The following is a 72,089-nucleotide window of genomic DNA, read 5'->3' on the forward strand; positions in this document are numbered from 1 at the left end:
AACTCGCCCTTTTTTCACATGATATCTTGCGAACCATGGATGAAGGGTATCAGACGGATGCCATATTCCTAGACTTCCGGAAAGCGTTTGACTCGGTGCCCCACTGCAGACTCCTAACTAAGGTACGAGCATATGGGATTGGTTCCCAAATATGTGAGTGGCTCGAAGACTTCTTAAGTAATAGAAACCAGTACGTTGTCCTCGATGGTGAGTGTTCATCGGAAGTGAGGGTATCATCTGGAGTGCCCCAGGGAAGTGTGGTATGTCCGCTGTCGTTTTCTATCTACGTGAATGATCTTTTGGATAGGGTGGATAGCAATGTGCGGCTGTTTGCTGATGATGCTGTGGTGTACGGGAAGGTGTCGTCGTTGAGTGACTGTAGGAGGATACAAGATGACTTGGACAGGATTTGTGATTGGTGTGAAGAATGGCAGCTAACTCTAAATGTAGATAAATGTAAATTAATGCAGATGAATAGGAAAAAGAATCCCGTAATGTTTGAATACTCCATTAGTAGTGTAGCGCTTGACACAGTAACGTCGATTAAATATTTGGGCGTAACATTACAGAGCGATGTGAAGTGGGACAAGCATGTAATGGCAGTTGTGGGGAAGTCGGATAGTCGTGTTCGGTTCATTGGTAGAATTTTGGGAAGATGTGGTTCATGTGTAAAGGAGACCGCTTATAAAACACTAATATGACCTATTCTTGAGTACTGCTCGAGCGTTTGGGATCCGTATCAGGTCGGATTGAGGGAGCAGTTTCCATTAATATAGACGTGTTTCCGAAGCGTCGTGTGCTGTTTCAGTTCACCTTGGGGATAGGCATCCCGCTGAACATCCCGAACCGGCGCGCGTCCATGGGCTACGCACTGCAGGCGCAGTTCTTCGTGCCGGTGAACGCGTCGCAGCTGGAGCCGCTGCTGGTGGCGAGGGGCGGGCGGCGCGGCGCGCGCGCGCTCTACCGGCGGCTGGAGGAAGCTGCGGGCGACGCGCGCTGCCTGCTGCGGGCCGTGTGCCACGCCGCCGCGGAGCCGCTGCACGCCGCAGGCCTGCTCGAGGAACTCCTCACCCTGCTGCTCACGTAAGTGGCCGCCCTCCCTCTCTCCAGCTGCGAAGAGTGTGCTCACGTTTCAGCTTCCCAGCCGCAAAACAATGAACAGCAGTGTCTTTGCGGCGAGCTTACCGTTCTGCACATGTCACCAGTAGTGCACCGGAGTTGTCACACTGTTTACATTTTGACCTACTGCAACGCAAACGAACGCTTCAAACTACCCTTCTCTTGCCCATCTGGTATCTCACCCAAGTCCCACATGTCTCACAGCATTTTCTATGTAACATCTACTCCAATATTTCCTGCATCCCGGTCCCTATCTACACTTACCAACAGATTTTGTATGACGTTTCAGGTCTCGTGACGAGATCTTGGGACGTCATGTGTGGTTGTTGCGAGGTGCTGCGGTGTCCAGACTTCGTACTGATGGACGATAATGTTCGACCTCATTGAGCATGGGTGGTCGATGTTTTCTTGGAAACGGAAGATATTACGTGCATAGTGTGGCCTGCTCTCTCCTGATCTGAATCCCATAGAGCATGTCTGAGATGCATTAGGGAGACAAATTCCATCACGTCAGCATCCACCATTCACTCTCCAAGACTTATGGGCAGCTTTGCAGGAAGAATGGGCACAATTACCTCAGCATGATGACATCATTCACATATATCCTGCCATCGTCAGGCCCGTATTGCTGCCGGGGTGGTCAGATCCCATTCTGAGCAGATTATCCAGTTGTCGGAATGTGTGTACAAATGCGTTAAGCTGGAAAAGAAGGAAAAACATTCTTGTCTACCGTTATGCATGTTGCAGTTGTTTACGTTCTGTAATCTTGACATTGTTTCTACTTACCTATCAACAGTTTTGCGGCAAAATAAAGCAGCCTTCCAAATTTCCATTTGTTGCTTTAATTTTGGATACCATTGTAGTTATCCAATTGTTAATTATCAAGCGTTGTCGACTAAATATTTTGATTGTAAATTTCTGTACAGCTTTCAACGAGTTATGGATTTTTCTTGGCATCCTTCATCGCCCCCACCCTCTGCCCCGACCTCTCCCCACCTCCTCCTCCTCTCCCCGAACAAATATGTAATTATCTGGGCACCTTCAGCTATCTTTAATACCTTTTCAGATTATGTAAGTTGGACAATTTCGAATGTTTTCTATAATCTGATTACTTTTCGTAGCATTTTAGACAAAAGGAAAAAATATAAAGAGAAGAGAAAAACAATTTGATAATTAGATCAGAGCAGAGTAGAGGACTCAAATAAGCAACATTTTTCAAATAAAGTGGGCAAGAGCAGGGTAAGGGACGTCGAATAAGCAAAATTTTCCAGTTAACTGTAGGTTATCCAGGACTCTACCTATGGTCATATTTTATGCTATACGGAGATCACTTTGTCACACCAAAGTTGGTAACGCGAATCGATGCCACAGACATTAGTTAGGGCTCTATAATCCCCAGCGACGTATTGGAGGCGCTCCTGAACATCTCGCCTTTCCTCTCAGCGTAGTAGCGTCGTCACACTGAGGTCAATATACGAGGGCTGGAACTTTAATAGTGGCAACTATTTATTTACAGCTCGTACAAAATAGATACGTGTTTCAAAGTTTTACTAACCTTCAAAGTAGTCACCAGCATTGTGTATAACCTGTTGCCAGCGATGTGTAAGTCGTAGGATACTTTTAGCAGTGCCAGATGTGTTGACAGTCCGAGCGGCGCGGTCGATTGCCCGACGAATTTATAGCAGTTCTGAAGCGAATGCCGTGGAGTGTTTCCTTCAGTTTAGAAATCGAGTTGAACTTACAAGGGCTTAAGTCAGGGGAGTGCAGTAGGTGGTATAGCACTGAACAGCTCCATCAGTCAAACAAATCAGTAACAGCTTGCACGGTACGTCCTTGAGCACTGTCCTGAAAAATGATGGTCTGGTCCTGCAGAAAGTGCCATCACTTCTGTCTCTATACTGTTCAATTTTGGGACACAACCTACGACCAGCTTAGAGACAGAAGTGGTGACACTTTCTGCAGGACCTGACCGTCATTTTGCATGACAATTCTGGCGTAGCCCTCGTAAGTTCAACTCGGTCTCCAAACTGAAGGAAACACTTCACGGCATTCACTTTTGAACTGCTACAAATTCGTCGGGCAATAGGCCGCGCCGTTTGAACTGTCAACACAACTGGCACTGCTAAGAGTACCCTACGACTTCTACATCGCTGGCAACAGGTTATACAGAATGCTGGTGACTACTCTGAAGGTTAGTAAAACTTTGAAACACGTATCTATTTTGTACGAGCTGTAAATAAATAGTTGGCACTATTAAAGTTCCAACCCTCGTAGTGTCGACCTATGAAGAACCCTACCAGAGTTCGTGACACCATAGTATAGGACCCACAAGAGTTAAAGTTTATGAAGGGCCTGTCCATGAAAATGCTGAACGCTGTACGTCAAGAGAACTGTTTGTTAATTAGTGCATCAAGTAATGCTTTGCTAGTTCATGACAGTTGCAAATTATCCATTGTCCCTGTGGCGAAAAAGTGTGGCAAAAGTAAAGTGAATTAATCTTTCATGTATTCTAGTGTGACGAGCCTTCTTCCGGAGCAATCAAAGAACGCACTGTTATGGCCAGACGAAAGTGGTTTTGCCTGGTCAAAACGAACTCGAGAATGACTCAGCGACGAGGATACCTGAATGTGTGTGCATTTAAACTAACTTCTCTTAGATAGTGCCCGCTATACTAAGGAGCACAGTTAGTAGTTAAATTAGCTGAAGACTAAGGTTTTAACAGTTAGAGCTAGGCAAAGTTTTAATTCCTGTCTATGGCTGATTAGCTAGCACCCGAATTGTTTGTGATGTTTACTGCCTAGATTTAAATCAGCGACGCTAAAGGTAGCTACAAAGTTAAAATCGTCGACAGAATGATCGAAAACTCCTGCCTTGTTGGGTATGTCCTCAGAGGCGTTTGCTTGACAGGACAGAGTTCCGCGCGCCTATTGTTGATTGGCTTTCATCCTATGGCTGTAAGTCCACGACGCTGTGTCTCCAACCTACGGTAATTTGGGAAATTTTACCCAATTCGACTGACCCTACCGTGCTGTGACCTTCTTCTTCCCCGTCCCTAGGCTGTCATGGAAGAGTCAACTAAGAAAACAGGTAGCAGGCGCTAGAACCAGTGGCTGCCCACTGAGAAAGCTCGGTCGATTGTTGCAGTCCGTCCGAAGACGCGGATGACGACGGCGACAGCGAGCTGGCGGAGTACCTGGCGGCGGAGCGGCTCGGGGCTTCCGGAGGCGACTGCGGAGCGGCGTACGGCGCATGCGCAGAATCCCCGCTGGACGCGTTCTCCCAGAGGATCGAACCCTGGGAATGGCAGGGGGACGCCCGGCCAGACCTCTAGGGAGCCGCGCCGCGTCCCCACAGACTCAGCAACAGCCCCGGGACTCACACGGCCGACGCCGCGCTGCGGGTGACACCGGATGCTCTGCAGTTCTGTCTTCGTGGGATGAATATGAATGGGGGACTGCGAGACGCCCTCTGTCTCCACACATTCTGCTACCGCATCTCTCCGCTTCCACTACAGCTCCTTTTCACGAGCGTCTTGCTTGTCCCACTCGACTACTCGTGGGAAGTGGGTCTGCCGTAATACTGTACTGAAGACGTGTATCGACCAGCAAGTAACTTCGGCATGTAACTTTTGCAAGCATTCGCTTATATGTTTATAATAGAACAAAACATCCTACGAGCTCGCTTCTGGAAGCCGCTTGGGTAAATTAATTTCAGGAACTTGTTACAAGTGCTTACAGAAGCGTTTGCACACGAGATGGGCTACTGGAGGTTTAGTGTCGTGCTTAAGAGCCATACCAGCCGCCACCGTTGTTACGTTACATCTACATACATACTCCGCAATCCACCATACGGTGCGTGGCGGAGGGTACCTCGTACCACACCTAACATCATCTCTCCCTGTTCCACTCCCAAACAGAACGAGGGAAAAATGACTGCCTATATGCCTCTGTACGAGCCCTAATCTCTCTTATCTTATCTTTGTGGTCTTTCCGCGAAATATATGTTGGCGGCAGTAAAATTGTACTGCAGTCAGCCTCAAATGCTGGTTCTCTAAATTTCCTCACTAGCGATTCACGAAAAGAACGCCTCCTTTCCTCCAGAGACTCCCACCCGAGTTCCTGAAGCATTTCCGTAACACTCGTGTGATGATCAAACATACCAGTAACAAATCTACCAGCACGCCTCTGAATTGCTTCTATGTCCTGATAGGGATCCCAAACGTGTTTATAAGCGGTCTTCTTTACAGATGAACCACATCTTCCCAAAATTCTACCAATGAACGGAACACGACTATCCGCCTTCCCCACAACTGCCATTACATGCTTGTCCCACTTCATACCACTCAGCAATGTTACCCCCAAATATTTAATCGACGTTACTGTGTCAAGCGCTACACTACTAATGGAGTATTCAAACATTACGGGATTCTTTTTCCTATTCATCTGCATTAATTTACATTTATCTACATTTAGAGTTAGCTGCCATTCTTCACACCAATCACAAATCCTGTCCAAGTCATCTTGTATCCTCCTACAGTCACTCAACGACGACACCTTCCCGTACACCACAGCATCATCAGCAAACAGCCGCACATTGCTATCCACCCCATCCAAAAGATCATTTATGTAGATAGAAAACAACAGCGGACGTACCACACTTCCCTGGGGCACTCCAGGTTATACCCTCACCTCCGATGAACACTCACCATCGAGGACAACGTACTGGGTTCCATTACTTAAGAAATCTTCGAGCCACTCACATATTTGGGAACCAATCCCATATGCTCGTACCTTAGTTAGGAGTCTGCAGTGGGGCACCGAGTCAAACGCTTTCCTGAAGTCAAGGAATATGGCATCAGTCTGATACCATTCATCCATGGTTCGCAAGATATCATGTGAAAAAAGGTCGAGTTGCGTTTCGCAGGAGCGATGCTTTCTAAAGCCGTGCTGATGCATGGACAGCAACTTATCTGCCTCAAGGAAATTCATTATATTCGAACTGAGAATATGTTAGAGAATCCTGCAACAAACCGATGTTAAAGATATTGGTCTGTAATTTTGAGGATCCGTCCTTCTACCTTTCTTATATACAGGCGTCACCTGCGCTTTTTTTCCAGTCTCTCGGGACTTTACGTTGGGCAAGACATTCGCGATAAATGCTAGCTAAGTAAGGAGCCAATGCAGTAGAGCACTCTCTGTAAAACCGAATTGAAATCCCATCAAGACCTGGCGATTTATTTATTTTCAACCCATTCAGCTGCTTCACAACCATAGGGATGTCTATCACTATGTCCTCCATACGGATATCTGTACGAGACTCAAACGGCGGTATGTTTGTACGACCCTCTTGCGTGAAAGATTTCTCAAATGCTAAATTTAAAATTTCAGCTTTTGTTCCTTGTTACTAAAGAAAAATCGTGATGGAAAACATAAAGTTAAAAAGAATGAGATGTTTGGGTGAAGAAATGGATATGGAAGCACACACATTTCAATTGTCAAGAAAAACTATTAAACGGACTAAAATTAGGTCCTTTCAGTGAGATTGAAAATTTTCTGAGAACGTTTTATGCAAACTTCGAACATCTCTCGTATATTTTTCAATCATATATTCCGAACAGGACACGAAAATGCGGCAAGCTATATCACCATGAGATCACCTTTTAATTACTGTTAGATTTTTCCAAAGAGTATTTATTACCTGTGTTACTATATGTTATCCGTCTTGAGCTGACTGCAGTTTAATTAAAATGAGTTACACCAGACGCGTTTCGCTTTTATTTATGACATCTTCCGTCGTTATTCTGCAAACTGGCTGTATACGTTTCTACATTTTTTTATTACTTTAGGCTAAAAACAACGTTTCGTTTATAAAGTTGGTGTGCAAGTTGCTTACGGTGTTTCATTGCATATTCTGCTTCTTCCGTCCTTGCTACCAGCGGTTGGCGTCGAAAGACTTCGTTTCACATTTGCACTTGCCAGTTTTTGCAATTCTGCAGTATTTCTTGCTCTGAATTATTTGCACTTCATATTCTTAAACTGTTTCTCATACCGCACTGCAATAGTGTTTATGTCTGTTCTTTTGTTTTCGTTTACGTTGTGAGTGTTGCCAACCTGTGAAGCTACTTCTTTTTTCCTTTTGCGTGTGTGTGTATGAGTGAGTTAGTGAAATTTGTGAAATTGTCTTGTACTGCATTGATGTTTACTCTAACATTAAAAAATACCTAAAACATAAAGATGTCTGTACTCCTATTCTAATTCCGCTCCTGTTGAAACAAAGTAATCGGTAAATTGATTTCTGATTTACTTGTCTGAAAGTGGCCGATTTTATATATTTAGGGTATCAAATGGTATATTTGCTTCGGCTCATCAATCTTTTCGCCATCCTTCTTTTCGACACATTTTCGTAGTAGTATTGGACACACGAAACTTCTGCGGGCTTGAGGAAAACTACTAGCAACTGATGAATTCGACAAAAACTTACAACGACATACAAGAAAGTTGTGGAAGTTAACGGAACTTGCGGAAGTCTATTTGCTGCGGGTGTTTCCCTGTCCAAGAACTTGCAGAAGTAGGTTGTGCAAGTGACTTGCGGAAGTGTACTGGCTACTGGACGCACACCTTAAAGATCCTTTTTCACTAGCTACTTTCTTGTTACAATCGAATATTCATAAGTAAGTCTACTGCAGTACTTACGGCGTATTATTCCTGTATTAAGACTCACTTTTCACTATTTGTCATTTTCGTTACACGTCAGAGGCAAAATAACGTGTGTTGTGATAGCTGTATGGTCTGCAGTTTTGCACGTAAAGTGAGTTTGAGAGTTCATCCAACACGTCGAAACATGGTAAAGGAATTAAGGAACTGTCAATGACCGTAAATTTATTAATGACCAAAGTAAAATTCATAGTGATTTTCGTGACAGAAGCAGAACATTGCTGGGAACTGAAAGAATAGGAAAACTAACGTCAAAGCGTTACAGAATGCAACATTATTCTCTCGAGAAAGACAGGCATATGAAACACAATTTAGAACGCAGTAAATAGCGTCTTTTTGTTTCGTGCTTTGCACCTTGTAGTCTTTCCAAGTGCTAAATATTCTTGTTTAATTCATCTGATTTTTTCGATGTTGAAATAATTTTCATTAAAAATGTTCATCTACTTACTTTCTCATTTACGTACAGTGTACGTTCTTCTTCGTCCTGGTATTATAAAACGTAAGTATTCGTACCTATTCGCTTTCAGATGTTTGGTATCTTGTGCGAGAACATTAGTAGCGAAAACATCTAGTCCATTTGCAACCTCTGTGGTATATCGCAAAAAAGAAACAAACAATGAAATAACGAGTAAGAAGAAAACGAAATTTATAGTACGAAATAGATCAATCGGCCACACAATCCCAGTTGCAGGCTGCCTGTTTAACACCTTCCAGGAGCAACAAAACTTTGACTTTCAGAATTTCACACAGTTATTTCACATGACTGAATTTAAAAATTTAAGGTTCTTTCATAATTGACTCATTAAGAGGTATAACCTTACCCCACAATAAATTCATCTTTATAGTTAAAATATTGAATGCGTCTTGAGGTAGCAAAACTCACGGGACTCAAACCCATACACATTAACAAACTGGATGTACCTGCGTGTGTATCTACGTTCCACATCTCTTGCTACAACCCTGGATGGATTTCAACCATATCTGGTACAATATCACTTACTGTCTGGAAAGAATCGCTTTGAGGATGAGAACTACTTACCTATGAAAGGAGTGAGTGTGAGGGTGAAAAGAAGTGTAGCCCAAGACATGCGAATAACCAGACTTTATTCATCCATTATTTGAGAAGGAGTGCACTTTGTGACTTGTGACAAACATTACACATAACTTTAAAGCTTTCCGAAACTTTTCCTCGCTAGCAACCCCTACAAAACGGTGAAAGGAAAAAGTTCATCGCTAACTCTTCGCTGTTCGCTGTTCACACGGTAAAATTTCTGCGTCAGACATGACGTTTAAATTTATTACTTCTTTGCTACTAACTCTATTCGCAAGATATTCCGTAGACAGTATCCACATACGCCACTAAACATACTTACAAAATTATGTCATGTGGGTGAAGGTGAAGGAGAAGATGGACAGAGGCAGGGGGAGGGGGAAATAAACAGAAAGGGAAGAGGAGGAGGTGGACAGAGAGAGGAGAGGCGAGGAGGCGATCAGAAAAAGAAAAGTGGAGGAGTTGGTAGGAGAGAGGGAGGAGGAAGAAATGGACAGAGAGAAGGGAGAAACGGAGATGGGCAGAGAAAGGCGAGTCAGGGACATGGACAGTTAAGAAACTTACCTATACATGCTACCCGTACCAGAGCGTTAAAATAATCTAACAAAAACTATAAATGTGGAAAAACAGGATCTGAGCTAAGCCTTAACTCACGTCCTGGTCACGTTTCCACTAACCAAGACAAAATAAAATACACAAAACATGTATAAATTCTGCAAAGAGAGGCATGAAGTTCCTGACTTACGTAACAGTCTTTATTGTGATAGGACACCTGAGCCCCCGAAAGCAACGATACACAATTCTCCCTCTTTCTCTTTGTCTGTCACTCTCTCTCTCTCTCTTTCTCCGATTCTCTCCCTCCATCCCTCTCTTTCTCTTACGCAATAGACCTTATAGTCACCAAGCCAGTGTACCTTTCTGCTGGTTCGATCGAATAAATTTGAAGAAAGTTCACGTGGATGAATTAAAAAGAAATGACGAAACCCTTCGGATGAGAGGCAAAAAAAAAAAAAAAAAAAAAGTAGAGAAACAGCTATCAAGATACACTATTTTTAGTCGCGACAGTTTCACTGTGCCTCTTGAGTGCTTGCTATGTTAATGTCGCCAGCGAAAGATGCAGAAAGCCTTCCTGGCTTTGTGTTCCGTTGAGGCCTATGCGGTGCCAAGTGTCTGGCTAAGTTACACTTGCCGTAATGTGGCTCTGTCACATTAAAACATTTGGTATGCCAAAATGATCTACGTGCCCAGACTTACGCAGGGAGAAATCTATCAAACAAATTCATGTGTGTGATGAAATGGTGATGTAAGGAGATATAATAGACTCATTCGTTATTAGGATTGCAACTTGTGAAATTATTGTGCGTAATATAATTTCTGCCAATGAAGTGAAGTTCAAAATCCGATCTGTTTCGGATCGCAGACAGAGGAGCAATATTCATGTATTTGTCGAACGAGGAATTTGTACTCTGTCTTCTCAGTGGATGATCCCCACTCCTTGAGGATTCTTCCAATGAATCTCAATCTGTTATTGGCCGGTCGGACATACATTATCTACACATCTCGGAAATAATCTACTGAAAAACAAAATAATTGTAGAAGATGATAAACGTATGAAGGAGAAAACAACCTCAGAAACAAGTAAGGCGGAGAAACATGATGTACGTGTCGTGTCAAAGTATAAAATGTTGATATGTAAAATGTACGAAAGAGAGTACAACCTCAGAAACAAGTATAGCGGAGAACATGATCCATGTGTCGTGTCGCAATATAAAATGCTGAGTTGTAAACAGCTGAGGGGCACACTTATGTCATACACATAAAATGTATGTCTGGAACGTGTCAGAGGACCAAACGTAGAATCCATCTCAGATCATGGCATACACAATGTCATCAAAAGTATCCGGACACTCCCAAAAGCATACGTTTTTCATATTAGGTGCATTATACTGCCACCTACTGCAAGGTCCTCCACATCAGCGACCTCAGTAGTCATTGTGAGAGAGCAGATTGGGACGCTCCACGGAAATCACGGACTTCGAACGTCGTCTGGTGATTGGGTGTCACTTGCGTCATACGTCTGTATGTGAGCTTTCCACACTCCTAAACATTTCTAGGTCCACTGTTTCCGGTGTGATAGTGATGTGGAAACGTGAAGGGACATGTACAGCACAAAAGCGTACAGGCCTACCTCGTCTGCTTTGACTGACAGATACTGCCGACAGTTGAAGAGGGTCGTAATGTGTAATAGGCAGACATCTATTGAGACCAACACACAGTAATTCCAAACTGGATCAGGATCCATTGCAAGTACTATGACAGTTAGGCGTAAGGTGAGAAAACTCGGATTTCATGGTCGAGCGGCTGCTCATAAACCACACATTGCGGCGGTAAATGGCAAACGACGCCTCGCTTGGTGTAAGAAGCGTAAACATTGGACGATTTAACAGTGGAAAAGCGTTGTGTGGAGTGACGAATCACGGCACACAATGTGGCAATCCGATGGCATGGTGTGGGTATGGCGAAAACTCGGTGAACGTCATCGGCCAGCGTATATAGTACCAACAATAAAATTTGGAGGCGGTGGTGTTATGGTGTGGTCGTGTTTTTCGTGGGGGGGCTTGCACCCCTTGTTATTTTACGTGGCACTATCACAGCACAGGCCTACACTGATGTTTTAAGCAACTTCTTGCTTCCCACTGTTGAAGAGCAATTCCGGATGGCGACAGCATCTTTCAACACGATCGAGCACCTGATCGTAATCCACGGCCTGTGGCGAAGTGGTTACACGACAATAACATCCCTGTAATGGAATGGCCTGCACAGAGTCCTGGCCTGAATTCTATAGAAGACCTTTGGGAGGTTTTGGAACGCCGACTTCGCGCCAGACCTCACCAACCGACATCGATACCTCTCCTCAGTGCAGCACTCCATGAAGAATGGGCTGCCATTCCCCAAGAAACCTCCCTGCACCTGATTGAACGTATGCCTGATAGAGTGGAAGCTGTGATCACGGCTAAGGGTGGGCCAACACCATATTGAATTCATTACCGATGGAAGGCGTCACGAACTTGTAGGTCATTTTCAGCCACGTGTCCGGATACTTTTGATCACATAATGTTTGTAGAACATCTGAAAAACCCCACAAGAAACTGTTCATGGTAACGACATTCATGTGTGAACGCATCCATGTATCACGTACTGCCAGAAACAATCACACACGAGGACACTAAGTAGCCCACGAGGATGCAGTGCACCATAAAGGATGACTCAGCAACATATATACATGAAATATCGTAAATGCTTTCAAACTAGCAATTCGCGCCAAAAGGATTCATATGCATTAAACACAAGTGAACACAAAGAAATAAAGTGAGATCTAAAATAAGGTATAGTTATGAATGAATGTACTGTAACCAGAACACAAGTTGGTCTTTCCACCACATTAAAACCAAAAGCCATTACATCCATGCAATTACATTTTCAAGGGAACGTACCTGCCATACATATCGTCTAAAAGACAAACCACACAACGTGCCAGTAACTAAATCATAAGTAAATCTAATTTGTTTGTTACATGTAAGACTATGAACACGTGACAACAATCTATAAGTTGGCAGTACACAATTAAAGCAAGAGCACTGGTAATGCCACGAGTAGTATCTAGCGTAACCTGAGTGAGGACAAATAGAAACCTATATAATCTTGAAAACAGGTGCATAGCCACTAAATGCGTCACATACGACTAAAATAATTTCATGTTAAAAAGAAAGAGACATCTAAAGATATCTAGCCATAATTCTAGGTCTAACACACGCAGTTCTACCACCAAGCCTGTAATTGGAGGCCAATGACAGCAACGTACACGTCAGCATATATCATTACCAGAAAAATCCTCTAAAGTACGCTACAAATTATTTATCATGTACGAAACCAAGTGTGATAACATAGCCCAAACTAAGTCCAGTAACAACCAACTACCAATGCGATCTGGTAAGAGGCGGCCGGAGTGGCCGTGCGGTTCTAGGCGCTACAGTCTGGAGCCGAGCGACCGCTACGGTTGCAGGTTCGAATCCTTCCTTGGGCATGGATGTGTGTGATGTCCTTAAGTTAGTTAGGTTTAATCAGTTCTAAGTTCTAGGCGACTGATGACCTCAGAAGTTAAGGCGCATAGTGCTCAGAGCCATTTGATCTGGTAAGAGGCGCGTTCCTAGTCAATGCTAAAACCGCCATGAAAGGCCGGAGACGTGACCTGAAATAGATAGTGGGCGGAAGGACGCGTGAAGAAGAGAAGAAAAAGAGAGTTATCGTAACGGCACGGCACAAGATACACTGTAATAGATACCCAACAACCCACAATTACAAATGATGTACCACTAATATGGGAACAAACAGGGACGGAAACAATTATGTCGCTTTATGAAGAAAGCCTCCCCCACCCCCGTGAACCATGGACCTTGCCGTTGGTGGGGAGGCTTGCGTGTCTCAGTGATACAGATAGCCGTACCGTAGGTACATCCACACGGAGGGGTATCTGCTGAGAGGCCAGACAAACGTGTGGTTCCTGAAGAGGGGCAGCAGCCTTTTCAGTAGTTGCAAGGGCAACAGTCTGGATGATTGTCTGATCTGGCCTTGTAACAATAACCAAAACGGCCTTGCTATGCTGGTACTGCGAACAGCTGATAGCAATGGGAAACTACGGCCGTAATTTTTCCCGAGGGCATGCAGCTTTACTGTATGATTAAATGATGATGGCGTCCTCTTGGGTAAATTATTCCGGAGGTAAAATAGTCCCCCATTCGGATCTCCGGGCGGGGACTACTCAAGAGGATGTCATTATCAGGAGAAAGAAAACTGGCGTTCTACGGATCGGAGCGTGGAATGTCAGATCCCTTAATCGGGCAGGTAGGTTAGAAATTTTAAAAAGGGAAATGGATAGGTTAAAGTTAGATATAGTGGGAATTAGTGAAGTTCGGTGGCAGGAGGAACAAGACTTCTGGTCAGATGACTACAGGGTTATAAGCACAAAGTCAAATAGGGGTAATGCAGGAATAGGTTTAATAATGAATAGGAAAATAGGAATGCGGGTAAGCTACTACAAACAGCATAGTGAACGCATTGTTGTGGCCAAGATAGATACGAAGCCCACACCTACTACAGTAGTACAAGTTTATATGCCAACTAGCTCTACAGATGACGAAGAAATTGAAGAAATGTATGATGAAATAAAAGAAATTATTCAGATGGTGAAGGGAGACCAAAATTTAATAGTCATGGGTGACTGGAATTCGAGTGTAGGTAAAGGGAGAGAAGGAAACGTAGTATGTGAATATGGATTGGGGCTAAGAAATGAAAGAGGAAGCCGCCTGGTAGAATTTTGCACAGAGCACAACATAATCATAGCTAACACTTGGTTTAAGAATCATGAAACAAGGTTGTATACATGGAAGAATCCTGGAGATACTAAAAGGTATCAGATAGATTATATAATGGTAAGATAGAGATTTAGGAACCAGGTTTTAAATTGTAAGACATTTCCAGGGGCAGATGTGGACTCTGACCACAATCTATTGGTTATGACCTGTAGATTAAAACTGAAGAAACTGTAAAAAGGTGGGAATTTAAGGAGATGGGACCTGGATAAACTGAAAGAACCAGAGGTTGTACAGAGTTTCAGGGAGAGCATAAGGGAACAATTGACAGGAATGGGGGAAAGAAATACAGTAGAAGATGAATGGGTAGCTCTGAGAGATGAAGTAGTGAAGGCAGCAGAGGATCAAGTAGGTAAAAAGACGAGGGCTAGTAGAAATCCTTGGGTAACAGAAGAAATATTGAATTTAATTGATGAAAGGAGAAAATATAAAAATGCAGTAAATGAAGCAGGCTTAAAGGAATACAATCGCCTCAATTAAGTCGGGTGATATTGAGGGTATTAGATTAGGAAATGAGACACTTAAAGTAGTAAAGGAGTTTTGCTATTTGGGAAGCAAAATAACTGATGATGGTCGAAGTAGAGAGGATATAAAATGTAGACTGGCAATGGCAAGGAAAGCGTTTCTGAAGAAGAGAAATTTGTTAACATCGATTATTGAATTAAGTGTCAGGAAGTCATTTCTGAAAGTATTTGTATGGAGTGTAGCCATGTATGGAAGTGAAACATGGACGGTAAATAGTTTGGACAAGAAGAGAATAGAAGCTTTCGAAATGTGGTGCCACAGAAGAATGCTGAAGATTAGATGGGTAGATCACATAACTAATGAGGAAGTATTGGATAGGATTGGGGAGAAGAGAAGTTTGTGGCACAACTTGACCAGAAGAAGGGATCGGTTGGTAGGACATGTTCTGAGGCATCAAGGGATCACCAATTTAATATTGGAGGGCAGCGTGGAGGGTAAAAATCGTAGGGGGAGACCAAGAAATGAATACACTAAGCAGATTCAGAAGGATGTAGGTTGCAGTAGGTACTGGGAGATGAAGAAGCTTGCACAGGATAGAGTAGCATGGAGAGCTGCATCAAACCAGTCTCAGGACTGAATACCACAAGAACAACAACATGAAGAAAGTTTACGTCAGTACCGAAAAGCCCTCCCCACTCATGCGCTAAATGCCCACAAAAACACCGAGAACACTGAGGGACTCACCTTAGTTGATGCCAAAGCGCTTATCACGATCCATATAGGCCTATAAGGTGTATCAATGGCCAACATAAGTGGTTTACTCAAACTATTTACAGAACGACATAAAAACAATGAATACCAGAAGGCACAACTCAAATAATCGCTATTAAATGAATGCCGGAAGTGTCTGTAACTGTGACGTCAGCACTCCAACCACAAACTGCCAGCTGACTGGAGAAACATTCAAAAAACAACATCCAAAGATATGGGTCAGTTAATACTGAAAGAATTCGGCCGTCATCAAAACTGACAGTGTAAAGATATCTCATATCAGTAATCGAAGGTAAAGCCATGTACAAAGATATCGAAACTGAAATACACTCCTGGAAATGGAAAAAAGAACACGTCAGACCCACCATACTTGCTCCGGACACTGCGAGAGGGCTGTACAAGCAATGATAACACACACGGCACAGCGGACACACCAGGAACCGCGGTGTTGGCCGTCGAATGGCGCTAGCTGCGCAGCATTTGTGCACCGCCGCCGTCAGTGTCAGCCAGTTTGCCGTGGCATACGGAGCTCCATCGCAGTCTTTACCACTGGTAGCATGCCGCGACAGCGTGGACGTGAACCGTATGTGCAGTTGACGGACTTTGAGCGAGGGCGTATAGTGGGCATGCGGGAGGCCGGGTGGACGTACCGCCGAATTGCTCAACACGTGGGGCGTGAGGTCTCCACAGTACATCGATGTTGTCGCCAGTGGTCGGCGGAAGGTGCACGTGCCCGTCGACCTGGGACCGGGCCGCAGCGACGCACGGATGCACGCCAAGACCGTAGGATCCTACGCAGTGCCGTAGGGGACCGCACCGCCACTTCCCAGCAAATTAGGGACACTGTTGCTCCTGGGGTATCGGCGAGGACCATTCGCAACCGTCTCCATAAAGCTGGGCTACGGTCCCGCACACCGTTAGGCCGTCTTCCGCTCACGCCCCAACATCGTGCAGCCTGCCTCCAGTGGTGTCGCGACAGGCGTGAATGGAGGGACGAATGGAGACGTGTCGTCTTCAGCGATGAGAGTCGCTTCTGCCTTGGTGCCAATGATGGTCGTATGCGTGTTTGGCGCCGTGCAGGTGAGCGCCACAATCAGGACTGCATACGACCGAGGCACACAGGGCCAACACCCGGCATCATGGTGTGGGGAGCGATCTCCTACACTGGCCGTACACCACTGGTGATCGCCGAGGGGACACTGAATGGTGCACGGTACATCCAAACCGTCATCGAACCCATCGTTCTACCATTCCTAGACCGGCAAGGGAACTTGCTGTTCCAACAGGACAATGCACGTCCGCATGTATCCCGTGCCACCCAACGTGCTCTAGAAGGTGTAAGTCAACTACCCTGGCCAGCAAGATCTCCGGATCTGTCCCCCATTGAGCATGTTTGGGACTGGATGAAGCGTCGTCTCACGCGGTCCGCACGTCCAGCACGAACGCTGGTCCAACTGAGGCGCCAGGTGGAAATGGCATGGCAAGCCGTTCCACAGGACTACATCCAGCATCTCTACGATCGTCTCCATGGGAGAATAGCAGCCTGCATTGCTGCGAAAGGTGGATATACACTGTACTAGTGCCGACATTGTGCATGCTCTGTTGCCTGTGTCTACGTGCCTGTTGTTCTGTCAGTGTGATCATGTGATGTATCTGACCCCAGGAATGTGTCAATAAAGTTTCCCCTTCCTGGGACAATGAATTCACGGTGTTCTTATTTCAATTTCCAGGAGTGTAGATAAGTGGATGAAACCCAACATTTATGTAAATATTTCAGTTACGATATTTCTTGTACCTGCCTTTATTTTCGATTACTAAAATCGATTGTGAGATGCTCTTACACTGTCATTTTTAGGTCGACCATCTTCTTTGAACATACGTTGACACATAGCTTTGGATGTTGTATATTGAATGTTACTCCAGTCAATTGGCAGTTGATGGTTGGAGCGCTGACATCACAATTACAGGTACTTCTGACATTCATTTAATGGTATACTTTAGAAATGTGACAATGGATGTATCAGTTCGTTCCCTCAAATGATTACTGTAAATTCACTTGTAGAGCCTTATTCTTGATTGTCATCTTGTTTTTAATCTGTCTTCGTGCTGCATGATTGGTAAGTTGATAATTCTATCATTACTGTTTATGAATGCAGGTCTGAAGATGGCACATTGAAGTGCCGAAAGTGGTAGCTACACAATAAATAAGATCTAAGGACGGCTGTAGGCGTTTCATTTTCTTACAAAAGTCTTAAATGGCAGAAAGACACCCTGACTGGTAAAAAGCTATCCTGATTGACTGTGGTTCCTGTGAGTCAGTATGGGCAGAGGTTATACTTTACAACCGGAATAGATTAATAATAGGTTCCCTTACTAACCACACAACGCAGATGATACGATTTCTGAACAGTTTAATGAGAACTTTAGACTCATTTCAAATAGGTAACCTACTCATACAATGATAGTTGGTGGGGATTTCATTCTACCCTCGATATATTGTCGAAAATACATGTTTAAAATCTATGGCAAGCATAAAATTCGTCCGAAGTCGAAGTGGATGCTTTCTCAGAAAATTATTTTGAACACTTAGTTCAGGACCCCCCCCCCCCCCCCCCCCCCGAAGTGTACATGGTTGCGAAAACATACATACTTAGCCTCTTAGCTACAAACAACTATGAGCAAATAGGGAGTATAATGACAGATACAGGGATTCGTGACTACAAGGTCGTTGTTGAAAGACTGAACCCCGTAACATCTAGATCCACCAAAAATAACTCAAAATATATCTGTTTAAAAAGGCAGATAAAAACTCACTTGACGCCTTCCTAAGAGACAATCTCCAATCGTTCCTATCTGACTACGTAAGCATAGGCCAGATGTGTTTAAAATCAGAAATGTAGTATTGACGCCAATTAAGAGATATATACCAAATAAATTATAATAAGAGATGGTTCTGATCCCCCATGCTACATAAAACAAGTCAGAACTCTTGCAGAAGCAACGAAAAAAGAACGCAAAATCCCCAAGATTTGCGAAGATTTTCAGAAGCTCAGAATTTAGCGCGATCTTCAATACGAGACAGCTCTGATAGCTTCCACAACTTAACTCTGTCTCGAGGTATAGCAGAAAATCCAAAGAAATTCTGGTCGTATGTAAAATACACTAGCGGCACGACATAATCAATACATTCATTGTGCGACAACATAGTAATGTTACTAATGAGAGTGCTGCCAAAACAGAGTTACTGTACAAGGTTTTCCGAAAAATATTTACCAAAGAAGACGTAGTAAATATTCGAGAATTCGAGTCAGAAACAACTGCCAACATTAGTAAGCTAGACATAGCTGTGCTCGGTGTAGCAAAGCAGCGTAAATCACTTAATAAAGGCTAGGCTCCCAGTCCAGATTGTATACCAGTTGGATTCCTGTCGGATTATGCAGATATAATAGCTCCATGTTTACTAATCATATATGACTGCTCGCTCATCGAAAGATCCACACCTAAAGTCACATCAATACCCTAGAATGGAAACAGGAGTGATCCAATGAATTACAGGCGTTTATCACTAACATCGACTTGCAGCAGGTTTTTGGAAAATATACTGAGTTCTAACATTAACAATTACTTAGAACAAAAGTTTTATTGACAAACAGCAACATGGATTTAGAAAATATCGTTCTAGTGAAAGACAAATAAATGTATTCTTACGAAGTAATTCGTACTATCGTCAGGGCATGTGAAATTAATTCTATATTTTTAGATTTCCAGAAGGCTTTTGACTCCGTTCCTCATGATCAAGTTCTAATCAAACTGCATGCCTATAGAGTATTGTCTCAGTTGTGCGACTGGATTGGTGATTTCCTGTCAGAAACGTCATAGTTCGTAGTAACTGACAGAAAGTCTGGCGCTCCCCAGAGAAGTATTATAGACTCTCTGCTGTTCCTGATCTACCTAAGCGATTTAAGAGAGAATGTAAGCAGCACTCTTAGATTCTTTGCAGATGATACTGGATCAAAACGAATTGCAAACTGATTTAAACAAGATATCTTTATGGTGTGAAAAGCGTAAATTGACTGTAAATAATGAAAAGTGTGAAGTCATTCACATGAATACTAAAATGAATCCTCCAAACTTCGGTTACACGCAGAATCACACATATCTAAAATCTGTGAAGTCAACTTAATATTTAGTAATAACAATTACGAAAAATAACAATTACGAATTCGTCCAAGCCTCACGCCTCAGTAGTGTGTTTACATTTTGCGGCGTGCAGTTGCAGCTGTAGCGGGTATAAAGTTAAATACTGATAAAGTTATTCGTGCCCTGTTATACAGTTATTAAATTTAATAGTTTTCAGTGGTGTTTCGTGCTGTTTGTGGCTAAATAACAATTAAATAAACTTTTGGAAACGTTCGCTCCCTGTGCTTTTTAGTTTTCTGTGCGTCGAAGGCGTTTAGTAAAGTTCGTGCTTTAGCTTCCAGCTGACATTTCTTATTGTTTCTAGTGAAATATTTCAGTCAAATTTTCGATCAGTGTTTTAACTTCGTTGAGTGTTGCAGTGGCCACTTGAATTTTTGGTTTTAGCTAATAATTTTGTGAAGTTTTGTTGGTATTGGTATTGGCTGTGGTGTAGTAGTATTAATACAAGTAGTTGCTTTCATAGTAGACAGAGAATTTCGAGATCGCTATTGTGAGTTCTATAAATAGTTCTACTGGTGTAACTGAACTTAGATAACGTACACTTATAGTTTTTTTCCGGTAACAGTAAAATTTTACCATGAGTGAGAAGTGTGCGCCTTGTCGTAGGTTTCTGAGCAGTGGGTTACGGTGTGGGATTTGTTCAAAGTATTTTCATTGGGGGGAATGCAGTGGAGAAACCAGTGGGCATTCTAGCGAGATCCTCTCCTGGGAATGCAGAATCTGTAGTAGAAATAAGTTGATAGAGGAGCAGGAGTGTAAGATCTGTGCCCTTCAGGTGCAGTTATAACGCGCAAAGGAGGAACCAGATAGGTTGAGGAGGGTGAAGGGTGGTGGAGAATGGGAACTGGCAGTTGGCAAGAAGGCAGCTATGAAGAGAAGATATACAGACAGTTATACTTTGCGTATATGCAATAGATTTGACCAGGTGTCAGAGCTGAGTGGAGAGAAGCCTCTTGTAGCTGTAGATGAAGGGAATATGCAGCAGTCAACAGCATTTAAGAGGCTTAGGTTAGTTGCAAAGTCAAACAGAAAGAAGAAGGTTCTGTTACTAGGCAGTTCACACGGTAGAGGTGTGGGCCAGCAGTTGCCGGAAGCGCTGGGGAGTGACTACCAGGTCACCAGCATTGTGACGCCTAGTGCAGGGTTGGCTCAGGTGACTGACAGCAAAGGGGTGTTATGTAGGAATTTTACAAAGGAGGAATGGGTAGTGATAGTGGGTGGAGCAGGGCACAGTCTTGATAGGGACGGGGAATATGATGTAGGTGGTGACCTGGTAAAGATAGCTACTAAAACCTGTGGCACTAAAGTGCATTTCGTGTAACTGTTTCAGCGTCATGATCGGCCTCATCCTAATGCGACTGTTATGCGCGTTAACATGGGGCTGAGGAGGGCGCTGATGGCAGGGGGCATGGGTCACATTTCAGTGGGGCCAGTTGTTTTATCAGCAGATCAGGATTTAATAGGCATGGCCTGCACATCAATAGGTATGGGAATGGGAGACTGGCTAAACTTATAGGTGACACTGTAGTGGGTGGTGGTGATGGTGGGGTCACTCATGGAAAAAATCCTGTAGTAGTCGGTGTTAGAGCTGCACCTTTTTTAGATTGAAGTCAGCTGACAGGTATACCTGCTTACCTGCTTAAAAGAAGTCCCTCTAACTAAGGGCCCACCTTCAGAGGATGTCATGTTTCCAAGTAGAGAAGAGATTAGCATACTCCATCAAAATATAAGAGGTATTAGAGATAAAGTTAGTGGACTGCTTATAGATGCTGACCCATAAATTACTGACATGTCGGAGCACCACTTAAATAACTTGACAATTCAGAGGCTTCCTTTTCCAGGATACAGGTTATCTGGCTGTTTTTCAAGGAGTTCCTTGCGGGGTGGGAGAGTGGCTATGTACGTAAAAAACAGTATTCCATCTGAGTCCATAGACCTATCAGGGCACTGCACTGAATAGGTATTTGAATGTTGTGCAGGGGCAGACTAAACTTCTAAATGTTGTTGTTTATAGGTCCCCTAACTCTGACTTCAGAGCATTTCTGCACAAGCTAGAGAGGGCTCTTGATTCACTTTGTAGGAAGTACGAGAAATAGTTATGTATGGTGACTTCAATATAAATTTTGTGTATGATGGTGCAAGAAAAATGATGTTGGTAAATTTCCTAAATTCGGATGATCTGATGCAGACTGCTTTTTTTCCCAGCAAGGGTACAGAGGAACAGTAGCACAGGCATAGACAACATTTTTATTCATTTTTCATTACTAGATGGGCATTGTGGCTTACTAGTGAGTTAAGGATATCATGTAGAAAAAAGCGGGAATTAGATCAAAATGTTATAGTCACAATCAAGCTGCAGTAACCCATTACAAACAGTATTGTAAGGTGCTTAAAATCTTATTAGAAAGGCAAAGAGTACGTGGTATGCGAATAGAATAGCTAATTAACAGGATAAAATTAAAACCATATGGTCAGTTGTGAAGGAAGTGTCTGGTCAGCAGCACAAGGCCGGCGATATAAAGTAAGGTCGTAGTAAAAATATATCTGTTACTGATAAACCAGATATATGTACAGTATTTAACAATCAATTTCGGAGCATTGCTGGTGAATTAATTAAAAATTTAGTTTCTACAGGGAATCATATATCTTTCTTGGCAAATACCTTTCCAAGATTGATGGCTGAAATACTCCTCTTTGATACAGACAAGGGGGAGATTGAGTCAATAATTAAATCACTGAAGACTTAGGTCTCTGATGGTTATGATGGAGGGCCTAGCAGAATATTAAAGTACTGTGCTGCACATGTTAGCCCTGTATTTAGCCATACTTGTAATTCTTCCATTAGGAATACTCAGTTTCCTGAACGATTAAAAGACTCAGTAGTAAAGCCGCTTTATAAAAAGGGAGAAAGAGACAATGTAGGCATTTTAGACTTATTTCTATGCCATCAGTGTTTGCTAAAGTTACGGAAAAGGTTGTGTATGTAAGGATAATTGATCATTTTATATCACATGATTTGCCATCAAATGTACAGTTCGGCTTTAGAAGTCACTTAACAGCTGAAAATGTTATATTCTCTTTTGTCTGCGAGGTACTGGATACGTTAAACAAAAGGTTTCGAACGCTAGGCATATTTTTTGATTTAACTAAGGCGTTTGTTTATCACAAAATATTGCTCCAAAAATTGGACCATTACGGAATACGGGGAGTAGCACACAATTGGTTCACCTCTTACTTTAGCAACAGACAGCAAAAAGTCATTATTCACAATGTTGAGAATGGCTGTGATGTGGGGTCTGAGTGGAGTACAGTCAAGTCGGGAGTGCCGCAGGCACCAGTGTTGGGGCCACTCCTGTTCCTTATTTATATAAATGATATGCCCTCAAGCATTACAGGTAACTCTAAAATATTTCTGTTTGCTGATGACACTAGCTTGATAGTAAAAGCTGTTGTGTGCAACATTGGCTCGGTTTCAAATAGTGCAGTTCATGACCTAAGTTCACGGCCTGTAGAAAATAAAAACACTAAATCACCGTAAGACTCAGTTTTCACAGTTTATAGCACACAATTCAACAAAACCTGAGGTTTTAATTTCACAGAATGGGCATATGATGAGTGAAATCCAACAGTTCAAATTTCTAGGTTTTCAGATGGATAGTAAACTGTCCACGTTCAGGAACTTGTTCAAAGACTTAACGCAGCCGTTTTTACTATTTGAACGGTATCTGAAGTGAGTGAGCATTCGACACGAAAATTAGTCTACTTTGGTTACTTTCATTCGCTTATGTCGTATGGTATTATATTCTGGGGTAACTCTTCCCATTCTAAAAGGATACTTTTGGATCAGAAACAGGCGGTTCGGGCAATAAGTGGTGTAAGTTCACGAACCTCTTGTCGACCTCTGTTCACGAGTCAGGGTATTTTGATATTGGCCTCTCAATATATATATTCCTTACTGTCATTTCTTGTTAACAATATTAGCTTATTCCCAAGAATAAGTAACTTTCCCTCAGTCAATACTCGGCAGATATCAAACCTGCATTTAGATCGTACTTCCTTAACTCTTGTGCAGAAAGGTGTGCATTGTACTGCTGCATCTATTTTCGATACGCTACCACTCGAATTTAAAAATCTTAGCAATAATCCACGCGCTTACAAATCGAAACTGAAGAGTTTCCTCATGGGTCGCTCCTTCTGTTCTATCGAAGAGTTCCTAGAAAAAGTAAGCTGATTCCTGTTATATTGTTGACTGCGTTTACTTAAACTTATGGATTGAATTTTTTCGGATTCATAAACATTTTATTTTTATCTGGTATTACATTTATGTTGTAATTTCATGTACTGACAGGTTCCATGATCTTAGAGATTTGCTCCTCAATTTGGTCCTCCGGAACTTGATTTGTAAATAAATAAATAAATAAATAGAAAACTTAAACTGGATGGATATCACACGTGAATTGGTTCAAATGGTTCAAATGGCTCTGAGCACTATGGGACTTAACTTCTGAGGTCATCAGTCCCCTAGAACTTAGAACTACTTAAACCTAACGAACCTAAGGACATCACACACATCCATGCCCGAGGCAGGATTCGAACCTGCGACCGTAGCGGCCGCGCGGTTCCAGACTGTAGCGCCTAGAACCGCTCGGCCACTCCAGGCGGCTCGCGAATTGGTGTGACAGTCACTAAACCAAAGATGTTTCCTCATGGCTGTGGGATCTTCTCAGGAAATGTCAGTCACCAACTTTCTCCTCTCAATATTTTGGCACCCATCCTCATGGACAGAATGGGACAGTGGAGAAATAGCTCGAAGGTGGTCCGATGAACCCTCTACCAGGCACTTATTTGTGAATTGTTAAGTAATCATGGAGATGTAAAAGTAGATGCTATCCGAACACAAGTAATGGATTCCTTGCAACGTCATGTGCCGTCCTGCACCATTGGTCGGAGACTAGCAAGAGCTGAACCAGAGACTAGGAATTGCAGATAAATGGTGTCGCATCTGGCATCTGGCGATGAATGACATTTATGTGCTGACGACGGTGACCATGGCCTGCGAGTATGGCGGCGACTTGAGGAGATGTCCCATTTTGTCAATGATCTGGAGATGCAAAATTGTATTACTTGTACTGGTAGTGACTGAGGGAACTCTTGACAGCAAAACGGTCACTGCTGACAGTGTGCGTCCTAATGTGTTACCTCACATGCGACAGTGTTGTGATGCCATTTTTCAACAGAACATTGCTCGTCCACGAGTGGTATGGGTGTCTATCAAATTGCCTCCGTGATGTAAATAGTGTTCACGGGTTTGCCGCCGGATCACGTTGTGCAAATGCCACAATATTTCCTCGGAGCAACTGTCCGACATCGTCAGGTGGTTCAACATTGTTGGTGGCTAGGTACGACGGCGGCAAACCCGTGAAGACTATTTACAACACTACCGCCAGAAAAGCTTAAAGTGTCTCCGTGATGTTGAGGTACTACTGTGGCCAGAATGATCCCCGGATATGTCGATGACAGAACGCGTGTGGTACCAGTTCAGTCATCATGTATGTCCAAGTATCCATATGCAGGATATCGAGGACCAGTTGCTACAGCTGTGGCCCAGGTTGCCTGGGGGAGGATACAAAGACCTCATCGCACATTTCCAACTAAATCAGCATGCATGCACGTCAGAGGATGTGCAACGTGATACTGATAAGTGGACTCATATTCCAAGATTTGGATAAATTTGTCTTGTTTTGTGATCACTGAAATAACATTACGTACCCTCGTAATTGTTCACGTTACGTTTCATTTCCTCCTGCCATTCTGGGTAGTTTACTTTCTTTATTGGGCAGTGTACACATTAGTATCAGCGGTGTTGACGAAAACAGAAAATACTTTCACTAAAACTGAACAAATCTCGAGGGCCCGATGGAATTTCCATCAGATTCTACACCGAATATCCGCTGAGTCAGCTGCACTTCTAACCACAATCCACCGTAGAATCCTTTAATAAAGATCAGTAGTTTGAACAAAGCACAGGTCACACCTGTCTACTAGAAGGATAAGAGAAGTGATCCTCCATCTAATTCTCTTGACATACATTTTGTTGTGGAATGTTAGGACACAGTCTGAGTTCAAACGTAATGAAGTATCTCGAAGGGAATGACATCCTCTAAGCCAACCAGCACTGTTTCCGGAAACATCGATCACGTGAAACCCAACTCACGCTCTTCTCACATGACATACTGCGCGAGTGGTGACAGGTTTGTTTGATCCATGGGAGATTGTCTCAGAGACGCTGAAGAAACTGGAAGGGCGGACTCTTGAAGCTAGACGAAAGCTACTGGCGAGACAGCCTCCATACGAAGTCTGAAGAACAAACTTTAAATTACGGATCTAGGAATGTATTACGACCTCCTATCTATCGTTCCCGAAAGCAGTGAGAGGACAAAATTAAATTGATGACAACACTCACACAGGCGCTTAAACAGTCATTTTTTCCATGCTTCATGCGTGTATGGAACGAGAAGAAACCCTAATAGCTGGGTCATTTAGCAGACCTTCCACCGTACACTTGACTGTGGTTTGCAGTGTGTGGATGTAGATGTAGTTTTACGTGCGGCTTACGGGCCTCAAAAGGACAGACGGGGTTCTGGAAACACCTGTAGGAGCGTGGAGTGATTAGAGCCGATCCATTAACGTCTGGAACATTCACTGGTTGGAGGACATTGTTAGAGAGTTGACGAGAATTTTGACTTCAGTTTTGGTGAGAGGTTAGAAATGATCACAGAGGAGGACATTGTTAGAGTTGACGATAGTTTTGGAGAGAGCTTAAAGTGATCATAGAGAGGATTTTCAGGATTTAACTCAAGATTACATTTCAGATAGGGAAGGAGTGAAACCTCGACATGACTGTATTTCCAACTGTGAAAAAGTAGGAATGACAGCGAGCGATTTTTAAATTAAATAAACCATTAAATGTAATTATTTCCTTGCGTAATTTAATCCTTTGTAACTTGCCGGGGCTTCTGCATCTCGCTTTTTTATTTTTATATATTTATGTTTTTAAAGAAGGAGGCTCCGACGGCACCGCGGAATCTCGTTTATTCTTAGTTTAGATGTATTGTCTGCTGCTTACGAGCAGCGTCAGTTTCAATTCCAGCGCACGGAATCCTCGAGCTATTCTGTTGCGTACGATTCTAAAACGGTCCTTTTTTGCTTGCTTCTGAGAGCCTTCTGTGATAATCAGATTTTCATATATTTTCCCCATTGTGTGGAATGTCTACGGTATTAAAAGTTTAAAAGACAAGATACTGGTGATTTTTAGAAAAGATTCGTATAGAAAATTCTGTACTTAGAAATCTCGTCAGACTTATAGCTCCATGCTTTTGCACGACGGGCTGTGGCAATAAAGTTGAAACATAATATGTTGCAATTGTTCCAGGCAGATTTTCTATCTGAAACTGGTACATCTAATGAGAAAACTGGTGATGCTGAAACAGCTGATGCTCCTGAAGAATAGGGCTGAACAGTTCGCTGAACAAACAAAAGGATAATGAAACCATGCCATATATCAGTCTGCACTTATTCCCCAGAAACAAAAGAAACTGAATATGAAGATAGCGGTGATAGTAACAAAAAAATCTCGCAACTCTTTCAGAACAAAAGAAGAATGAAGGGGTTTTCACTTCCAAATAGAATTCGTACCCAGACTTTTCCATCTCGTGGTCAGATTTTGTTGCTATTTGTGAAGACTGTGCTAGTTATAATATAGAATCAAGTCCTCTTCCAAAGTGTTCAGATGTAAGGTGCTCTCTATGCGTCAATGAGACAAAACACTGTCTTTATCAAATAATAATATCATTTGCCGATGGCTTCACCATCGTGACCTGACAGCATTCTCAAGTCGCTTTTGAAAAAATGGAACAGAGACAGAAAAATATTTTTCTGGCTTTCTTTGTGTTAAAATAATTTCCAAACTGCTATAATGAGATAAAAAATTAGAACTGTCAAAGTCTGAGAACAAAATTTCTAGCTTAATACTTTAACATGCATTTCCTGGCAATCGACGAACGGATCTCTTGAGCACTTGCAGAGGAGATGATCTGAGCGCCTGCGGAATTAATCAGTTTCGGGTAGCTCCAGTCTCTCAGGGCATTAATTAGTAGGCGAGACCGGCGACCCTGAGGCGTTAACGTTTCATAGGATATCCGGCAAAGACGGCAGCCTGTATGATTATCATGGCCGGTGTCCGGCAGAGTCCAGGATGGTTAAAAGACGACCGCGAAGGAACTTGAAAATATTTGCTCATCCACCGCCGGCTAACTCGTCCCCAAGAGAGGGAAATTACCTTCCAGAAAGGCGTTGTATCGTGCAGAGAACCTGTAAAGGCGAGTGCTGCCTTGAAACTGTCTTATAGTGAAACAAAAATTAGAAAGGCCTATCAGCGACGAAGGAGGTTAGGATTTATAACCCACAGACCTCGTAGAGAGGAATATTAGAATTTAATGATAATTAAATCAAGACCTTACGTTGCCGACAGGCGTTGATATACATCAATGGGGACAGTTTAAAATATGTGCCCCGACCGGGACTCGGACGCGTGATCGCCTGCTTACATGGCGGATGCTCTATCCATCTGAGCCATCGGACGGCATAGAGGATAGTGCGACTGCAGCGTCTTATTCCTTGCACGCTTCCCGTGAGACCGACATTACCAACTTGATGTCCACACACTACATTCGTAGTGCCCCTGCCCATTACACTCAATCTTACCGCGTCCCGTAAGAGTTCAGGCAATCCGTGTGCATCCGCACAGAAGAAGAAGGTCAATAGCCGGTTAGCCTTAAGTATATGAAGATGGTATATGTTCGTTCGGACATGTCTGAAAGAAGAGATACCATCTTCATATTAGAATGTTACGTTCCGTCACGTCAACGAAATGGTGATTAAAGACTGTTTGCAGGCGCGGATTGTGGAACGATGGGGAACAAAATCGACGGTGTCTTTTTCACAGAAACTGTCTCGGCCTTAGCCTTAATGGTGGGAAACTTAAATGTGAATGGGCGGAAGACTATTTGAAGCCCACTCACGTTGAATTCATCCGGAGCCTCAACAACCGCACTACTTCGTTCGGTTGCTATTCGAGAAAAATAAGCTATGGGCTTATACAGGGTATATATCTCTCTATATATATATCTTTCTCTCTCTGTTTTGTAACAGTACTCTTACAGAACTTTTTTTGTTCTTTTTCTAAAATATTGTCGCGTCGAGACGACAATCTAATAGATATCCGAAACCAGGGTCGTCAATGAAATACAGCACCGATCACTGGAGCACTTTTATTACTGACACCAACGCATAGCCAGAACGGAACTGACCTCACGGGTCTATAAAAACATCGAATATTCCAGAATGCTGGTATTTACACACGAACACAGATTATTCCAGAATGCTGGACTTTGCACAAACATTATGAAACGTAACACATTTCAAGAATCTTCCAGGAAAGATCAATACGAAGCAATAAAAAAATGGCTGTGAACCAGTGCAACGAGGCGCACTAGCCAGCAAGGCCAAGCACTTCGCCATATCGCGTGCACCAGAGATCGTGCCACTGCTTCCTCTCCTGGAGAAACAACGACCAGCTGTTCCAGGGGTCATCATTTGAGCCGACCACAATAGCATGGAACTAGATCTTGTCAATCGTCGTCTGTATGGCGGCGTTGACGAATGCCCATGTTCTGGTCGTGTTGTTGCGGCTTCTTCACTATGACAAATTACCGAAGGTAGCCCCTTCCATCGTAGTGAGCGATCGTCGAGTGGCTCTTCAATTTCCCCATCATTGATATGCACCTCTGGATTCTTAACACCATTCTTTCTGCTCCACGATCGCGAGATGGAACTCACATCGGAAACATTTTTCCTGTTTCAGCAGGACGATACTCAAGATGACTACGTACTGCCTACCTTCGTTTTTTTTGTGCAAATCTCACGTCAGGCAGTACTGTATCCCAGTCTCTCTGTTCGACATCAGTGTGCATCAACGGCGTATCTGCCAATGTCACTGTGGTGTCACCGCCATACACCACACTTGCTAGGTGGTAGCCTTTAAATCGGCCGCGGTCCGTTAGTATACGTCGGACCCGCGTGTCGCCACTATCAGTGATTGCAGACCGAGCGCCGCCACACGGCAGGTCTATAGAGACTTCCTAGCACTCGCCCCAGTTGTGCAGCCGACTTTGCTAGCGATGGTTCACCGACAAATTACGCTCTCATTTGCCGAGACGATAGTTAGCATAGCCTTCAGCTACGTCATTTGCTACGACCTAGCAAGGCGCCATTATCAATTGCTATTTATCTTGTGATGCATGTACCATCAGACCGATGTTCACCAATTATGGATTAAAGTTAAGTATTCCAGAAGCTACGTACTATTTTTGCTACTATAAACACCTTGTCCTGTTCCAGACCTCACGCCAGCCTGCGTGAGCTTAAACGCGTGCCTTTCGGCTTCCTGTCAAAGTGAATTGGCTGTCTTGCCAGTCCACAAAAGTTGGCGACGAGAATTCCGCGTTCGTATTGATATTTGCCTGATTTACCTCTGTAATGGCTTCGCCACAATCTCCAGATGTACTGTCCGAATTTTATCTCTTGCAGAATCAGCAGGCGCAGGCCTCATTGGATGTCCTTGGACAGCTCGTCCAGGGTCAACGCACACTGCAAAACGATGCGGCAGCCGCCGCTCCACCGCTACGGCAGCCACAACACGCTGTTGCACCAACTTTTCGTCCTTTTGATGCTGCACTGGAAAGCTGGACGGAGTGGTCACGCCAATTTGGATTCCATCTCGCCGCCTACAGACTTCACGGTAATGAGCGGCAGCCTTTTCTGCTAGCATCCGTAGACGTCCAGATGTACCATGTGATAGTGAAATTATTTCCCCAACGCGACGTAGCAACTCTGTCCTACGACGAAATTTTATCTGCATTAGATGCATATTTCAATGAATCAGTCAATGTAGTTGCAAAAAGGTATACCTTCTTTCGTACAAAATGTACGGCTGGTCAGACTAATAGGGAGTGGGTTGCAACTTTGCAAGGCCTTACTAGGGATTGTGCTTTTGAGTGTGAATGTGGCCTTCCTTATTCAGATACTATGGTACATGATGCAACTGCACAGAACGTTTCTGATGTTCGTATACGGGAACAGATTTTGAAACTAGTCAATCCCTCCCTTCAACAAGTGATAGACATATTGGATTGGCAGGACACACTTGACTTTGCTCAGGAATCATTTGAAACTTCACAAGCCGTGTGTCGCATTCCCCGGCCCGCCGAGCGCGCTGCACGGAACAGTAAACAGCCCTCGCGCCCGTCCGCGTAGCTGCCGCGCAAGCAAGCAAATGCAGTGCTAAAATCATGCCCGCGGTGTGCTACTAGACATTCGTGTGAGAATTGCCCGTAACGCCAGGCTATTTGCTTTTTCTGTAATAAAAAAGGACATGTTCAGAGTGTTTGCCAGAAAAAGCTCAGAGCGGAAGCTCAAAACCATTCCAGGCCCTTTGCTTCGCGCCGGAATCAGAATCGAACCACAGATACTCAGGCCCACGTAACTTCGCCCATGGAAATTCATGTAGTTCATGCCACTCCGCCCAGTGCCACACTCTCTAACAGTGACTGTGTTCGTCCCACAAATAGTGTGTGTCGACGTCGCCGGAAATCCCGTCAAGTCGCAAGTGATTATGTCCCAGTGTCAGTTCACGTTGCAGGAGACAGTCACTCTTGTCGTCAGCAGGACAGTAAACTTTTTGTAGGCTTGGACATTAACGGCAAAGTGATACCATTCCAGCTCGATACTGGAGCTGCAGTTTCATTGATCAATCACGACACGTACAAACAGCTGGGCACACCTCCGTTGCGTGCCGCAAATGTTAAGCTAACTACATATTCAGGTCACGGGCTCCCTGTGTTAGGACAGTGCAGCCTTCTTGCAGCACACAAGGGACAAACAAAACTTGTGTCATTGTACGTCCTTCGTTCTTCTTCTGCAGTGAACTTTTTTGGTTTCGACTTATTTCAGTTGTTTAACTTGTCTATAGTCAATCAGGTCCTATCAGTGAACCAGACTGTGCCTTCTGACAGTGTTTCTCGTCTATGTGAAGAGTTTGCAGACATTTTTGCACTGGACCTCGGTTGCGCTAGGAACTATAAAGCACATTTGGAACTGAAAGTGAACGCGCAACCGAAATTTTTCAGAGCGCGCAATGTTCCACACGCATTGCGTGATGAGGTCGCAAAAACATTGCACGATTTGGAATCACAAGGTGTAATTGAACGTGTGCAGGCTTCTCTCTGGGCATCACCCTTAGTAATTTTGCAAAAACCTTCCGGAAAACTGAGACTTTGTGTGGACTTCAAGGCCACAGTGAATCCATAATTAGTGACTGCATCTTTTCCTTTACCCCGCCCGGAAGATCTTTTTGACAAACTGTACCCGGGTAAATATTTTTTGAAGTTGGAACTAGCAGATGCGTACTTGCAAATACCGGTGGACGAAGAATCCCAGCGCGTTTTGGTGGTTAACACACATCTTGGTTTGTACCGATTCAAACGACTGCCATTCGGGTGTGCATCTGCCCCAGCATTGTTTCAGCAATATCTACAAACTGTTTGTGCGTCGGTCCCTACTGCGGCAAACTATCTGGACGATATTGTGATCTCCGGAAAGACGGAAGAAGAACATTTAGCCAATCTCAGAACATTATTTCAGGTCTTGCGCCAAAAAGGTCTTCGGTTGCGGAAGGACAAATGTGTGTTTTTTGCTCGTGACTCACCCTATCTGGGACATGTAATCAATGCCAAAGGCATACATCCCAGTCCAGAGCACCTCCGTGCCATACAAGACTTGCCGCCGCCGCAGAATTGGAAGCAGCTACAGAGTGCGCTGGAAAAAATCAATTATTATCATCGCTATGTGCGCCACGCCTCTTCCCTTTCAGCTCCACTTCATCGCTTACGCCGTAGAGGTGTTCCATTCGTCTGGACGACGGAATGCGAACGCGCCTTTCGCCAGTTGAAATCGGCGTTGCTTTCCAATACTTGCCTTACGCCATTCGATCCCCAGAAACCCCTTTTGTTGATGGTGGATGCATCGGATTTCGGGATCGGTGCGGTGCTTGCGCACAAAGATGGATCGCACGATCGCCCTATTGCTTTTGCGTCCAAATTGCTCTCCTCTGCGCACAGAAATTATTCACAGATCGAGAAAGAAGCATTGGCTCTCGTATTTGGTGTTACTAAGTTTCATGATTTCTTGTATGGTCGTCACTTTACCATCATCACAGACCACAAACCTTTGACGTTGCTTTTTCATCCGAACAAGCCTGTACCTCCACGTACAGCACAGAAATTCATTCGCTGGTCTATTTTCCTCTCGCAGTACCGCTACGATATCTTGTATCGGTCCACTGTTAAGCACGGAAACGCCGATGCGTTGTCCCGTTTGCCTGTTGCTGAGGATAGAGCATTCGATTCCTTCGAACTTGCTTGCCTGTTCATTGATTCGGAAACCGATGACGTGGTCGAATCGTTTCCCATTGATTTTCGTCGTGTAGCTACAGCCACAGCTGCTGACCCTGTCCTTGCTTCCATTTTGCGTTTTGTTGCTACGCAATGGCCCTTGTCAAAGTCACGGATCGAGGATCCGTTGGTTCGCCGATTTTTTGCTCACAAGGAGAGACTTTTTGTGCGACGTGGTGTTTTGCTGTTGCGTTCTGATAATGATCAGTCCAGTTACAGTCCTCTGTCTTGCGACTTCTCCACCAAGGACATTGGGGTATGGTGAGAACGAAACAACTTGCTCGTCAGCACTGTACTTGGTGCGGAATCGATGCCGCGATTACGAATATGTGCTCTTCTTGCATGGCGTGTGCCGAACAACAATCCGCAACACCGCGGAAATTCTTTGCATGGTCACAAGCCACTTCCCCTTGGCAACGCGTACACATCGATTTTGCTGGTCCATTCTGGAATGCTCGATGGTTGGTTGTTGTAGATTCATTCAGTAATTTTCCTTTTGTTGTCCGGATGTCTTCCACGACGTCTTCTGCCACCATCCAAGCGTTATCCGCTATCTTTTGCATTGAAGGTCTTCCACAGACTATTGTTTCCGACAATGGCCCACAATTCATGTCCGCAGAATTTCAGTCATTCTGCAAGGCCAATGGTATTCGACATCTGACGTCCGCGCCATTTTCGCCACAGTCAAACGGTGCCGCTGAACGATTGGTCAGGACTTTCAAGTCACAGATGTTGAAGCTGAAAGAGTCGCATTCTCGGGAGGACGCGTTATTGCTCTTTTTGTCCTCGTATCGCTCTCAGCCTCGCGATGGTCGCTCGCCGGCTGAGTTGCTCCACGGTCGCCCTCATCGAACCTTGATGTCTTTGCTACATCCGCCGCATCAGGTTCCTGTGCAGCATTGTATACTACCGCAACTATCGAGGTTCCCGGCGTTGGCTCGCAGGACGCATTCTTCGCTGCCTCGGCCGCGCGATGTATTTGGTTTTGCGGGCCTCTGGTGAGGTGCGTCGGCATCTCAATCAGCTGCGCCTCTGTCGTCGCACGGGATCTGCCGCTCCCCGTCTGCTTTCAGCGACGGTGCCGTCCGGTCAGCGCCCTGGGGACCCATCTACTAGCTCGCCTCAGCCCCAAGTGTTACCGACGATGCCTTCCATTTTGCCCCATGGCGACGCGCCGCCGCCGCCGCCGCCTGTTCTCCCGCCGGCGACGCCCGCAGTGGACGCGTCGCTGCAACCGCCGGGCGCCTCCATGGGTCACGCGCCGCCGATCGCTTCCCGTGACCAGGTGTCCTCCGCCATGGAATTCTTGCCCGCTCCGGACCATATGTTGTCTTCGCCCGTCGGGTGCCCCGGCTCGATGGAGGTCGACCCTTCGGCCCTTCCTGTCTCTCTACAGGCGTATACACCGCATGTTGGCGTGCACCCTGAAGCAGGTTTTCAGGCGTTTCCTAGCTCCCCTCGGACCGAATGGCAGGGTGCGGGTGGCACAGCCTCGCCTGTTGTTAGGCTCCCCACCTCGTCGCATACGCCAACATGGGGTCCTCTCTACGGCGGGCGGAAGCCTTATACCACAACCGTCCGCCGATTTGCGGGGGAGGAATGTGGTGTCACCGCCTGACACCACACTTGCTAGGTGGTAGCCTATAAATCGGACACGGTCCGTTAGTATACGTCGGACCCGCGTGTCGCCACTATCAGTGATTGCAGACCGAGCGCCGCTACACGGCAGGTCTATAGAGACTTCCTAGCACTCGCCCCAGTTGTGCAGCCGACTTTGCTAGCGATGGTGCACCGACAAATTACGCTCTCATTTGCCGAGACGATAGTTAGCATAGCCTTCAGCTACGTCATTTGCTACGACCTAGCAAGGCGCCATTATCAATTGCTATTTATCTTGATGCATGTACCATCAGACCGATGTTCACCAATTATGAATTAAAGTTTTCCAGAAGCTACGTACTATTTTTGCTACTATAAACACCTTGTCCTGTTTCAGACCTCACGCCCCTACGTGAGGTTAAACGCGTGCCTTTCGGCTTCCTGTCAAAGTGGATTGGCTGTCTTGCCAGTCGACAAAAGTCTCATTAAAGCATTCTGTGAGGCCATTCGTCAGTGGATGATAGACAGTTGTCATCCTGTCGGTGAAGGCGCGACCTGAAATTATCTTTGACAGTAGTCTCGACTGGAAAAGTTTTCCACGATCAGAGATAGATGGGGAGTTCCGTGCTTCTTCAAGGAACTTAGCAATTTCCGGACCTTTGGCAGTCACCACAGCTTTGGTATCAGCTATAGATTTCCAGTTGTCGACTTCTGGTAACCTTCACACGATCCCAGTTTAGTGGAATGGCGCTACTGGGGATGGGATCGGTACCAGATGCCCTAGAGTTTGGTTGTTTTGTTGTTTGGTTGTTTGGGGGAAGAGACCAAACAGCGAGGTTATCGGTCTCATAGTATTAGGGAAGGATGGCGAAGGAAGTCGGCCGTGCCCTTTCAAAGGAACCATCCCGGCATTTGCCAGGAGCGATTTAGGGAAATCACGGAAAACCTAAATCAGGATGGCCGGACGCGGGATCGAACCATCGTCCTTCCGAATGCAAGGCCCTGGAGGTAACAGCGGCACATGCTTCCGTCGTTGGCATGCCTGACAGTGGACCACGTAGCGTCTGACAGGTCGGTAGATGTGTGGCCAGTGATACCTGGATCTGATTATGACTAGAGGTCACCTCACGCTGGAGGTTCGTGGGAACACAGCTGGCCACAGATGAGCTACCATTTCCGCCGCATCGAGTCATGGTTATTGGTATATAGACATCAACAAAAGTATGGCATAATCCCAATACGTAGTGCAGGCGTGTTGCTATTGTGACTCTTATCTTACCAATCGGAAGGTCACTCCTAACGTTGTTTGTAAACATGCATTTACCATGAGCACTACCTACGGGTAGAACGCGGAACTCGGATGGATTGCAGCATTTCAGTTGAAAGTAACACACCAGTAGGGACGCATTAGAGATGTCTGTGGAAGAATAGAGTAGATATTCATCATGTTATGAAGGACAATAGAGACCAATGACCGGGTCTGCTTCATCATATTACGCATAGAAGGCTTGTCAGCCAGGGACTTTGCTCGTCCCGTGCACAGGAGACAAAGTGATGTGATGCGTACTTCGAACAGGTTCTAGTTGGAGGATAGTGTTGAGAATCTCCACCGCACAGGCCGTCCAAGTTCAACAGGAGTACAGGATGATTGATATCTATGGCTATTGAGTCAGGCCGGCCGGGGTGGCCGAGCGGTTCTAGGCGCTACAGTCTGGAACCGCGCGACCGCTACGGTCGCAGGTTCGAATCCTGCCTCGGGCATGGATTTGTGTGATGTCCTTAGGTTAGTTAGGTTTAAGTAGTTCTGTTCCAGGGACTGATGACCTCAGAAGTTAAGTCCCATAGTGCTTAGAGCCATTTGAGCTATTGAGCCAAAGGAACTGTGGGTTGAACGCTCCAAAACTCAGTTCTGCGTTAAAAGATGCTATAGGACATCATGTACCGCATCAAACTGCTAGGAGGCCATTACATGGTGCGAATCTTCATTTCCGACGACCATAGCACGTACCACGTCACACACCACAACGCCATGAACTCTGTTACAGTTGGGCAAGAAATCAAGGAAAATGGGCAGCCCAGTATTGGCGATGGGTGTTGTTTACGGACAAAAGATGGATCTGTTCGTATCTTGATAATCGCAGACAATGAGTACGGAGTCAACTTGGTAATATCGGAAGTTCTAATACCCTGTTTCACATGTAAAACAAGATGGTGGTGGTGGTGGAGTGATGTGTGGGGCGGCATTACACGGGACTACAGTAGACCTCCCGTGGTTGTTGAGGGCAATGTCACTGCTCTACGCTACAGGAACGATATTCTACAACCTTTGGTGTGATCGTATCGGCATTGTTATGGTGATAACATCATCTTGATAGGTGATAATTCGCGTGCTCATGGTGCTGTTCGAGTGAATCCTTTTTTCAGAATAAATAATGCAGGCAGCCTGTAGGATGCAGAATGGAGTGTTCTGCCTGTTCGCTGGATATGAAACCAGTCAAATATGTGTGGTATAGATTGAAACGAGTGGTTTTTGGACGTCGACAACTGCCACATTGCGTGTTTGACTTCGTAGAATCACCACTGATGAGTGGGACAATCTCATCTGTGTATGCCACGTTGGATCAAGCCTACATCCGAACAATGGGACGTTCGACCACGTACTGACGTTGGTCAGTAGTGCTACGAAGAAACCCCCATGGGAGACAGATGTCTCGTCTACGGAAACGTCTGTTTGTTAAATTGGTGATGCAGACACACTGAAAATGCCTCAGAGCGGATTTTTGTTTCCCGCGCCTTGTCTTTCTGCAGGGGTAACATTCTCAAAAAACCTGGTAGCTCAGCGCGCAAAAATCATTGACACACAGCATCTGTTAATTTCTGCGATAAAATTATAGAATTTTTTTCTATTTTTGACCAATACTGCCTTCTTTAGGAACATGTGACACGTTTTAAAAAAAACTCTGTACTGGGGCATTCCCATGTCTTGAAGATATCACGTGTAATCTCACCGTGGTACGATACTACTGATGGAACACTGAAGTGACAATTCAAATAAATTACATAACTTTCTCAAAACACAACATTGGCTGGTTTTGCTCAATATCAGTTTGCCTTTCAAATATCTCCTCCAACTGTTTCCGGTTTCAATATGTCGTCCATAAATTTCATGCAAAATATAGAATAAGAATTTAAAAATTTTTTCTTTTTAAAGTTCAGTCCGCACCACGTATGTTACAAGAACATAGGCGACCGGTTTCGGCCATATCGCATGACCATCATCAGACCCATGGCATCCTTCGAGGATGGTAGGTGGAGCACTCTTCTCAACTGGTTGACATCACAGCAGCTGAAAACCATTCTGTTATTGTTGACGATAGGCTTAGAACAGCAAAGCGATGAGAGAAGATGACTAGTTCCAGCGTCGGAACGTCAACGTTAGCGATAAATGTAGAGAGGTGGAGGTTATTAATCTGATATAACTCCATAACCCTTGGTTCCCTATACGCGAAATCGACGAGTTGGAAAAAACATAAGGGCATACCGTCATTAGGTTGACACCCTGACACTGCAGTTTCAACCAAACACATGAAACATCGGCCTAAATCCTAGGTTACCATGCCAGCAATAATAACAACAACAATAATAATAATAATAATAATAATAATAATAAAAAGAAAATATATTATATGAAGTCGAGGCACTCAGCTATGAAGCTGTTAGGAAAGTCACCTCCGAAGGCCGGAACAATGCCGTGAATCATGTGAAAAACATGGTAGAATGCAGCTACTTTAAAAAATTCAAGCATGTGTGACAGCGACGAGGATGATGCCGTTGAATTTCTTCACTGTCAACACAAAAATAAGCACAGGACATTAAGCTGAATTTTTACTGGGTGCGGTTTAAGTACCTGTGTAGCACAATTATAGTTCCGAAAGTTCTCTCTGTTACACTGAAGAGCCAAAGAAATTGGTACACCTGCCTAATATCATGTAGGGCTCCCGCGAGCACGCAGGAGTGCCGCAACACGACGTGTCATGGCTCGACTAATGTCTAAAGTAGTGTTGGATGGAACTGAAAGCCGATCGGGGTGGCCGAGAGGTTCGCTACAGTCTGGAACCGCGCGACCGCTACGGCCGCAAGTTCCAATCCTGCCTCGCGCATGCATGTGTGTAATGTTCTTAGGTTAGTTAGGTTTAAGTAGTTCTAAGTTCTTGAGGACTGATGACCTCAGAAGTTAAGTCCCATAGTGCTCAAAGCCATTTGAACCATTTGGAACTGAAACCATGAGTCGTGCAGCGCTGTCCGTAAATCCGTAAGAGTAGGGGGAAATGGTGATCTCTTCTGAACAGCACGTTGCAAGACATCCCAGATGTGCTCAATAATGTTCATGTCTGGGGAGTTTTGTGTTTAAACTCAGAAGAGTGTTCCTGGAGCCATTCTGGATGTGTGGGGTGTGGCATTCTCCTGCTGAAATTGCCCAAATCCGTCGGAAGGCACAATGGACATGAATGGATGCAGCTGATCAGATAGGATGATTAATTACGTGTCACCTGTCAGTGTCGTATCTAGACGTCTTAGGGGACCCCTGTCACTCCATATACACACGCCCCACACCATTACAGAACCTCCACAAGCTTCAACAATTCCCTGCTGCCATGAAGGGTCCATGGGTTCATAAGGTTGTCTCCATACCCGTACACGTTAATCCGCTCGATTCAATTTGAAACAAGACTCGCCCGACCAGGCAAAATGTTTCCAGTCATCGACCGTCCAGTGTTGGTGTTGACGGGCCCAGGCAAGGCGTAAAGCTTTGTGTAGTGCAGTCGTCAAGGGTACACGAGGGGTCCTTCGGTTCCGATAGCCGGTATCGATGATGTTTCACTGAATGGTTCGCACGATGACGCTTGTTGATGGCCCAGCGTTGATATCTTCAGCAGTTTGCGGAAAGGTTACCTTCTGTCTCATTGAACGATCCTCTTGAGTCCTCGTTGGTGCCGTTCTTGCAGCATCTTTTTCCGAACGCAGCGATGTCGGAGATTTGATGTTTTAACCGGATTCCTGATATTCACGGTACACTCGTGAAAATTCCCACTTCTTCATCGCTGCTTCAGAGATGCTGTGTCCCATCGCTAGTGCGCCGACTATAACAACACGTTCAAACTCACTTAAATCTTGAAAACTTCTCCAGACACTTGTCTCATATAGGCGCTGCAGTCCACAGAGCCATATTCTGCCTGTTTACGTACCTCTGTATTTGAATACGCATGCCTATACGAGTTTGTTTGGCGCTTCGCTGTAATATGAAGGCTTTTACCAGCAACTAGTTCTGAAATATCTTCCTCTCAGGCTCAGTTTGCGTTACAATTGTTCGAAGTGGTGAGGTAGTTCGTTTTGTATCACCATTCCTCTTTCTTACAATGCGATACGTTTTATCACCTCCATTAACAGACATAATTTTTCGTTTTGTTGCAAATAACTAGAGTGTTTGATTAGGAAATTAAGTGTTTTCTTTAGTGATATCAAACGAGCGACCGCTGACATTTGCGTGCACGAGAGGAGCATCATGCGTATCTCGTATTACGGGTCTCCGACATGTTCGGGTTCAGAGCAGGTGAAAATATGATATACGAGAGATTTTGCTCGAACGACATATTCACATAAATTCAAGGATTAATAGTTTCCTGGGCTTTCATATACTTTTCGTAATTCCTCTTAATCATTTGTTACCGCGAATAAAACTAAAATAAAAACACAGTGCAGCTCTTTCGGAGAACACTGATGCGAGTTCCACGCTTGTCCATCGATTTGTTTGCATGTACAGAGAGCTGAATGAAATGCATGGCTACACGTTTGTTCTGTGCGAGACGCCGTAACTCTGCTCCACGCCTCCACGTGTCAGTTCTTAAATTATCTTGAATTGAGTTTATTCAGTTCTGTGCAAATTCTGCATAACTATAACGACCTCATCTATGTGAAAATACATGCCGTGTTAGAACCTTTGTTCCTATCTACAAGTTTTGCTTCCCGAACTTAAAAAAATTACGATTCCTACACATCACAGGATGTGTCCTATCAGGTTATTCCGTAAATTTATTTTTCCCCCAGTTCGATTCAGTCCTTTCCCATTTTTCGAACAATCCATTTAATCTGCAGCATTCTTCTGTACCACGATATTTCCAAAGATGCTATACTTTCTTATCTGAGCTATATATAGTCCACGTTTCACTTCCATACAGAGCCATACTCCAGACAAATACCTTCAGAAAAAACATCCTTGCATTTAAATTTATATTCTGCTAGCGATCGCCACTGGCTTCGCACTTGCAGCACTCAGTCCCTATGGGTGGACGACATGTCTGGATTTCTGCTGTAGCAGTAATCTATGCTACTATGTGTAGCCAATTCGTTGGTTAATGTTGTTGCGTTATTACCAAGAATCTCGAAAAGTTTTTGAGCAATTGCTTCATATTTTTACACCGTACACTAATAAATAGTCGGACGGGCATAGGCTACATATTTTCTTTATTATATATGGTACATAAATATATGTAATAACTATACACGGTATAGTATAAAACCAGATATTTTCATTGGTGACTGAGGACAGTGTATTGATTATCATTACGACAGTATTTACTTCATTTCTGACTAATAATTGCAACTATTAGGTATTAGTATTCTTTTATGTTGGTTAGTAAGTCCACGTACAATTATTAACACTATAGTCTAATAGTCGTTTGGAGAGCCATAAGCTATATAATGTCTTAATATATATGATATATAAATACACATACAAAATATAAATTGGCAGAATTGTTAGCAAAAATTTCGGAAAGAGTCTAATCGACTTGCTAAAAATTCTTACCTGATATTCCAATAAACGTTTGGATGGACATAGACTATGTATTTTTTAAAACTACGTTGTATAGGTTCTCTGTTAAAAATGACTGCGGATAAGAAAATGGTGTGCTATGGTATCCTGTGAAAATACTACGATAGTAGTGTATTTAAAACATTATCAGATTGTTTCACACGTATATATTCCTCCTCTTTTTTCTCCTAGTACATAATTTTGAACAAAAATTGCATACACAACTATGCGTTGTTTTCTTTTCTTATTCACAGTCTGTTTTAACAGAAAACGAGAAAGCTATATTTACGGGTTATCGGCTTTCGATTAGAATACTATTACGGAATCTGAATCATTCGAGACTTTATAATCGTACCCATTTGCAGATTAACAATACGCGAAATACTATCATTAAAGCTACTATCGTCACAGACCCGGCAGCAAATAGGTCTCTCATTCCCCGTATTCCAATGATCCATTCATTTTAAGCGACTTAAATTCCTAAACAAAAAAACAAGGGTCGAGGTGTAAAGAGGTTCAAATGGCTCTGAGCACTATGGGACTTAACATCTGAGGTCATCAGTCCCCTAGAACTTAGAACCACTTAAACCTAACTAACCTAAGGACATCACACACATCCACGCCCGAGGCAGGATTCGAACGTGCGACCGTAGCAGTCGCGCGGCTTCGGACTTCGCGCCTAGAACCGATCGGTCACAGCGGCCGGCGTGTAAAGAGGGAAAGAGGAGACTGAAGAGTGAGAGTTGGAGGAGGAGGGGGAAGGAGGAAATTGACTAGAGAGGCGGAAGGAGGAATAGGAGGAAACAGACAGGGTTGAAGAGATCGAGGAGAGAGAAAGAAAGGAGCAAGACGTTTTGGACACAGAGAGGAGACAGGAGGAAGAAATGGACAAAGGGAGTGGAAGGAAAAGATGGACAGAGAGAGGGGAGAGAAGGAGATTAGGACGTATATCCAATTCCCGTACATATTTAACAATAGCAAAGCATTGCCAGGTTCCCTCGTAGACTGTATACATAAACCTTACACGTGAATCAAGCTATTAGTGAACACTATATGAAAATTCCTTAAGTAGTTCCTGAGATTAGCCTTCACACTTAAAAAAAAAAAAAAAAAAAAAAAAAAAAAAAAAAAAAAAAAAAAAAAAAAAAAAAAAACGCACCAGGGGACTACGAATGACATGCACAGGTATAGACGTTAAGAATTTTTTTTAGAAATTCTGTCCTTGCTACTGTCAATCTGCATTTTATATCCTCCCTACTTTTTTACAGCTATTTTTCTGTCCAAGTAACGAAACTCAAAACTTGTCTGTTACTTCCATTTCATAATCGAATTCGTTTAGCATCACCTGGTTTAATTCGACAACACATTCCTGCACCGTTGTTTTATTTTTGTTGATGTGTATCTCATAGCGTCATTTCGAGGCACTATTGTTCCCGTTCAACTGATCTTAAGAGTCCTTTGCTGTCTCTGACAAAATCGCAATCCCATCAGCAAACCTCAACTTTTTTCATCTTCTCCCTAAACTTCAATTCGGTTTCTGAATTTTTTCTTGGTTTCTCTCACAGCCTTCTCAATGTACAGATCGAGTAACTCGGGGATAAGCTGCAGCCCTCTTTCTCTCTCTCCGTTCTGACCCATTGCTTTCCTTTCAGGTCTATCGATTCCTATAACAACAGTCGGGTTAATTTGTGTAATATACTCGACGACAAAATTAGCACTTGTGAAACTGACCGAATTAGGCCACTGGGGACGCTGAACTTGGCAACTATAAAGCACAGCAGCTAAACCAGTGCGTGAGCGGCTCTGGCGGCTCGGATTTCTGAAAGGAACAGTCGTCCCTCTTGCGCGTGCGCTCTGAACGCGAGGTCGTAAATTTGCGACTGCTGCGGGCGCGGAGCCAGGCATTAGCAGCGGACCTGGGCCTCGCACGGGGAGGGAGCCATTCGGCGGCATTATACTGGAGCTGCCGGCACGGCGAGAGCGAGGCGGGACGGAGGGACACGGAAACGGCGCGGGGACACGCACGGTGGCATCGGGCACGAGTCCGTGGTTCGGAGGAGGGTGATACTGTTTGTTTCAGTGTCGATCATTTTGTGCAGCCTGTAATACAGCAGACCAAGACTAGCGTATTGCAGTACGCGGTATATCGCTCTAGTATACAAGGTGGTCCATTGATCGTGACCGGGCCAAATATCTCACGAAATAAGCGTCAAACGAAAAAACTACAAAGAACGAAGGGGGAAATCAGATGGTGCTATGGTTGGTCCGCTAGATGGCGCCGCCATAGGTCAAACGGATATCAACTGCGTTTTATTTAAAAATAGGAACCCCCATTTTTATTAAATATTCATGCAGTAGTAAACAAATATGAATGTTTTAGTTGGACCACTTATTTCGCTTTGTGATAGATGGCGCTGTAATAGTCACAAACATATGGCTCACAATTTTAGACGAACAGTTGGTAACAGGCGGGTTTTTTAAAATTAAAATACAGAACATAGGTACGTTTGAACATTTTATTTCGGTAGTTACAATGTGATACATGTACCTTTGTGAACTTATCATTTCTGAGAACGCATGCTGTTACAGCGTGACTACCTGTAAATACCACATTAATGCAATAAATGCTCACAATGATGTCCGTCAACCCTCAATGCATTCGGCAATACGTGTAACGATATTCCTCTCAACAGCGAGTAGTTCGCCTTCCGTAATGTTCGCACATGCACTGACAATGCGCTGACGCATGTTGTCAAGCGTTGTCGGTGGATCACGATAACAAGTATCCTTCAACTTTCCCCACAGAAAGAAATCCGGGCACATCAGATCCGGTGAACGTCCGGGTCGTGTTATGGTGCTTCGACGACCAATCCACCTGTCATGAAATACGCTGTTCAATACCGGTTCAGCCGCACGCGAGCTGTGTGTGGACATCCATCGTGTTGGAAGTACATCGCCATTCTGTCATGCAGTGAAACATCTTGTAGTAACATCGGTAGAACATTACGTAGGAAATCAGCACACATTGCACCATTTAGATTGCCATCTATAAAATGGGGGCCAATTTACGTCCCTCCGATAATGCCACACCATACATTAACCCGCCAAGGTCGCTGATGTTCCACTTGTCGCAGCCATCGTGGATTTTCCGTTGCCCAATAGTGCATATTATGCCGGTTTACGTTGCCGCTCTTCGTGAATGACGCTTCGTCGCTAAATAGAACGCGTGCAAAAAACCTGTCATCGTCCCGTAATTTCTTTTGTACCCAGTGGCAGAACTGTACACGACGTTCAAAGTCGTCGCCATGCAATTCCTGGTGCATTGAAATATGGTACAGATGTAATCGATGTTGATGTAGCATTCTCAACACCGACGTTTTTGAGATTCCCGATTCTCGCGCAATTTGTCTGCTACTGATGTGCGAATTATCCGCGACAGTAGCTAAAACACGTACTTGGGCATCATCATTTGTTGCAGGTCGTAGTTGACTTTTCACATGTGGCTGAACACTTCCTGTTTCCTTAAATAACGTAACTATCCGGCGAACGGTCCGGACACGTGGATGATGTCGTCCAGGATGCCGAGCAGCATACAAAGCACACGCCCGTTGGGCATTTTGATCACAATAGCCATACATGAACACGATATCGACGTTTTCCGCAATTGGCAAACGGTCCATTTTAACACGGGTAATGTATCACGAAACAAATACCGTCCGCACTGACGGAATGTTACGTGATACCACGTACTTACACGTTTGTGACGATTACAACGCCATCTATCACAAAGCGAAAAACATGGTCCAACTAAAACACTCGTATTTTTTAGGTACTACACGAATATGTAATAAAAAATGGGGGTTCCTATTAAAAAAAAAACGCAGTTGATACCTGTTTGACCGATGGCAGCGTCATCTAGCGGGCCAACCATAGCGCCATCTGGTTTCCCCCTTCAATCTAGACGAGTTTCGTTCTTTGTAGTTTTTTTGTTTGATGCTTGTTTCGTGACATATTTGGCCCGGTCACTATCAGTGGACCACCCTGTATAATCCTATTCGTTACAATTGCATTATGTAAATACACGGTCCATTCCCACTAATGTGATCACCACAGCAGGTGGCAGCACTAGCAGCAGCGCTGGCATACAAAGCGTGTCTGGCGGTGAAGATGGTTGGAGGAGGGGAGGGGGGTGGGTGAGACGGGGGATGGGGGGGCGGGGGAGAGATGCGGGAAACAGTGCAGTACTTGTAAAGCGGAAACAGAGCGATTTATCAGACGTCCAAAGGAGCAGAATCACTGGCTTTCCGGCCAAGGATGGAAGCATTTCCGAAACGGTTAAATTTCTAAACTGAGAACGAAGCCTTCCGTATATCTTAATGCAGAAGAGATCCGTTTTGAACACGTTGGTATATAGGGCAAAAGTTGTTTCTGACGAGGACCACTTGAAGTCCAATTAACCATCCGAAATACGTGTTCCGAAAGAATGGCTATGGTGCACGGGATGTAAATGCAGCGTTCTCCAAGAAAAGTAGCGTGAAAATGTAGCACACTGAGAGGATGAAGCTCCGATTGCGGTTCTATCTTTTTGCGGCGCTATATCCAGTAAGATAGGAAGACTCCTGGGTAGACGGGGTATAAGACCGATTTTCCGTCCTCCTGAGAAAATTAAGGAGTTGATATGCCCTGTTAAGGATAGTCTTGGCTTCAGGGTCCCTGGAATTTATAGTATCCGCTGTGAGTGTGGAAGCAGTTATACAGGTCAGACCATTCGTACCGTTTGCTACCCTGTACAGAGCACAAACGGCATATTAAAAACAGAGAAATAGAGAAATCGGCAATTTCGGAGCCCAGCCCCCTAACAAACATAAAATATTGTTTGATCAAGCAAAATTTTGTCCCATGCCTCCACATATTGTGATTCTGTTATTAAGGAGGCTGTTGAAATAAGAATTATCAAGAAAAGCTTTAACCGTGATAGAGGATATTATCTGAGCTGTGCACGTAAACGGCCGCTCGATGCAGAGAAGCAGCAGACACATTCCTTGCAGTGTTTCCCAGGGAAGCGGTGGCGCCACCAGCGCAGGCATTGACACCGTCTGCGACAGCAGTTCGTAATCGCCGACCAATCACAAGCCGACCAATCACAAGCCTTCCACGGGCTATATAAGACCAGCAGCAGCGAAGACAGTCGGTTGCTCCTGACGATGATGATGGAGGCTATGGCCGAAAGCTCGAGATTTTATCCCGAATTGACGCGGCACGAAAACCGAGAATGTTTTACATAAATTTCTAAACTGTTGACACCATCCAAAACAGGGAGCTGAGGAAACTATGTGGAACCACGGGCCAAAGGAGACAGGTATAAAGATGGTGTTTGTTCTTTCGGACATGTCCGACCGTGCAGCTCTCTAGAATTAAACGATAATTAAATCAAGACCCTAAGCTGACGACAGGCGTTGATATACATAAACGGAAAATGTGTGCCCCGACCGGGTCTCGAACCCGGGATCTATATCTACATCTACATGATTACTCTGCAGTTCACATTTAAGTGCTTGGCAGAGGGTTCATCGAACCACAATCATACTATCTCTCTACCATTCCACTCCCGAACAGCGCGCGGGAAAAACGAACACCTAAACCTTTCTGTTCGAGCTCTGATTTCTCTTATTTTATTTTGATGATCATTCCTACCTATGTAGGTTGGGCTCAACAAAATATTTTCGCATTCGGAAGTTGGTGACTGAAATTTCGTAAATAGATCTCGCCGCGACGAAAAACGTCTTCGCTTTAATGACTTCCATCCCAACTCGCGTATCATATCTGCCACACTCTCTCCCCTATTACGTGATAATACAAAACGAGCTGCCCTTTTTTTGCACCCTTTCGATGTCCTCCGCCAATCCCACCTGGTAAGGCTCCCACACAGCGCAGCAATATTCTAACAGAGGACGAACGAGTGTAGTGTAAGCTGTCTCTTTAGTGGACTTGTTGCATCTTCTAAGTATCCTACCAATGAAACGCAACCTTTGGCTCGCCTACCCCATAATATTATCTATGTGGTCTTTCCAAATGAAGTTGTTCGTAATTTTTACACCCAGGTACTTAGTTTAATTGACAGCCTTGAGAATTGTACTATTTATCGAGTAATCGAATTCAAACGGAATTCTTTTGGAACTCATGTGGATCACCTCACTCTTTTCGTTATTTAGCGTCAACTGCCACCTGCCACACCATACAGCAATCTTTTCTAAATCGCTTTGCAACTGATACTGGTCTTCGGATGACCTTACTAGACAGTAAATTACAGCATCATCTGCGAACAGAGAACTACTCAGATTGTCACCCAGGTCATTTACATAGATCAGGAACAGCAGAGGCCCCGGACACTTCCCTGGGGAACACCTCATATCACTTCAGTTTTACTAGATGATTTGCTGTCTATTACTACGAACTGCGACCTTCCTGACAGGAAATCTCGAATCCAGTCGCACAACTGAGACGATACCCCATAGGCCCGCAGCTTGATTAGAAGTCGCTTGTGAGGAACGGTGTCAAAAGCTTTCCGAAAATCTAGAAATACGAATCAACTTGAGATCCCCTGTCAATAGCGGCCATTACTTCGTCCGAATAAAGAGCTAGCTGCGTTGCACGAGAACGATGTGTTCTGATACCATGCTGCTTACGTATCAATAGATCGTTCCCTTCGAGATGATTCATAATGTTTGAATAGAGTATATGCTCCAAAACCCTACTGCAAACCGACGTCAATGATATAGGTCTGTAGTTCGATGGATTACTCCTACTACCCTTCTTAAACACTGGTGCGACCTGCGTAATTTTCCAATCTGTAGGTACAGATCTATCGGTGAGCGAGCGGTTGTATATGATTGCTAAGTATGAAGCTATTGTATCAGCGTAATCTGAAAGGAACCTAATCGGTATACAATCTGGACCTGAAGACTTGCCCGTATCAAGCGATTTGAGTTGCTTTGCAACCCGTAAGCTGTCTACCTCTAAGAAACTCATGCTAGCAGCTGTTCGTGTTTCAAATTCTGGAATATTCCGTTCGTCTTCCCTGGTGAAGGAATTTCGGAAAACTGCGTTCAATAACTCCGCTTTAGCGGCACAGTCGTTTGTAACAGTACCATCGGCACTGCGCAGCGAAGGTATTGACTGCGTCTTGCCGCTTGTGTACTTTACATACGACCAGAATTTCTTCGGATTTTCTATCAAATTTCGAGACAATGTTTCGTTGTGGAACCTTTTAAAGGCATCTCACATTGAAGTCCGTGCCAAATTTCGCGCGTCTATAAATTTTAGCCAATCTTCGGGATTTCGCGTTCTTCTGAACTTCGCACGCTTTTTCCGTTGCCTCTGCAACAGCGTTCGGACCTATTTTGTGTACCATGGGGGATCAGTTCCATCACTTAGCAATTTATGAGGTATGAATCTCTCAATTCCTGTTGCTACTATATCTTTGAATTTGAGCCACATCTCGTCTACATTTGCATAGTCAGTTCGGAAGGAATGGAGATTGTCTCTTAGGAAGGCTTCTAGTGACACTTTATCCGTTTTTTTTAAATAAAATTATTTTGCGTTTGTTTCTGGTGGATTTGGAAGAAACGGCATTGAGCCTAGCTACAACGACCTTGTGATCACTAATCCCTGAATCAGTCATAATGGTCTCTATTAGCTCTGGATTGTTTGTGGCTAAGAGGTCAAGTGTCTTTTCGCAACCATTTACAATTCGCGTGGGTTCATGGACTAACTGCTCGAAATAATTTTCGAAGAAAGCATTTCGGACAATCTCGGAAGATGTTTTCTGCCTACCACCGGTTTTGAACAAGTTTTTTTGCCAACATATCGCGGGAAGGTTGAAGTCCCCACCAACTATAGCCGTATGAGTGGGGTATTTATTTGTAACGTGACTCAAATTTTCTCTGAACTGTTCAGCAACTATATAATCGGAGTCTGGGGGTCGGTAGAAGGAGCCAATAATTATTCGGCTATTAGGTATAACCTCCACCCATACCAATTCGCACGGAGTATCTACCTCGACTTCACTACAAGATAAACTACTACTGATAGACACAAACACTCCACCACCAATTCTGCCTAATCTATCTTTCCTGAACACCGTCTGAGTCTTCGTAAAAATTTCTGCAGAACTTATTTCAGGCTTTAGCCAGCTTTCTGTACCTATAACGATTTCAGCTTCTGTGCTTTCTATTAGCGCTTGAAGCTCAGGGACTTTCCCAGCACAACTACAACAATTTACAACTACAATTCCGACTGTTCCTTCATCCAAGCACATCCTGTATTTGCCGTGCACACTTTGAGATTGCAGCCCACCCCATACTTTCCCGAGGCCTTCTAACCTAAAAAACCGCCCAGTCCACGCCACACAGCCTCTGCTACCCGTGTAGCCGCCAGCTGAGTGTAGTGAACTCCTGACCTGTTCAGCGGAACCCGCAACCCCACCACCCTATGGCGCAAGTCAAGGAATCTGCAGCCAACACGGTCGCAAAACCGTCTGAGCCTCTGATTCAGACCCTCCACCCGGCTCTGCACCAAAGGTCCGCAGTCGGTTCTGTCAACGATGCTGCAGATGGTGAGCTCTGCCTTCATCTCGTAAGCAAGATCGGCAGCCTTCACCAAATCAGATAGCCGCTGGAATCCAGAGAGAATTTCCTCAGATCCAAAGCGACACACGTCATTAGTGCCGACATGTGCTATCACCTGCAGCTGGCTGCACCATGTGCTCTTCATGGCATCCGGAAGGACCCTTTCGACATCAGGAATGACTCCACCCGGAATGCACACGGCGTGCACACTGGATTTCTTCCCCTCCTTAGCCGCCATATCCCTAAGAGGCCCCATTACGCGCCTAACATTGGAGCTCCCAAGTACCAATAAGCCCACCCTCTGCGATTGCCCGGACCTTGAAGTCTGAGACTCATCCTCTGAAACAGGGCAGACAGCTGCATCTGGCTCAGACAGAGACAGTACCTGAAACCTGTTTGTCAGACGCACCGGGGAGGCTTTCCGATCAGCCTCCGGGGACGTCTTTCGCTGCCTGCCACGCCTTGGAACGACCTCCCAATCAACCACAGGCGAGGGCTCAGTCCCACTGCGGGCAGCAACCGGGGCAATCACAGCGGCAGACCGATCTGGGGACAGACGGGACGAGGTTGACATCCCCGTGATACCCAAGTCGGGCTCCCCACAGTGGTGCCCATTGGCAACAGCCTCAAGCTGTGCGACCGAAGCCAGCGCCGCCTGCAGCTGTGAGCGAAGGGATGCCAACTCAGCCCTCATCCGAACACAGCAATCACAGTCCCTTTCCATTCTAATCGATGTTGAACAACAGTTACTGAAACAAGAGTCCGTGCCTAGATAACGCAAGGGAAACAAGCAAAGAATGTATGAACTAACCTGTACAAATGCCTAACGACTGCGCTACAATCTGCCTGAATTTACGATTACAGAAACTAAAACTCGAAATTACACCTCCTATACGAAACTAAGTAACAAATAAGTGAGCTAGGAGTATACGACTTGCTGCTGGCAGCTGCTTATCCAACGGCGGCAGGGAGCACACTGCTTACATATCCGATAGAACAGATACCATCTTCTTATAGTTAAGGCTAACCGGCCATTGACCCTCTTCTGTGCAGATGCAAACGCATTGCCCGAACTCTTATGCGAGTGTAATGAGTGTAATGGGCAGGGGCGCTACGAATGTAGTGTGTGGACATTAAGTTGGGGATGTGGGTCTCACGGGGAGTATGCAAGGGATAAGGCCCTGCAGTCGCACTATCCTCTGTGGCCTCGGTGGCTCAGATGGATAGAGCGTGTGCCATGTAAGATGGAGATCCCGGGTTCGAGTCCCAGTCGAGGCACACATTTTCAACTGTCCCCGTTCGTATATATCAACGCCTGTCGGCAGCTGAGGGTTTTGATTTAATTATTGTTTCATTCAAAGGCGACAGGGGTGAAGGACTTGCAACTGTTGAGCAATTCCTGTCCAGATTGATCAAAGGGAAAGGAACAATGCCTCCTCAACGAACGTTGCTGTGTACTGTTCTCTGGAACAGACAGCTGGTGCATACAATATAGGCTTTCACGGCCGGTATTGTCTTCAGTTAAAACTTCCAGGCTGATAGGCCGTGCCGGCCGGGGTGGCCAAGCGGTTCTAGGTGCTTCAGTCTGGAACCGCGTGACCGCTACGGTCGCAGGTTCGATTCCTGCCTCGGGCATGGATGTGTGTGATGTACTTAGGTTAGTTAGGTTTAAGTAGTTCAAGTTCTAGGGGACTGATGACCTCAGAAGTTAAGTCCCATAGTGCTCGGAGCCATTTGAACCAACTGATAGGCCGTGGTCGAAGTATAGAACTCTCCCCTGACGTTTCGTCTCCGACTGCACGAGACATCCTCGGTGGTGCAGCGGCGAACTGCGAAGTTTTAAGTGAAGCTGGTTCATGCACGCATGCTGACCTCTGTCCATCGACGACGGGGGCTGGAAATCGCACGCCAGCACACCGGGCCCCAAAGATGTAGCGCGTAGATCGATAGCAGGCGGTGGATCGAGCGCGCCTATGACGAGAGGGGCCAGAGGCACACCGACAAGCGACAATCCGCCGCCGCTGACCGGAGAGGTCTAACTCACTGTCGCTAACTCACTAACTCAGCGTCCACACTGCCGCCTGCCAGTTTGTTGCAGTGCGGGCTCAGTTCACATCACGGCGTATGACAGTGCATAGCGACCGGATTAGTGACTAGAGTTTGTAATAGAAAGATTATCGGTAGTGCCTGCAAGAGGACTACTACTGATGAGCTTGTACCACGAATGTGGACTCTGTTCAAGATAAATAAATACTTCAAGTTAACGTAAGTAAAGAACCGTGATAACCCACGTGTCCATTTATGTTATAGGAAGAGGATACCGTCCACCCTCAACAACTCAGTTCCGCACTGTCGCTTGCTACAAAAAGTGCGCGCTTACGGTCTGTCCAATGACATATGCGGTTGGATAGAAAGTTTTCTAACAGGCTTTACGCTTTACATAAACGATCTGGTTGATGGTATTGACAGCGGCCTTAGACTGTTTGCCGATGATGCTGTAGTCTACAGGAAAGTAGTATCACACGAAAGTTGTGAACAAATCAATGAGGATTTGCAAAAAATAAATACGTGGTGTAATGACTGGCAGTTATCTCTCAGTATTAGTAAGTGTAACCTACTGCGTATATCAAGGCAAAAATCCCCATTAACGTACGACTACAAAATAAATGATCAGTCTTTGGAAGCGGTAACATCCGTCAAGAATCTTGGAGTGACTATTCGAAATGATCTCAAATGGAATGATCAGATTACACAAGTAACGGGTAAGGCGAACTCTAGAATTCGGTTTATTGGTAGAATCCTGAAGCGATGCAGTCCTTCAACAAAGGAAGTAGCTTATAATACGTTAGTTCGTCCAGTCTTAGAGTATCGTTCGTCTGTATGCGACCATTACCACTTGGGTCTGATTCAAGAGATTGAGAAGGTCCAAAGAAGAGCGGCAAGATTCGTGACTGGTACATTTAGCCATCGCGAGAGCGTTACGAATCTCACAGAAAGTTTGGAGTGGGACACACTTGCAGATAGACGACGCGCTAAACAGAAGGGGCTGCTCACAAAATTCCGAAATCCAATCTTCACCAAGGATGTAGAGCATATATTATTACCACCAACATTCAAATCGCGTAATGATCATCATTCAAAGATGAGGGAAATAAGAGCTCATACTGAGGCGTTCACACAGTCTTTTTTCCCTCGCGCGATCCGCGAATGGAACAAAGGGGGGAAAATTGACTTTGGCGCGAATTGTTCCCTCCGCCACACACCGCTTCGTGGCTAGCGGAGTATATATGTAGATGTAGATCCACTTCCTTGCTTCCTTGGTACAAGACTCCACAGTGGCAACGAGGACACTACAAGTACCACAACTTGATGTCCGCTGTGTGGCGACAGGTAGCCTTTTCAGATGAATCACATTTCGTGCTCCATCGGACTGAAGGAAAGCACCGTGCCAAAATGGTCAGCAGCGTACAGGCCAGAGGAAGGAGCATTACGGTCTGCGGAATGTTTAGCTGATCTCGTCATTCTCAGAGGCACAACGGATCAACACAAACATGTATCTATCCTTGTGGACTATGTCCACACCTACGAGCAGTTTGTTAGCAGAACAACGCAACGTGTCACACAGCTCGCCGTTCTGATAGTACCAGGATGGGTTTACCGTACTCTCCTGGCCACCAGACTCCACAGATTTAAACTCAATTGGGGATTTGTGCTACCACCTCGAGCGAGTTGTTCGCGTCACGGATCGTCAGCCGAGGAACCTATCGCAAGTGGCCACGGCACTCAAGTCGGCGTGGTTCCAAGTCCCACTCGCTGACGTCCGGAGCCTCACCGAATCACTTCCTGGAGGTTCCGCCAAGGTCTTCGTTGCGTAAGGTGGTTATTCCGGCTTTTGACAGGTGGTCACATTGATGTGACTCGACCGTATACTCGTATGTGTGTGTGTGTGTGTGTGGTCATATTTTTATACTTTGGACTTCCATTGCTTATTCTTCATGATAGTTAAAGCAATGTGTAGAAATTAATTTAACTTAATCTTACCTCAGTCCCTGTAAAATACCTTTCGTAATTTTTTTGTAATGTGAAAAGATGTAATTTTTATAAACTTCCATTGAAACTAGAACGTAGTGATTTGTATAATATTAGAAGAATTGTCATCTTATTTTGTCACAATTGTAGGCAAGTTAAATAATAGCTTAATTTTGTTTAAAATTAACATTTTGTAATACTCACGATGTAGTCTTTGGAGCAGAGACCGCTTCTATTTGTCAAAACAGTCAATAAGAGTTATTTTTATGTTTCTCAATGTGCGTGATGTTATGCTTAAATAATTTCATGTGTGTCTTTCCTAATCTCAAATTAATTGAAATATTATCTCCTATAGTGTCTGTTATATACGTAACGGCGACTGCGACCGCATGACAGCGATACTGTGAGTGTAGTTGTTGTTTTTGTAGTTACTGTTTGAGAGTCACTTCACGACGGTTGCTATTGTACCAGAAATTCGGCAGAGCGTATTTACCACTTGTGTTCTGGCAGTGGAAGTTGTTTTATGCGTCTTTGGAGGGACGGAGGTAATTGGGTGAAGTTTTTTCGTGAGTAAAATGTACAATTGATTACACATGGAGTTCTCCTTCTTCTTCTGAAAAACTTACTATCGCCGAACACAAAGTAAAATACTGGCATATTTCTACAACAAGAATTCAAGCTATTTGTATCGATCAGAAACTGACATCATTTTCAGACGATTCATTACAACAGCTAAGTACAAATTATAGATGTAACTTCATCCGTTCTAATAATTTCTAATTTATATTGTACACATGTTGCGCTCACAACTTGAAGCACACTCAATCAATAAAATAAAAATTTAGAATTTTATTAATTTATTCTCATGGCTTGCTTAAGAACTAGGATTGTTTACACTCCAAAGCTGAATAATGTAAATGTTAATAAAATCCACCACACTTCAGACCCATTAATTACGCCATCCGTTAATTACGCCATTCGTTCCAAATTATTTCAGTCTGGTCGTCCTGTTATGTATGGCGATTTATTGAATTTGAGTCATGACACCTAGAAATTTCTGCAACTCTGTGAGAGTTATTTACAAAGACTGTTGCTAAATTTTCAACCGCCTGAAGATTTTCTTTGAGAAAGGAACCTGTTATGGCGCAGTGAATACATATTTAGTTGGTCACTAGCCTCACCTCCCACCGTCCCTCCAAATATAAATTTTCGGCATCACCACCTTACTTTTAACGAGACAGAGAGGCCCAAGACTTTAATAATAATAATAATAATAATAATAATAATATATTATTACTGTATTAAGACAGTTTGTATAATTTGTTTACATTAGTGCTTACTACATCGCTTCAGCATAATTTTAAATGTATTGCAACTGAAATAAATCAGTTGAGTAGCATTTATTGAAAAGAAATTGAGAATTAATCTCTGACATGCCGGAAAAAAGCTTTCACATCTCTGACAATAATTTATGCGGTATATATTTGATCTGTGCACTCTCCTTTACCAGTATTTCACTTGGCTCTAATATTGTGAACACAGGTCTACAGATTTCGGCTGGGGGTACATATAAACCATCGTACGAACGCCGGAATGGCAGATATTGACACAAGCGATCACGGAATAGAAAGGTAACTACAATCGCTTAATAGTGCAAAGGAGTTTGGATAAGATACTCGTAAGATTGTGTGAAATAATTTGCTCCCTTCTAGTAACAGTTTATCGTGGATCGCTGGAGCAAAAAATTGCACCTGGCGGCTGGAGAAAAGCTCAAGTCACTTCCATTTCCAAGAAAGATCATAGGACAGATGCATGTAACTCTAGGCTTACATCTGGTGACGTCAATCGGTTGTAGAATTACGGAACATGTTTTATGCTCAAGTATTTCGGCGTTTTTGGGGAACGAAACAGAGACCGCGAGAAACTCAGCTCGCTCTGTTCCTCTGTGAGATACAGTACGCTGTAGACACTGGCGCGCAGATTCATGGCGTGTTCCTTGACTTCATGAAAGCGTTTGGCACAAACCTGCACTATCGTTTAGTCACAAAATGCGAGCTTACCGAGAATCGGACCATATTTGTGATTTGATTCAAGACTTTCTGGCAGATAGAACTCAACATGTCGCTCTTAACGGAACAAGATTGACAGATATAAAAATACTCTCGGAGTATCCCAAGGAAGTGTGATAGGCCCGTTACTGTCTACAGTGTATACAAATGATCTGGCACAAAGCTTCGGAAGCTCTTTAAAGCTGTTTGCAGACGATGACGTTGTCTATAAGAATACAGAAGCTTTAGAAGACAGTATAGATTTGGAGACTGACCTACAGAGGGTTGATAAATGATGCAGTCTCTGGCAGTTGACTATGAACGCAAAAAAAGTAATATATTGCGCATATATACGAAAAGAAATCCACTACTGTACGACTATACTACTGATGAAAAATTGCTGAAAACGGAATCTAGCGTAATATATCTTGGCTTATCTATCCAGAGCGACCTTAAGTGGAATAACTTCATTAAGCAAATACTAGGAAGAGCAGAAGCCCAACTGAGGTTTATGGGAAAAGTCTTAAAGAAATGCATTTCGTCCACGAGAGAAGTGGCTTACAAAACATTTGTTCGGAAAGTTCTTGTGTATAGCTAATCAGTCTGGGAGCCCCACCAGATTGTATTAATAGAAGAGATAGACAATGCGGTGTCTACGGTTCTATGTCGACTGCACACGCTAGCTACAGGGCTCGTCGTATTCTTCTGGGTGGCGCTACGGACGCCATCAGAGAATGTCGCCGCCAATTCCACCTGCTTCATCCAAATGTATTCGTCCGCTCGTCTTCTTACGACGACGCTCACCAAACTCAGCATTCAGATTTCAGAAGACTCTCACATACAATGAATAGTGCACGTCACTCCTAATCTTCAGACTTTATTCAAAACTACCATTTAGTGATCGACGGTTCATAGACATTATTGGAACAGACTCAGCCCGTCGAGTTTGTGTATATTTCATTTTCCGTACATGCCGTAAATAAAAAAGGATGTACTAAATGACTGCAGGGTTCATACAAGGTGAGATTCAAAAGTTTCAAGACTTAACCCAGAACTAGAAATTTATTGGACATTTAAGTACAGCAGAGTAATATTCTTCAAAATATGATACTTCACCATCAACACAGCACTGTTAGTGCATCTTCCACTGTTATTAGCCCTTCTGGAAGGCCTCGGGCGTCATGGTGTCAAGGGATCTCGTCGAAGCCTGCTGGAAGGCGTCGATGGAGTCGAATCGCTTCCCTTTTAGGCCTGTCTTTATTCGGGGAAAGAGGAAAAAGTCACTTGGAGGCAAGTCGGGGCTGCGACAGTGTTGTCACGTTGAACTTGACCAAAACTTAGGCCACGGCGAGCGGCGTGTGAGAGAGCGCGTTGTCGTGTTGGAGGATCCAATCGCCCTTGATTGCCGGGCAGACGCGGCGAACTCGATCCCTCAAGACGATGGTCATTGTTTAAATGTTTCCGCACTCTCTCCACATTTTGGTCCGTTCCGCTTGATGATGGCCTCCCAGAGCGGTCGTCGTCTTTAGCATTCCCGCGGCCATCTTTGACACGTTTGTGCCACATGAAAACCATTGCATGGGACATGGCTTCTTCTTTAAAGGCCTCTTGAATCGTACTGCGAGTCTCTGTGATGGTATTGTTCAGTCGCACGCAAAACTTAATCGCATAACGCAGCTCCAAGTGCTGCTCCATTTCGACCGAGATCAATGAAACGCACTCACGCTGCAAGTGATGCGCACTCTCCAGGGTTCCGGAGGCAACTGCCGCAGCGTCAGTTCGTTCCCTGAGACACCCCACTACTTCCCCCACCCTGCGGAACCAGTCCGCACGCGCTCCCCTACTCAGAAATGAATCTGTCTTGAAACATTTGAGTCACACGCTGTAGATAGACGGGCCACCCAGTACCAACTACATCCCACTACAGACAAGATGCAATGCAGACTGGCGCATTACATCACAGGATCATTTAATCAGCGCGAGGGCAGGACGGAGATCATACGTAGCCAGGGCACCCCATCACTGGATATTTTATTCAGTCTGAGGTTGTTATACAGATCACAGTTACCCTGCCACCTCAAACAAACTGCGGACCCAATAGATAAGATCCAACATGCAGCAGCGCGTTTCATTACTGAATAGTTATTCAATCTGAGGGCATTACAGAAATTATAGTTAGTCAGCCCATACCATACCAACTACAGAGATCACAGTTAGCCATGTCACCCCACAACAACTAAGGACACAACAAACAAGATGGCATGTTTGATGATGGAATTCTTTACTCAGTGTAATGGTGTTATGGAGATCATAGTAAGCGAGGCCACCCATTACCAACCATGGACACGGCCCAATGTGGAGCAGAATGTTTAATGATGGGATTGTTTGTTCAGAGCTAGGGTGTTAGAAAAAAAATGGTCCAAATGGCTCTGAGCACTATGGGACTTAACATCTGAGGTCATCAGTCCCCTAGAACTTATAACTACTTAAACCTAACTAACCTAAGGACATAACACACATTCATGCCCGAGGCGGGATTCGAACCTGCGACCGTAGCGGTCGCGCGGATCCAGACTGAAGCGCCTAGAACCTCTTGGCCACAGCGGCCGGCTAGGGTGTTAGAGAGATAATAGTTAGCCAGGCCATCCATACCATCTATGGACACAAGAGACAAGATCATATGTGGAGCGGAATGTTTGATGGTGGGTTATTTATTTAGTGCGAGGATTTTATAGAGATCAGTTAGCCAAGCCACCTCATACCAATCACGGACACTATAGACAAGATCCAACTTGGAGTGGGATGTGTAATGATGGAGTAGTTCATTCAGTGTGAGGGTGTTATGCAGATCATAGTTAGCCAGAGCACCCTATACGAACTACAGACTCCACACTCAAGATCCAACATGGAATGGCCTGTTTCATCATTGTATAGTTCATTCAACATGAGAGCATTATGGAGATCAGAGTTAGTGAGGCCACTCCATACCAACTGCGGATACAACAGACAAGATCCAACGTAGACTGGTGCATTTCATCGGGAGTTCGTTTATTCGGCGCTAAGGCGTTACAGAGATGCTCGAAAACTCCAGTAACATACGCTGCAAGAGAAATGCTGTGCATCACAGGAAGGTCTACCACTAAAACTGCTGTAGAGCACGCTCTCGGAAGAGTTGGACAAAGATGTAACTTCGTTCGATATACGTCTTGTGAAATGATCGCAATGAGGAAATACGATTTTCATGTCCATCTGTCGATTCAAGGACCAATTTAGATTTGTAATTGGCAGTAGGTATTGTCAATATGCGAACGGGAAATTTTCCTGCTTGGAATGTTGTTTACGGCCAGTTTGGTCTCAAACCGATCCACTTTTGCTAATCCCTAAATGAACAGTATCCTGTATTAAACGAAGTTTGTATTTTTTCCGAATTTCTTCTCATTTTCGAGACATATTTTTCTCACAATACCGTATTGTCCGAAAGTTAGCTAAATAAATTCGAAATTAATATATCTAAAAAGATAAACGCTTTTAGCACAATGTAGATCGGCGGAGGATCACCATGACCGCCCTAACCATCACGTCTTTCCCATTGAAGCGCGCTTGAGCGACTTTCACACGACCACCAGCGACTGAGGCGATTGCGATCGCACAGTCTTCCGCTCGCTACTCCCCTATGCTACAACTACGCAGCCCTGTTAGGAAATAGATAACTGTGCAATAAAATTTCAGAGGCAGCAAGGAGAGAGTGCAGATTTGCTTATTGTGCGATTCGCTATGTCGGTCAGTGTTGGCTTGGTAGCCGTCAGAGATGGAAGTGTTCATCGCCGCTCCCGCCAAGTGTGATGTTCGAGCAGTACTCCGATTTCTCCACGCAAGAAAGTTACCGCCTGTGGAGATTCATGGGCAACTGACTGAGGTGAAGAGTGCATGTCCATTCAGCACGTCCGCAAATGGTGCAGGGCTTTTGCTGAGAGTCGCACGTAAGTTCACGATGATGAATGGAGTGGAAGACCGCCGGTTTCGAATGCGATTGTCCAGAAGATCAACAGTCAGCTGCTCAAAGATCGGAGGGTCACTGTGAGTGAACTTGTTGAACGCATTTCTAAAGCTTCCCATGGCACAGTTGAAAGAACTTTAACAGAGACGTTGGGTTATTGCAAGGTGTGTGCTCGCTGGCTCCCCCAGATGCTGACTGATGGACACAAAGAGCAACACCTTGACTGTGCTCGTAAGTTTCTTCAACAATGTAAGGGGGGAGGCAACAACGAGAACTTGTTGGACTCTGTTGTCACAGGAGATGAAACGTGGGTGTTTCATTACCTCCCCCGAAACAAAACAACAATCTCGTCAGTGGCTTCACTCTGGTTCACCGCCACCAAAGAAATTCAAAGAAACGCAATCGGCAGGAAAGATTATGGCGACTGTGTTTTGGAATCGGAAGGGGGTACTCCTCATCGATTTCATGCAACCTGGGACGACAGTAAACTCAGACAGATATTGTGAACGTTGACCAAACTCCGGCGAACAATCCAGACTCGCTGTAGAGGACGACTGACGGAGGGAGTAGTGCTTCTTCACGATCATGCTCGACTCCACGTCGCTCGTCAAACACAGGAGCTTTTGAAGAAATTTTGGTGGACTGTTATGCCCCATCCCCCAAACAGACCGGACTTAGCTGCCAGCGATCATCACCTCTTCCCCAAGCAAAAGGACACTTAGGTGGCAAACGCTTCAAAAGCGTCACACGCTTCCTCAACCGGTTGGCGGGAAACTTCTTCGACTTAGGAATACAAAAGCTGGAGCATCGTCTTCAAAAGTGTGTCGAAAAAAGTGGAGACTATGTTGAAAAATAGACAAAAGTAAGCTTTTCAAAAATGTATAAATTAATAACAATAAACAACGTCTTCTATTTGTAAAAAATATGGGAACCTTACTTTTGGTACAGCCCTTCTATCTTCCATTAGTCTACCTCCTCCTTTCCCCAATTCTCTGTCCATGTCCTTTATCCCTCTCTGTCCATCTCCTCCACTTCCTCTGTCTGTCCACCTAGGCCACCTCTCCCCAACCTTCCCACTCTCTGTCCATCTCTTACTGCTCCTACCCCTGTTCATCACCTCCTTGTCCCTCTCTCTCTGTCAACTTACTCCTCCCTCTTCCCTCTCTCTGTTCGTCTCCTCCTCCGACCTGTCTGTGTCCATTTCCTTCTTCCCCCCTCTCTCTCCACATTATCACACTCATTCTAATAGAATTCTGGTGGTTTTTATCCCTGCAATACTTCTTTCCAGATCGTAATTAATATGTGTAGCAAATGTAGTTGAAATTGTTCCAGGTATTTAAAACGAGCTTTTCACCCGTGGCTTTGCCCATGTACACAGCTGTCACATATATTTCTCATATATTTAACAATTTTCACACGTATTTGTGCACATATTACACCTGTATCTCCAGCTAAATTTCGCCCAGCAGTTTCATTTTCACGCACCTCAACGTTTTTGACGTTGTATCTCTTGCACTACGTGTGGTACAGTGATAAATTTTTGTAGATTCATTCATCGAATATATGGATAGTGTCTGAAAAATGTGACACTAATAGACACGGGCAACATGCGGTTTGTATTGTTGGAAGATAACGTTACTCAGACCTCCAAGTTAGGGCACAGCCACTGTCCTAAACTCGTTAGACATGTGGCGCCTGCTATCCAAATCACCTGCTTTACGATCCTGTTGTGTACCCGCTGGCACCCTTTACTATCAAGGCAGTGATGAGCCGGTGTGCCTCAGGTACCCAAGAACCAACAACAACGCTGTATTCTATTTGTTTACGTATACTGCAACATATACAACATATTACCGAGCATCATCGGAGGTGAAAATTTTGTACCTAGAGGACTATTTACTTGGGTACACATGATATTTTTTGTCTGTACTTCAGTCTCGTTACTAATTTTAGAATCGCATGAAGGATTTCGTACTAGATGCCACCCTTAGCAGTTTCCACGATTTTCTATAGTTTTTGTTGTTGCTGGACACAGGCTGTGTTTCGTGCAGGATTCCTAAATATTTCGAGTTCTATTCATTCAACTGCTTTACAATGTGTTAAAGCTATTTGGAACATGTTATTATATCTTCAGTTACAGAATATTATGCTAAGTAAAATTCTATGTGTTCTTAAAACTAGTTATATAATGTGTGCACAGTAAAGCCATACATGGTTGGTCGTGCGCCATGTTATACCTTGAAACAGAAGAAGGTCTTTTCCCATAGAACACTGGATAATTGCAAATTAACAGAGTTTCAATAATGCCTTAACTGTTTCATCTGTCTGAAAATGGAAATTTGGGTTAGTTTCCAATAGCTGCAGTTTGAAAATGTATTTAACTTGTAACTGGTTTTCGATAGTAATTCTACTTAATTTGATTTCATTTATTGATTATTGGTGTGTAACAGACTAATAATGTAACAGGTAGACGTCTAAATAGAGTAATGTTAATATATTCCCGGTTGCAACGCTTTTGAATTTCAATAGAGTATTCGTTCCTAGGCACATGACCGTGTTGTACCTTGGAACCTTAATTTGATGGAGTAACTTTCGTAATTTCAGAACACTGCAGCACATAGAAAGTGAATGACATCAGGTCACCTAACGCAAGGAAACCACCATCCAAAAAATATGGACATTGATCTTAAGATCCTTAAGGAGAACTACCACATACAAAAAGCAATAATACAAGGAAAGAGAGTCCTGAACGAAAATGGAACACTGTGCAATAAAACACTGTTTGGAACACTCAATGAACTATACAAAGGCACATCCCCTCATAAAACATAACAGTCTCAAATATCGGAAAAAACTTAAGTTTTCAGGGTTTTCTCCCAACCCCTCTTTCCATCTCTTTACGCATTACATAGATTCTGCCCTCTCCCAGCAGCCACACCACACTCTTTCTGACGAAAAATTAGCGCCAATACAGATACAAGACCAACGATGAACAAGTGAGCAGCGACAATACCATAATACCTTTCACTGAGTGTGAAATCAAAAGTGTTTGCTCAGGTCACGTTTCGCCACATTTTATGAAAGTACATGTGTGGTGAACCAGTGAACGAAAATTTTGTGAAAAACTGTGTGGAAACAGTGCACTGAGTAGCAGTTGACAGATACATCAACCAGAGACACGCAACAGGACGAAAAATATAATTACAGAAACGCACATAACCTCTGCCCACGAAAATGTTCTTCACAATTACACAATAATTTTCCTCATAGGTAGTTTGCAGATGACATACTGTAAAAAAAAAAGGGTGCACACCGATGTACAATAATGCAGTTCATTTAGCGATGTAATTCTAAGGTGAGCATCTAAACAAAACAAAGCAAAATGCACTTGAAGTGCCTCTAAGTTATCATAAATTTGACATTGTACTTGATAGAAATAAAATTTGACCTACCGAAGACGACACATAAGTGTCGAAACATGTCTGGGTAAATATAGAAAAAGTAGTGTTTGCATAAGGCTGATTTTCAAAACAAACTGACGGCAAATGATGGAAACAATGTTACTAATGCACTGTGGATCCGCAACTCTTTTCCTAAACCCCGTAATTATTTCCCATTGTGACGCATAAGTTTGAAATTTTCCTCAGAAGTGGCTACAGGCGTCCTCTGTAACGTTACAAAAGCGTATCGCCCTGCGGCGCCACCCTCTGGCTCGGCGACGGTTCGAGAAGCAAGGTGCCGACACATGCAAAAAAAAAAAAAAAACTCAGAAGTTCATGTGAGGTGTAACATGTGTTAATGATGTCACATTGACACCAAATTTCACCGCATTCCTGCCCAGTGCCACCGTGGACGTGTCGCATGATGGTAAGGTCGTTGCATACCCTGTTATCCATATTTCACTCCTTCGTTAGGCCCCTCCGCGATGGAGGTTAGCATCTCGACGCTCAGAGTTGAAATCACGCCCTCTTCTAATGTGTGGCCGAGGAAAACGTTTCAGACATATCGCAGCTCAGAACTGACAAGAGAAAATCTCAGGGGGTGACATAAAGAGCGTCAATGAAACAACATCTTCCGCTGAGATCTTGCGGTCGAAAACGATAGTTCACAGTGAAGATGTTCTTCACAATCTTTGACATTGCTGACACTCTCGGACGTTTCAACCCTTCTCCGGACACTGTGGAGCCGCATCCCCGCTGAACATGACTGTAGCCTTTGGAGTGCAGCGGGACCGCAATGTTTACAAATGAGTGTGGAACTTCTTGAGGCCGTTGAAAATCATTCGACGAAATTTGACGTGATCCGAAGCAGTGCCTATGCCAGCTGAGCCTTGCTGTTTTGCGCGTCCTGTGGCGTGATCACGGAGGGATCTGACGCTGACACATCCACGAATAAAACGGCAAAGGATCACTCTAAGACTCCCCAGTCCGGCAACACGCTCAGTGTCACCGGCTCACGTATAATGAGCACTTTCAATGTACCTGCACAGAGAAAATTTGTGACTGGAGACCTAGGCACCTGCAGGTGGGCAGGCACACGACACATCTCCATTCCAGCGTGCCTACTAGCAGGCGGCCAGGATACTCTCACGGGTTTTCTCTGTGCAGATACACTTTGAAAGTGCTTCACAAACGTGGGCGGCTGGCACGGACAGTGTTGCCGAACTGTGTGGTGTTAGAGCGACCCTCTGCCATTTTATTCCCACTTGTGTCAATGTCGCATTCTCTAACACCACAGGAGAGCCCCAAACAGGATGGCTGAAAACGTATTAGAACCGTTCGCTGCTTCGGATCATGTTTAAATTTTGTTGAATGTTGTTGAACAGTCCCTAGTAGCTCCAACATGTATACCAGAGCAGAAATTGCGGTAACACTACACTACAAATTGGTGCAATCATGTCTCTTAGGATTGCTGTCCAACGATTTCCTGTGTGGGGGGGGGGGGGGGGGGGGGTGTTGAATCGTCCGAGTGTGTCAGCAGTGTCAAATGTTGTGAAGAACATCGGCACTTTTCTCACCGCACTGCGAACGGTTGTTTCAACGGCGAAATCTATGGGAATCAACGCCCCAAGAGAATGAGTTGTTCCATTGACGCAATCTACGCAACCCCCTGAGGTTTTTTCATGTCCAGTCTGAGCGTCGGTGTGTCTGAAATGTCTTCTTCGGCCACACATAAGAAAATCGCGCGAATTGAACGCTGGGCGTCGCCGTTATGGCCAACATCCCAGAAGCGTCAGAAGAAGGTGTGAAGTGTGGGTAAGAGGAGGTGTGAGTATCTTGTGATCGCGCGACAATTCCAGTGTGGCGTTGAGCAGAACTGTGTGGAAATTTGGTACCAACGTGGCACTATTAACTCATCTTACATCTCACATGAATTTCTGAGCTCTGGCCTTTTTTGCGCATGTGTTGACGTCTTCCTGTCTGAAGCGTAGTCGCAGGCCGTCACACTTTTGCATTATTACAGAGGAAGGCTGCAGGCACTTTTGAGCCAAATTTCAAAGTTATACATGTCAATGGAAAATAATTAGGGTGTTTCGAAAAAGTGATCTTTTAATTCTGTTCCACAATGTAGGTTTATTAGTGGTGCAACATGGCCTCGGGTTGCTTCTAGGATGCAGGTCATAAGTAAAAACAGCAACTGATAAATGAATAAATACATAAATGTTCTTGTCGATACTTGCCTTGCTGCAAACAAGAACCTCCCACCAAGGCCACTCAAGTTACGTGATGTGGCTGTGTGGTCCTACACTGCTCAGCAAACAGTTGCGCTAGTTGCTCGGTGCCGTTGAGTTCACGCATGCCGTGGTGTATGGCGATTCTGAATTCATCGATGGCATTTTCGGGTGGCAGTCATTGGATCCCACCCAATGAGGGCAGCAGTACCACAAAATGATAAAGTCCTGTCTAAATTGGCCACGTTCCTGTTGCAACACACTTTCGACAGGTGCTGGTAGACGTTTTCACTTCTCACACGAGGTATGACATTGTATTGTCACAAATAACCTATATTTACACACAATTTCAGAACTGGAAGCCCTCTGTGCAGTAATCCCATACAGGGGGGCTTATCATAATTAATGGCGTAAATGCATACATTTGAAACTACACGATACAAGAAGCAAAGAAACTCTACTAAACATATGCTGTAAATGCATACCTTAAACATCGCTTCATCTTTGATACTATTAAACAAGCTTTTGCTTTCCATATCTTGGGAGGAGGTAATATAGACCAAAACAAGGAAAAATGTCCAGCAAGTGTGGGCTCTTAATGCATACCTCAATTGTTGTGAAAATTTGCCTAATACAAGAGATGTGTTTTACAGTAACAAATATGAGCAAGTACTTATGGCTGTGAAGTTATGCACTTTAGAGCCCATGTTTACTAGATATTTTCTCTGAAAATGTGGAAAGTGAAGCGCTTGCAGTAAAATTTCTTTCACAATATCAAAGGTGAAGAAGTGCTTGTAGCTCTTAAGGTATGCATTGAAGAATCTCTGTTTACTGAAACTTTTTTTGCTTCTAGTATCCAGTACTAGCAGAAGAGCAGTTGAATGGAATGGACAGTGTCTTGAAAGGAGGATATAAGATGAACATCAACAAAAGCAAAACAAGGATAATGGAATGTAGTCTAATTAAGTCGGGTGATGCTGAGGGAATTAGATTAGGAAATGAGGCACTTAAAGTAGTAAAGGAGTTTTGCTACTTGGGGAGCAAAATAACTGATGATGGTCGAAGTAGAGAGGATATAAAATGTAGGCTGGCAATGGCAAGGAAAGCGTTTCTGAAGAAGAGAAATTTGTTAACATCCAGTATAGATTTAAGTGTCAGGAAGTCATTTCTGAAAGTATTCGTATGGAGTGTAGCCATGTATGGAAGTGAAACATGGACGATAAATAGTTTGGACAAGAAGAGAATAGAAGCTTTCGAAATGTGGTGCTACAGAAGAATGCTGAAGATTAGATGGGTAGATCACATAACTAATGAGGAAGTATTGAATAGGATTGGGGAGAAGAGAAGTTTGTGGCACAACTTGACCAGAAGAAGGGATCGGTTGGTAGGACATGTTCTGAGACATCAAGGGATCACCAATTTAGTATTGGAGGGCAGCGTGGAGGGTAAAAATCGTAGAGGGAGACCAAGAGATGAATACACTAAGCAGATTCAGAAGGATGTAGGTTGCAGTAGGTACTGGGAGATGAAAAAGCTTGCACAGGATAGAGTAGCATGGAGAGCTGCATCAAACCAGTCTCAGGACTGAAGACCACAACAACAACAACATCCAGTACTTTCAACCGTATGTGTTTACGCCTTTAACTATGATGCACGCTGTACACAGAACGCTATTAGCGTTCCTCCTATCTGCCCTATGTAGTTGCATATCCAAGGATGTAGTATACTGCATGTGATTCAGTGTTTGTTGCGTGCTACCCTCGTGCTGTTGCAATTTTAATGGTCAGCATTGTACTAGTCTTGTCTCATTCAAACGACCTACCACATTCTACTCGTTCAACTAGGACGAAAATATTTATCTTGAGGATAAAGAGCACTCTTGTGTCCATGTTTGCTTATAAATGAACTTGATTTCAAGTAGGTTCCGCAATGAGCAATCACAGTATTTTTCTTATTTGTTTGCTGGGACATGTTTAACTGAAGATAAATGTGTCATTTTTCAGGCGCAGAACACCTTATGGATACGGACAACAAACCAAAAGGTCTCAAGACTAGCCCAATGGATTAACAGCCTCCCACAGAAACTAAGAACTGAATGACCATTTCAAACGGATCAGCTGAATCAATGTTAGGAGCATCTGCTGCTGTAGCATATAGGCAGTGTTTAATCCACGACATTTCACTCCGTACCCGTACATATTATAAAAATGCATGTATGTGTGTATGTTCCACATCTCCTCCTAAACCACTGGGCCGATTTCTACCACAAAAGCTACACACATCCGTTACCGTCAGGCAACAATCACTGTTGACATAAGAACCACTTGCCTATCATAGTCAGGAGATAGGACGCCATAAACAATGAGATGCGTGAAAAACTGTCGCATCATGCATTAAGTTTTGATACTTTTATTGTTTCCTAATAACACACTCATACAGTAGAGTCAGCTTAACGAAACACCTGACACGTGACAGCGTTTTTGACAGCTTTCAACCGCGAAGTGCAAACGGCTGTAGGCTAAAACAATAAGCTACCTATAGAGTTACGAAGAGGCATTGCAATAGAGAGCTTCACAAAATCGTGTTGTAAACACACAAAGCAGCTGTGCCCAGTGTTCTACAAATGTTGTTTGTAAGCATGTTCTGAGTTATATGAACATTACAGAGAATTGGTGTTTTGTATACTATGTTTCTTACTTTCGATACTGTACTTACACATATGTATGTTATGCATATTTCTTTGTATGACTGCTTCATAATCGCAAAGGCGTTTTCACGAATGCATGGAAATGAAATTTTTTCGATATTACGCTACAAATGCAGTTCATTCATTGTTTTCGTTTCTAATAGAAAATTGACAATGATGCGAAGCATAGAAACGACTGCAAAAGAAACGGGTAAGGCTCTCAGGACTGGTTGTTGCGCGGATGAAATTAATTCACACGTGTTGACATTAACTGTAGCTCATCAGAAGATCAAAACAAATTACAAAAAAAATTTGAAAAGATATGCGAATGGTGCAGAAATTGGCAACTGACCCTAAATTATGAAAAGTGTGATGTCATTCATATGAGTGCTGAAAGGAATCAGTTAGTCATGGATTACACGATAAATCAATCAAATCTAAAGGTCGTAAGTTCAATAAATTCACTAAATACCTAGGATTTACAATTATGATAAATTGAAATTGGAAAGAATACAGAAAATTTTCTGGGGAAGGCAAACCAAAGACTGCATTTTATTGGAACACTTAGAAAATGTAACAGATCTACTAAAGAGACTGCCTACACTACGCTGGTGCATCTGCTTTTGGAGTACTGGTGCCCGGTCTCGGATACTTACAAGATAGGATTAACGGAGTACATCGAGAAAGTTCAGAGAAGACCAGCACGTTTCGTATCATCGCGAAATAGGGGGTGGGGGGGTGGGGGGAGTGTCACCGACATGATACAGAATTTGGGGTGGACACCATTAAAACAAAGGCGTTTTTCGCTGTGGTGGAATCTTCTCATGAAATGTCAATCACCAACTCTCTCCTCTGAATGCGCAAATATTTTGTTGACACCGACATACATAGGGATGAAACGGTCATCAAAATAAAGTAATGGCAATCAGAGCTCGCACAGTAAGATACAGGTGTTCGAGCCAGAAATAATAGAGAATTATTTTGAAGGTGGTTAGATAAACCCTCTACCAGGCACTTAAGTGTGATTTGCAGAGTATCCATGTCCTACTGTCCAGATGAAACGACGTTATTCCTTGCGCCAGCAATGTAGACTTCCTTACCCATTTGCAGGAGGCGTTTGTGTCCTGTAGCTGTGATGGCAATGTCGTTCATACTGAGGCATACAAAGGATGACACAGCTTCAGTCTTCGGCAGAAACAACACAAAAAGCTATATTAATAAGAAGAAAAACTTAGAAATTAATTACGGCAGCGAGGACAAAACGGTACTACATTTGCCAGAACTGTGTAATCTAAATTAACGATAGCAACTAGCCGTCTAATTTACGTCTGTATTGCTGAAAGTCACTAAGTGCTCCCATTATCAGACACTGGATGGGTGTAGTGTGTGTAGTTAGCGCTCCGTTTTAAGAAAAGAAGTTTTTCACGCATCCCAATGTTTACGACGTCGTATCTCCGGAATTAATGTGTCATACAGTGACATAATGTTGCAGGTACGTTAAAAGGTGTGCGTCGAGACAGTCTGCAAAATGTGTTGCGCATAGCGTTTTTCTTTCATTATTTTGTTGAGGTGTCAGCGAGAAGAAGATTCCTAAAGGTTTGAAAGGACATGTCAATTTTTTGGGAGTCACTAGGAATTTTCATTCTCAGATAAAGTATTCTAAGAATATACTAAATCCATGAGTTTGGCCGCCTCAAGACTTACACAGTTTCTGACTTTAATATTTATCTTACTGTGTTAAGCCTTTAAGAGTTCATTCTCCTCAACCGGCCTACAATATAAGCAATTTATGTGATTTTGAGAAACTTAATGTAGCAGTTAACGTAAATCTTTTTTCACATTGTTTATTGATTCTTTAAGCCAGTCATCATTTAGCCACCCTCCATCCCAGGAGATAAAACTGATCTGTCCAAAATGAGGTGGGTCCATGACGAAAGTCCTGCAGTCTGCCAATCTTATCTGAAAAAAGGACAAATAGAAAAAAAAAGTTTTCTTAATCTATAGGATTGTGCACGGTGTAACTGCACAGTTTTTCGAAATTTACCAAAGTAATAACATGTCGGACGTTTGAAACAAATATGTAGTTTTGCTGCGTGTTTTTGTCACGGTTTCTGAAATAACTAATGAATAAACGAAAATAAAATAAATCGGCTAATTCAGCCAAATTTCAGAAAGATGTCTTTATTAGTTCAAGCTGATGGAAAGGATTGCTGTCCCTCTAACAAAGATACGTTTCCTAAATTTGGCTAAATTACTCCCCGGACATGTCTGCGAGGAGTAATGGCTAATTTATTCATTAGTTATTGTATAAAATCAGACTAAAAGATGCAACGACTGCCATTTTACTACGTTTATAGTTCTTAATCTTTAGTAAACGGTTCAGAAACATATCGGTGCGTTGGGGCTTATGGTCGCTCAACATCGAGGTCATCAGCTCCCTGACACACATTAAAAGGAACGAATGTGGACAGACCTAAGAAAACTGAAGCACACACTCAAAGAAAGCAGGAAAAGAAGGAAAATGCGACACAAGAAAGTAAAACCTAAGGAAAGGGAAAACATAGTAACAAGAATGCCACAGGAAATTGACATTGGCTGGCCACTTACATAAAATATCGGCGAACTTGTCACACAGTGAGCAAATTAAGAATCTCTCCCTAAAATCTTTGTAAAAACATTTGACATGGCACAGAACTTTAAAACTTTAACCACATTCATCCGAGTGTTGCCTAAAAGAGATGGCAGGTTCGCTGGAAAGTCAGCCGCGGCCTGCTGGTCAGAAAATAAAAAGCAATCGAATAAAACGTGGCGCACAGTGACCTGGACGCCGCAAGCACCACACATTGGAGGGTCCTTCCTCCGGAGCAGGAAGCCATGCATCATAGGGCTGTGGCCTATTCGAAGCCGAGTGAGGAGAACCTCGTCCCGTCGATGGGGCTGAAAGGAAGTACACCACACACGCGTTGTGGGCTTGACTATACGGAGCTTATTGTCAGTCACTTCCAGCCACTCATCCTCCCACCGACGCATGACTCGTGAGCCCAACAGCGAGGTGAGTGCATGCAGGGGGATAGCACACTCAGCTACTTGTGGATCGAGACACGCCTCCTTGGCTGCGAGATCTGCCCTTTCATTCCCAGCAATGCCGACATGCCCCAGAACCCAGCAGAAAGCTACAACCTTCACCAGTCGCTGTAGTCGGAGGAGGGCATCCTGGGTAGTCTGCACTATTTTGTCTGCCGGAT

This window comes from Schistocerca piceifrons, chromosome 7 (genome assembly GCF_021461385.2).
Source record: "Schistocerca piceifrons isolate TAMUIC-IGC-003096 chromosome 7, iqSchPice1.1, whole genome shotgun sequence".
Taxonomy (NCBI): Eukaryota; Metazoa; Arthropoda; class Insecta; order Orthoptera; family Acrididae; genus Schistocerca; species Schistocerca piceifrons.